The sequence below is a fragment of the Martes martes genome (genome assembly GCF_963455335.1).
Source record: "Martes martes genome assembly, chromosome: 2".
Classification (NCBI taxonomy): domain Eukaryota; kingdom Metazoa; phylum Chordata; class Mammalia; order Carnivora; family Mustelidae; genus Martes; species Martes martes.
The window spans coordinates 170,788,648-170,860,421 of record NC_137889.1 but is presented as its reverse complement, the minus strand read 5'-3'; the positions used below and the strand labels follow the sequence as shown (position 1 = coordinate 170,860,421).

The following is a 71,774-nucleotide window of genomic DNA, read 5'->3' as shown; positions in this document are numbered from 1 at the left end:
GGAAGGGAAGAGCCTCAAGGATCCAGGAACTTGAAGGTTGGCAAATCTCTTTCCTACCCTCTGCCCTTTGTCTGCACGCTGACTTCACTCTTCTGGGCTGTCTCCATGAGGTGGCAGACATGGCGCTCGGCCACGCCACACTCCAGCCATCCTGCCTCATAACCAGAGAATTAAGAACTTTCTTCGTCGGTGAGGGAAGGATGCCAATAGGCTCTCCTTGGATCACATGACCTTCCTGAAATCAACCCCTCATCCTGAAGGGACCAGGAAATAGGACTGGGTCCACCTGGAGCATATGGCCACCTCCACTTATGGGTCCGGGGCGACTAGGATGGGCAAGTTTGAAACTGGGGAGGAGTAGTTGCCCAAAGAGGAGGACCAAACCATCAAGGCTCATCCCAGACATGCTCTGAGCACATTTGTGACTTGAGGTGCAGCTAGAAGTTTGGCTCCCTGCACGCTTGCCTGGGGGCTACTGTCCCCAGTGAAGATCTGATCTGTGCTTTCGCTCTGTCATGGGAGCTCACGTTCCTGGTTGTTGGATGAGGCTTGGGCAGGGGGACTGCCGGCTCCACAAAGATCATTTCCTTCTTTTCCTGGACAAAGAGCTGCACTCCCTTTCCCAGCCCGCCTTGCAGTTTCACTGCTGCAAAGCACTGACCACATCACTGAGTTCTAGCCAAAGGAATGAGGCTGGAAGTGATGTGTGGTTCTCCCAAGTCTGACCCATAAAGCCTCCCCTTCTCCACGCTCCTTCCCCTGCTGCCAGTTTGAGGCCAATCGGTAGGGCAGCCTGAAGTCCCATATTGAAGTGAGTGGAACGAACATCACCCAGAAGGAAGGAAGTCACCTTGGAAGGCTCCAGCCAGAGAGGAGCCCCATCTGAGACTTCTTTGAGCGAGAAGCAAACTTCCATTTTTGGAGCAATTACAAATTTCAGAGCTTTTTATAGCCATGGGGGCTGCTGTACCAACAGACAGAATTTCTTTCTTCTCTTCACCATTGGCTTCGTCACCCCTGGATTCCCCAACAGCTGGAGGGGAATCGTGGACCCACAGAGCCACGTTGTGACTTCAGGCGGGTCCCCCAGCCTCCGTGACGTGTGGTTTTCTGGCCTGTAGAATAACCATGCCTCCTTCACAGGACGGGCGTGAAACTTGAACTAGAGAGAGTATATGGAAATAGTCCAGTTGTGGACTCTAGGTGTTGACAGTGTATATATATGTATATTTAACAATTTATTTTATTTATTTGTGTGAAAGAGAGAGGGGAGGAGGGGCAGAGGGAGAGAATCTTCAGGCAGACGCCCCCGCTGAGTTTGGAGCTGATGTGGGACTCGATCTCATGACCCTGAGATCATGACCTGAACCGCAATCAAGAGTCAGGTGCTCAATCAACTGAGCCACCCAGGCACCCCTAGTATATATATTTTTAACTGCCACAGGGTGACTTCCTCCCAAATGACTTCCCACCTGGTTCTGGCTGCGTCGGATACTATATTCTCCGTAAGGAGACTCCTCAGTCTCAGAAAAAAGCCTTCTGACTTAGAACACTAAATTACGTCCCTGGGCTATGGTTAACTGCTGTTGCCACGAATCCGCTTTCTACCAGGAGGCAGACTCCAGCCTGCATTAAATCCCAGACTCTCGTCCTACATCTCTGGAATGCATCCCATAGGAATACCTCTCCGTTCCAGGCTCGCAGCCCTCTGCTTCTCTTGTCCATGTCTTCATTCATTCGTTTGTCCAGTCACACACGTGTCCATCTGTCTGCTTATCCACTCAAACCTGGAACAAATATTTATTGCGTGCCAACTCTGTGCAGCAGATCCAAGAGAAAAGGAAAGGCACAGCATCACCCCCATGATGCTCCCATTCAAACAAGAAGTCAGAGAAGAGGGTGCTAAGTGCCTCGGCTGGTGCAGGGGGCCATGGAGACGGAAAGGAAGCACACGGTCAGGCACTGGGGGCGGAAAAGTTAGGAGAATCCACAAGGAGCAATGCATAGCACAAACTTTTCTAAGCAAAAGGATGGCAAAGCTCTTTCTACCACAATTACTAGCTACTCCTGATATCAAGCAACTGGGGCATCTTCTGCTTGCCAGCTGTATCATTTACACACACCATCCTCATCAATCACCACCACCTCCCTTTCCAAACCCCGCCCTGCCCAAGTTCCAAGCTTTTTAAGAACACAGTGCCCTAGGGGCACGCCTGGCTGGCTCAGTGAGTTAAACACCCGACTCTTGGTTTTGGCTCAGGGTTGTGAGACCAAGCCCCGCAGTGACTCGCTCTCAGCATGGAGTCTGCCTGGGGTTCTCTCTCCCTCTCCCCCCACCCCGCCCCTCATGCACTCCCTCTAAAATAAAAAAAGAAATCTTAAAAAAAAAAAAAAAAAAGAAAACTAAGAATACAGTGCCCTTTAGAGTCCCGTAGCTATCAAAAATGCTTTCAAGCCTCATTCCCTCCCCACAACCACGCACATTCCACTCAAATGGGCATAAATATCTTTAAGGAATTCTGTAGGTATTGTATGTATGTATATGCACATATGAACAGTCTTCAAGGTGTTGGTTACATATGCAAATATGCAAATGCTTTAAAATGTAAAATATAGGGGTGCCTGGGTGGCTCAGTGGGTTAAGCCTCTGCCTTCAGCTCAGATCATGATCTCAGGGTCCTGGGATTGAGCCCCGAGTTGGGCTCTCTGCTCAGCAGGGAGCCTACTTCCTCCTGGTCTCTCTGCCTGCCTCTCTGCCTACTTGTGATCTCTGTCAGATAAATAAATAAAATCTTAGGGAAAAAAATGTAAAATATAAGTATACATGTTTACATACATTTACATACACACAATGCATATATATATATATATTTACACATATACATATATGTGTGCCCCAATATACATATGTATATTCTCCAAATTTCCAAGAACACTAATTGTTCAGTCGGGGTTACTGTTGTGACCTCAGACACCAAACTCTATTAAATTTCTCCAAAAGCAATCATCAAAGGTAGTCTACACCTTATTTTTATATTAAAAAAAAAAAAAAAGCTCACAAACCCAACAAATGTGGCTGGCTGGCTGGAAGTGCTTTGCTGATGCAAATGATTTCACCTTTTTCCTTTGAGAAAGCTTTATTGTTGGAGCAGTGTTAATGATTTCTTCCCTTCCTTTGGTGTCTAGAATAATGTGTGCTATGATGCATGTCAAGGTTTGGATGACTAGCAGCTGCCGGGAATTGCATATTTACTGAGGGGTGGGACCGGAGATGTATTTTTTTTATATACATCATTATCTCTGCCATATTCCCTCTTTGAGCTGTCTCCCTGTTAGGGGACTCCCAGGTTGTTGGGATATTTAATGGCCGTGACAGTGACCCTTAGGGTGCAGAGAGAGGAAAGAAGCTTTCTCTTAGGTTGTATTAATTATACTCATGAGAATAAGGATGATAGCATTTCTAATAGCAATAATCAATGCATACATAATTAAGTTATGCTCATGTACACATAGTATCTCATTTATGTCTCAGTTTCACAAGCAACTTCATTCAGGTCTCAGAACTGCTCTGTGAGGTGGGTTCTAGTATTCCTGATTGTACAGATGAGGAAGGTAGGCACAGAGAGGTTTAGTGATCTGCCCAAAGTCACACAGCAGTGGCTGAGATAGAACTGGAACCCAGGCAGTCTAGCTAGTCTAGCTCTAGGGTCCACCCTCCTTACACCTAAGCCATGTTGCTTTCTCACTACTTGTATGCATTTTAGTCCTGGAAGAACAAGAAGGAGAAGGCATCTGAGGGGAGCAGGAGGTATTCTAAATACCTCAGAAGACTGCGGGCTCTGAACTCAGGACCCAGAACTTCTGGTCCCCCTCCACCCCCGTCCAGCAGGGGGCGCCCACCGTCCACATTTTCTGGGTGCCCCCTCAAGGACAGAAGCCTCAGCTGTTGAGAACCAGAACTCCTGACCCTTATCAGGAAGAGCCCCCATTCTATCATTCTAGAAGTTTTCATAGTATACTAACCAAAGGAATGCTCCAGTGTGTGAAAAGAATCAAGGAAGTAATATCCTACATTTCTTGGAGGACCTGCAGTGGGCATGGATAACCACAAGCCCAATGAGCTTAAGCCCCAAAGCTCACGGCAGCCTCTCCCCGCTCCAGATAAACCACAGAGACATGAGAGGCAAGGCTTTTTTCGCCACACTCAGAAAGCACATGATTCGCACGAGCCCCAGCTCTCGGGGTGGCCCCGGACATGACAGCCCTTCCGGCCTGGTCTGTAAGGTCTCAGAGCCCACGCTGGATGCACTGGGCTGCCCTTTGGAACTTGGCGTTGAGGTGTTTCCTCTCTAGTGACCCTTGTTATATGCTTCGCAGGCTCTAGACCCCGGGGAGCAACGGAGAAGGCTGGACTTCAACCTGGTCGGGAGAGACAGGAGCCCGGCTTTGACAGGATTTGTACCTTAAGGGTGGGAGGAGAAGAGCTCGGGGAGGTGTCTGAACCCCCTCTTCAGGCACCGCCTCCATCCCTGTAATACTCTGCAGTGAAGGCTGGGGGAAGGGGGGATAACTTGGAAGGGGGCGCCTCTCAGGCTAGGAGAAGGAACCGAGCTCGCCAGTTGTTCCCAGCTGCCCCGAGGCTCCCCAGCAGCCCACAGGGGACCCTCCCCAACCCTTCCAAGTGACCCCTTTTCGTGCTCGCTTCGGCAGCACATATACCAAGTGACCCCTTTTCTGAATATCTTCTGGTGTAACAAATCTGATTCAAATGAAGCGAGAGGAAAAACAGAGAGAGAGAGATAACCTGATGTCGCCCACCAGGGAGGGGCTAGAGGTCACCTGGGGTTCAGATTCTGGTTTGGCTTCCCAGGGGCTGGGTAGCCGCCTCCACCCCCCAGAAGCTGATTTTCCCTTTCTGCACTGGAGCTTTCTCCTTTGCACAAGGAAGATGATAAAATGCATCTCGTAGGGTGGCTGAGCACGTCCAGCGTATTAAGGCATGTTGAGAGCAAGCCCCGTGTTTGGGATGGAAGCACTCTGCCAATCTTTGCGGTCAAGATCAAACCTATTCCTGCAGCCGGCACTCCCCACAGAAGGAATCTAGCACTCTGCCACTCCCGCAATCTTCTTCGAGGGCAAGTGTTTCTGCTCCGGGCCCCACAGGCACGCTTCCTGTGCCCCCCTCCCAGGGAACGCAAAGCCCTCCTCACCACCCCTGAACAGCAAACTCCCTCCTTCAAGGTCATTGACTAGACGCCATGCCGGAAGTTTTCTCTCCTGGAATCAGGTCCCCAGGGCATTTATCCTCGTGACTAAACTGGCTCCGGGTCGGGGTCAGTTGAAGTTCAAGAGGGCCAACATTCTGACTTTTACTGTTATTGATTTGTGGCGTTTCTAAGCCAAAGTGCACTGGCCTCCAGGGCCAAGAGCACAGGCCCAACAATGCGTCTGTTCTCCTGTAGCCCTGTTTACCTTCCGGGAGCGGGCAGGGTGTGGCCAGAACTCGTAGGGTGGCAAGAGCACCAGGGTGTGGTGAGAACACTGGGTGGGGCTGCCCAGGACCGGCCTTGGAGCAGGGAGCCCAGTCACCAGCCCCAGGGGCCCAGGTCTTAAAGGCTGAGGCCCCCTGTGGGTCCCGCTCTGTTGGGGAGCAGCGGGCTTTTCTGTTCCTTGCACACAACAACAGGAACACAAATAGCGTTACCCTTCCTGAGTCCTTGTGAACCTCGCATAGCACTTCAAGGGCTCCCCTCATTCTTAGGACCAGGGGCTATGTGCGGGTCCTGGAACCACCTGGAACCTCTTCCATTCTCTAGCTGCATGATTTGAGGGGCTTGACTAGCCTCTCGAGTACTCGACATATTCCTCTGTAAAGCGGGTTAGTTAAAACACCTTTGCAGAGCGCAGGGCTGGAGGCACCCAGCGGACCCCACGGCCGTGACCATGCCAGAGCCCAGGAAGGGGGAGGCAGAGTTAGACCCGGGGATATCCGAGGCGGGGGAATTTATCTTGGTGACTTTCAGAGGCCGGGTCCATGTAGGGATAAGCAGGCAAAGCTAAGCATCCAGGAAAGAACGGCCAGAGAAGGAATTAACCATCAGATTTTATATGCAAATACCCACCTTATCATAAGAGAAAACAGACCACCCAGCAAGAGGAGTAATTGAACAGTGTTGAGCACAGAAAGCCAGAACAGAACTCACTGAAGTCCGCGTGAACGAAGCTGAGGTCAATTACCTAAAACATTGTATGTACCCGAAGAGGGCTTTCAGTCAAGGAAATAAAGTGTGTGTAAGTTGTGAAAGAAGAAGGAGGAGAAGGGGAAGAGGAAGAAGAAAAAGCACCTTCCTCCTTGGGTTGTCGGAGGATTAAGTGAGAAAGTCCTAGAACAGTTTCTGGCCCAAGGTAATGTTGGGTAAGTATTCGCAGTTGCTAATGTAAATTTCACACACATGACTTCATGCTGGACCCTTAATGATCCTGAAACAAGTCCTCTATGGAGCAGAAGCTTAGGATACACTGAAAGAAGCAAGCAAAGCTGGGATTTGCTCCCAGGATTATCTGGTTCTACATGTCAAACTCTGGAACCAGAATCACTATGTCTTACTGCTTTTCATTGACCAACTTCAACCCAAGAAACCTTGATGGAGTGCCCCGCTAGGATCCAAGCTGTTGTGACTTTATTTAATCGGTGGAAACATTTCAATGTTTTCAGTTTATAAGCACTTACAGAGCTCTTCTCACTGGGCACCGAGCTGGGTCCTGGATCCATCTACACCAGTGAGATGTTGGTCTTGCCCCCAAGGAGCCCACTGGCCAGTCTATAAATAGAAAAGCCTCTGTGTTGTGATCAAACATCTTGTCCAGTCTACAGATTCTCTCCACTTGCAATTCCATTTGGACAGCTACTTGGACGTCCTTACCTCTTTTGAGAGCCTTAACTAAAACCCCCTCACCTGTTTTGCTTGAAATTTCCACCCCTAGAATGAGGCTTAAAGTAGACTGTTACATGGGTGCCTGGGTGGCTCAGTTGGTTAAGCATCCAATTCTTGATTTCAGTTCTGGTCATGATCTCAGGGTTGTGGGGGTGGAGCCCTGCATCGGGCTCTGCACTGGGCAAGCAGCCTGCTTAAGATTCTCTCTCTCCCTCTGCAATCCCCCCGTGCTTTCTCTCTCCCTCTCTCAAATAAATAAATACATCTTTAAATAAAAAAAAAAAATTCTCTAGGGGCACCTGGGTGGCTCAGTGGGTTAAGCCTCTGCTTTTGGCTCAGGTCATGATCTCAGGGTCCTGTGATCAAGCCCCACATCGGGCTCTCTGCTTGGCGGGAGCCTGCTTCCCCCTCTCTCTCTGCCTGCCTCTCTGTCTACTTGTGATCTCTCTCTCTCTGTCAAATAAATAAACAAAATCTTAAAAAAAAAATTCTCTAAAAAAAAAAAGTAATACCATTACATAAGATGAAAGAAAGACATAAACTGGAGGAGACATTGACTGTCCATTTATCAGTTATCAATTAATCCTTGAAAGACCAGAAAGATATGGTAAGCGTTGGAGAAAAGGAAAGATTCCCCCCACCCGGTGGGGGTGGGGTGGGCACAGACCTCCTCTAGGTAGTCTTTTTGGAAAATTGCAACCAGATTTCAGAAGAGAGGTTGGGTAAACGTTACCACTGGGAAACTAGGGAGAAAGCAGTAGATGAGATTTGCTCTCTGCAGGGGTAACTCACCCCCAAGGTGCGTTGTAGATGGCTGCCTAGGAGACTTGAAACACCAAAATCAAATCCATGCATTTATGAAACAGACATGGATGGAATTCGCTGCGGGCACTAGGCAACACCAGGAGGATTTCACAGGAAACGAACCCTAGTCCCTGCCACCAGGTGCCTGAGAGTAGAATCTGCAACTAAATGTCAACAAAGAAAAGTGTAATCCAATCAGTGGAGTGAATCTGAGTGTTTATAGCCTTGATGTGAAATAAAAAGTGTGTGGCCAACATCGAGTCCTAGAAAGGGGGCCTTGGAGTCCACTCCCTTCGTGTTGATCCAGCCCCCAGGAGGGCCCAAGTTCCAATCAGGAGAGGTGTGAACTAGTAGCTGAGGCCGGAGAAAGCTTTCTCCAGGTCTCCATACGTGGGTAAATTTGTCCCGTTCGTACTTATGGAGGCTTCCTCTTGGCCTGGGGCCATTCTAAGCATGTGACACCCGATGGTCCATTTAATCCTCACAATAAACCTGCGGGGTTCATGCACCGCATCCCTCTGAAACGTGAGGCCTGCCTGGATCCAGAGGTGGAGAGATTTACTCCAGGTGTCTCACGCAATTCGGTGGTAGAGGGCAAGAAATGGCAATCGGGCACTGGAGCTGGAATTCTAGCAACGGCTTGGGGTCCTTGGTCACTTGATGGCGGGTGGCTAGGACACAATACAGACATGCCTCTCGTGGCAATTTCATTAGAGGGCATCAGGCTTGTACCTCAGTCTCCCGTAAATGTGGGCCCCGTGCCTCAGTTTCCCTGAGTCTAACCGCCTCGGGGTGCTCAGAAGACAATCAAACCCCCCACTAGGAACAGGCGAGGATTGAACCCCAAAGCGAATGCATCAGAGCTCTATCAGAACACAGAGGGTACAAGATCTCCCAGCAGGAGCATCAGGACCACAAGCCCGGGGGCTTCGGCTTCCTTCATGATACTTTACACCTGAGAAGAGAAAGGAAGGACTGAAAACAGGAATGAAGTTCTGAGGACGTGGAACCACACTTACAAACACACCTAAGAAGGATAAGAAGTTATGCCACATGGACTGTGCTTTCTGCCCTGCCCGCCGTCTTCGCTCCTAGAGCAGGGGCTCCCTCAAGGGGGGAAATTTGGGGAACCCTGGAGGAGGTGAGACTAGGGGAGGTGGGACCCAGAACTGGAAGGAGGGGCAAGCCCGGTTTCAGAATCTCGAGGTAAGCGTTTGAGAGCAGGTGGACTTGAGGAACTCACAGGGTTTGGGAAAGGTTGTGAAATGCGGTGACTTAAACCGAAACTGGAGGCTTGCTAGGCTCTGAGAGTGAAGTTCTTCGGCTTGTTCTGTTGGAGCCTCAGGTCTTTCTGTGGTTAGGAGAAGGCGGGGCCCGGGGCTGGGGGGTGTGGCTTGGGTGTGGCCAGGGGGCGGGGGATGGTAAGGCTCCCAACCCCACCCACTTCCAAGCTCTAGACACATTCCAGCAGGACCTCAGAAAGGGCTTGGGTTTGACCCCACGGACAAAGTTTCCGGAAAGGAGGGTCTCCAGTGGAAAAAGGTGCCTCTGGAACTCAGGAAATCCGCACTTGATCTTTCGAGAGGTCGAGAAGTGATGGAACCCAGGAAATCCAGAAGAGCCATAAAGCTTTTACCGTTTCAGTTCAAGCCAACTCAACTCCCCTGAATTCAATGAATTCAGCTATTTATGGTGTGCTGGCTGCAAGCTAGGAATCCAGCAGTGAACAAGACAAACTCTTCTTCCCCCTGCAAGAGGTTTATAGTCTAAAGGTTGACACAGATCAACGCACAATGAAATCAACATTAGATTACAACCTGCAGTGCGAGCCACGAGACCAAGACACCTGCACAGAGGATAAAGGAGGTGAACTGCTTTAGAGGGAGAGGGTCGTCCAAGGAAGTGACTTTTCCTCTTCAATTAGCAGGAAGAGGAGCCCTCCCTACTGCCCCCCTGAGAGTGGCTGCCAGTCAGCAGCTTGCCTGCGTACCCCTCCCCCTCCACTACCACTTCTCCCTCCTCCAGAACCAGTACTGCCTCATCCTCATGGCTTCAGGCAACCCTCTGATGGCTTTTGAAAGATTTTTTTCCTGGTGCATCTAGATTTTCCAGTTTTTTCTGGCAGAAGCTTTGATGTGCGGTAGGCTATTTTATCCCACATAGAAGTGGAATTCATAGCACTTACTTTCACACGTTTCTTTCTTTTTTAACTACACAAGTGGTACACAAATGCAATATCCTTTTACACATTAATTTAAAATAATGAACAATACGACAGTAATTTGTTGGCAGTCCTCTTTGCCCCTTTCCGAGAACTTCTGACCATAGGTAACAGGTAAGGATGAACACTTCTTACCCTTCTCAGTGTCTCAGGTCCATGTAAACTTGTGACACTTTTGTCCTCTCTTCCTCTCACTTTCTGGCATTCGTAAGGGAGGAAGGAGGTGGTCGTGCTTAGCTAGTGAGTTTGGGAAGGATACCAGATAGGCTCAGCTCTGGTTTTGTCTCTCTTCCTCTTTGGAGGGAACTGTCGGGAAGAAAGCCAAATTCTCTTCTGTCCAGTGTTTCTGGTCATCACGGCCACCTTCTGTCCCCCCAGGGTGGGAAGCCACCACCAGGCCTACATAAGCGGGTACAGTGGCCTGGTCCTGGCTTCAATTAACAGGCCATCTGAACCCCACATAAAACCTTTTTCCCATTTAAAAAAAAAGATAAAACGGAGTATTTTGAACCATGTCCAACATGCCTTTGGTGGGACCTAATTTTCATCCCCAATCTCAGCTGCAAGACAGTGCAGGAAATGGCATTTTTAGTTTTCCAGGCTCTGGAGTCCCAGAAGACGTGTTAGGAAAAGGTTGCATGAATGCAGAGGGCCAATTCACCTTACCTGTCAAGCGTGTGAGAGATGTGTGTCACAGTATATCTTGCATCTGTACTGGGAGGCTGGTTAGTCTTGGAAGAGCCCTAATCCGGTGCCCCGGGGTCATGTCTGTGGTCCAGTTATTAAAACTGTATCATCATTGGAGTCAGCTGATTTTTTTTTAAGATTTTATTTATTTATTTCACAGAGAGAGAGAGACAGTGGGAGAGGGAACACAAGCAGGGGGAGTGGGAGAGGGAGAAACAGGCTTCCCACAGAGCAGGGAGCTGGACACAGGGCTCGATCCCAGGACCCCGGTATCATGACCTGAGCGGAAGGCAGATGCTTAAGGACTGAGCCACCCAGGTGCCCCTGGAGTCAGCTGATTTTACCAATCGCACCTGATGGATGCTGCCCAACCGAATTAGTTTAGATCAGCTTGCAACACATTCCTAGAAAATACTAAATTTTGATAAACACTATCAAGTTATTTTCTAAAGAAATCTGTAATCAATCCTCGCATTAACAGCGGTTGTTGAGAATGTCCTTTTCCGTCATCTTAGCAGCTCTGGGGTCTCTTTCCTCTTTTTCTTGGCATGGGCTCCTTATTCATTCCGAGAGCACAAATAGTAATGTAGTGAGGACAGTTACTATGGTTTATGGGGCAAAACTCTACATTGCACGCAGTAAGGACTTTTACAAATGTGGTTTCATCACATTCTGACAACCCCATCACATCGATGAACCACCGCTGTGTTACAGACCAGGCAAGTGAAGTCCCGAGAGGTTAAAGAGCTTGCTGGGCATTCAGAATGGCCAGGGACGTGGCAGACACGTGAACAAGGGTGATCCCCTCCGAAGCCTATGGGCTTAGGAGCAGAAGAAGCCAAAAAAAAAAAAAGAGAGACAGACAGACAGACAGACTTAATGGCAAGGGCTCTTACCATTTTTATAATAGTATTTGGTTGGTATTTGATTATTCAAATAGTCTCTCAAGGTCAGAATTCTGTCTACCTCCAGCAGTGCAGACATAAAATCTTATTTTGTAGAACAAAGATCATCCTCAGGATGTAAGCGGCTTTTGGCTTTCTACGAACTCTTGGGGGGGAACGTGTTGATTTCATCGCTCACATGGACAGTCTTTGTGGGAGACAGTGCAAGTACGATGGCCTCCATTTTAGACCACAGAAAGGAGACCAAAGCTTTCCGGTTTGCAAGTGGCCACTCTAAGATTCCAATCAATAGATTCAGCCCCTGGCTTCATGTTTGCCCTGTGGTGGTAACTTAGAGGAAGCTGCAGGGGTAGGGGTGTGTGTGTGTGTGTGTGTGTGTGTGTGTGTGTGTACATGCATGCATGCCTTATTTAAAAAGGGGTGGAATGGAAGTGGGCGGGGAAAAGGAGGATGTGTGTGTTTGTGTCGGAAGGGCAGCACTAGCCATTTGGGGAAACTGACCTTGGCCATCACTCCATCGGAACACCGGGAGATTTTAAAAGCTGACGTGTAGGTCAGAGGTTGGCAGGATGAGCCCTGGAGATAATGATTTCTTCATTTATTCAAGATAAGATAAGGAGGTCTCCGTAGGTCCCCTCTGTCCTCTGTTCCCTCCCACCTCCACACCCACCTTGCCCCACCCCACTCCACTTTAGAGTCTGAGTTTCTAGAGCGGGAGACCTGAAGGGTGTGCATTTTTTGGATATAGTCGGTGGATGAGTTTATCAGCCTGGTTTGAGCCCAGTAGTGTCAGACGTGGATTGACTAGGAAGCTAATAAAGCTTCAAGGAATTCACGTGCATGAGTCCTTCTAAGTTCTGGGAGGGCACCAGGGTCGTGCTCTCCTGCCATGTGTTTTTGTGAAACTTGCAAGAGTACAGGTTTTAACTGCACTTGTCCAAGATTCCGGTCTGACTTCTGCTCATGTCAATGGGGCCGAAGCAGCTGCAGGAAAGGGATATTATCTCAGGAATTGCATTTTCTATGGGGTTAACAGAAGGTATTCATGTGTTCACATTGCTTCCATGCTCAGTTACTGTCAGCTCCTCCCAGGGTGGGAATAATATCCATGAATACCTTCCATCACGCGCGGGGTTAGCATGGACACCTGAAGCTTTTCCGAGGGCGTATCGCAATAGGAACGCGTCCTGTGGCATCTGGCCCAGATCTGCCCATGGAGGAACAATAGGGTCAGAAGCAAATCCATAGAAAATTCTTCCAGTCGCCAAGGTGCATAAAATCATAAGCAGGGGACTTGTTCTCATCAATACCTGCTCCAAACAGAAGTTCTTTCCTATCAAGAATCTACTCTTTTTTTCTTTGTTTTGTTTCTTAAATACCACGTATAAGGGGCACTGGATGGCTCAGTTGGTTAAGCGTCTGCCTTCGGCTCAGGATCTCAGGGTTCTGGGATCAGGGCCTGGGATTAGTCCCTTGTTGGGCTCCCTGCTCAGCGGGGAGTCTGCTTCTCCCTCCCCTTGGTGCCCCTTCCCCCTCTGCCCCTTCCCCTGTTCATGCTTGCTGTCTCTCAAATAGATAAATAAAATCTTTTAAAATTTTTTCACATATAAGGAAATTAATATGGTATAGACAAACAAAACCAGGCTGTTTAAAAGAGTACCGGTGGTAGCCAGAGGAGAGGTAGGTTGGCGATGAGTGAAATAGATAAAAGGGATGAAGAATACGGTTATCATGATGAGCACTGAATAATGTATAGAATTGTTGGATCATTATATTGTACACCTGAAATCAATATCGTGCTATATGTTAATTATACTTCAATCAAAAAAAGGTATCTACTCAACAATGTGGCGAATTATAAATGAAGTATATATATGTCTTTCCTTTTTGAAGGAATCACATGAAATAGATTTTTTTTCAGAATTTCTGTATTTATAGGACACAAACCTTTAACATTTCTACAAAGGTGAGCATTGGTGTGTGAAGTCATGTGTTTTTATGCATCCAGTTATTAAAAGACAAATCTTAATCAACCACACGAGAGGGAACAATGGCTTGTCTTTTTATTCTCTCAATAAAAAATTATGAAATTGTTGCCATAGAAAGAGGCTATTAAAGACCTTGCATCTAAAAAGTGCAGAAAATAAGTATTGTAAAGATGGCCAGGCAGCTTGCTAAGAGATACTATGATATTTTTAGAGATTTTGTAATGTTTAGCATATCTATTGGCTATTGTTATAGTTTATTTGGATTTCTTTTCTCATTTGAAATAAATATTTATTTCAAAAATCATAGCTGATTTTGTATTTGTATTTGTTATATTCTTTTTTAAGAGTCCCTCCCCTTCCCAAATGGGTAAGCTTCAGGTCTCACAAAACCTGGATTTACTGCTAACTGAATTATACTGCTTTTGCGGGGGGGCGGGGGTAGAAAGGGAGAGAGAGAGTGAGCACCAGCAGGTGGATGGTGGGGCGGCTTTGGGCAGAGGGAATGTGGAGAGAGAGAACCTTAAGCAGGCTTCACACCCATCGTGGAGCCTGCCACAAGTCTCAATCTCACAACCCTGAGATCACGACCAGAGTCAAAATCAAGAGTCAGAGGCTTAACCAACTGAGCCACCCAAAAACCCCATCACTACATTTCCGAGACGCACATCCCACATGGATGTCTGCTCATCCCTGCCAGCCCATCCTTCTTGTCCTACCTCCCCTTCCAATAAGATCGCATTTCTCCTTGATTTCTTTTGTCATTCTCTGTTACCAAGATAATCTCCCATTTAATCGCAGCCAAATTGTCTGCCTATGTATTAAGTTCTTGTAAAATCAGCAGCAGAGATTTTTGCAATGCCCGGCAGGCGGAATACTTGCAGGCATATTAAATTTGGTCTAATCAAAAGCTCAAATGAAACCAATTGTTTCACTCCATTCTTCATGAGGGAAGAGAGGCCTTTAAAGGAAATTAGCCAGATGACTCTTTTCATTTCAAACCTTCAGGTCAGCCATTTTCTCATGTTTTACTTTTAGTAAGAAGGAAGTTCTGATTAGGAAGGTTGAAAGCTTCTGCTTATTAAAAAAATATGCATATGTACAACAAACTTGGGCTGGGATGCATAGTCTTACATGACTTTTTAAGGTCGTAGTGGAGGAGGGCAGCTAACAACTACACAGCTAGTATTCAAGAGACTACTTTTCTTGGTTTCTGCATACAATTGAGTTACTCGTGTATAGACTCACGATGCCCTTAGGCTCTGAGCTGATGTTTTTCTTTCTTTTCCCTTCATCCTTAGTTCCTTCCTTATTTTCCTACCTCCATGGAAATACACTTTAAATTGTGACTTTAAATATGCATGTATTCTTTTTTAAAAAAGATTTTATTTGCTTACATATTTAGAGGAGGGAGGGGCAGAGGGAGAGAGACTCTCAGGCAGACTCCCGGCTGAGTGCAGAGCCCCAGGTGGGGCTCCTTCTCAGACCCTGAGATCATGAGCTGACCCAAAATCAAGAGCGGGTGCTTAACTGACTGAGCCACCCAGGTGCCCTAAATATGCACGTACTCTTATGAAACATGCAGTTTATTTTGTACCTACTTTATAGGAATGGCATGTGATACTGTTTCCTACTTTTCCTACTTTTCTCACTCCACACTAATTTTGAAAGATATCCATATCGATTTACATGTGTTCTTTGTATGGTCCTTGTAAAGATATTGAAAATATCTTCTTCCATTCCATTAACTACTGCAAACTTCAGGGAAAAAAATTTTTTTTGGTACAAACCAATCCATCAAAACCTTGCCAGGGAGTTTAAATATTTTCAGTCTTGTTGAAAGAAATCTCTCCTTCCCAGGAGTTCACAATGACTGTCTCCTGCATTTCCTTCAGTTAGCTTTTAGTTTTTTTCTTTACACCAGATATCTGTCTTTGTATATGATATAAGGTAGTGATTCTGTTCTTTTCAAGTCATTTCCTAAGTGGCTTTTTATCCACTAATGGGTGGTATCGCTGCTGTTCTTACATATCACGAGCCCGTAGGTGTCAGGATGTGGTTCCAACTTGTCTCTTTGGTTTCATTGGTCTGTTTTCCCCTTCCTTCTCTAGCGTACTGCTAAAACAAAATCACAGATACCTAGAAACTGAATAAAACTTCACTACATCACTTTTCAGTTAAAAAAGATAAAAATAATATGGATTTGCAGGGCGTCCAGGTGCGTGGACCCAATGGCGAACTCTCACAGGAACCCAAAGCAGCCTTTATTACAAGCGGACTCCAGGAATCCTTTAGCAGGGTTTGCTTTGTCTTCCCTTTAAAGAAGACTTTCTACCATGGAAAACGCAAGCCCCTGCCAAGAATGGTAAGCACAGATCTCCGGATTCTTTGTGTTTATACTGACTAGTCCCAAGTGCCCTTCCAGATTTTCTACAGTTTCCAAAGGAGGATATCATCGTCAGTAATACTTCTTACACTTTTGAAAATTAAAATTACCGAGTGGTAGAATGTAGGGAAAAAAGTGGGGCTTTGGAATACGTGTGGATTTATATATATATATATAACAAGGGTTGAATTTTTAGGGGCTTATAATCCTGCATGTTTAGTTCTTCCTTAGTTCATTCATACAATATTATTCATTGAGCCCTTCCCAAGATCACTAGTGAATTTCAACTAATTCTCTTGGAAGCATTTTTGAGATCCTCTACTTTTTCCATAAATAATTGTAAACCCTTGCCTTTTTCAAATCTTCCCCATAAATAGTTTATCAATGAATAAAAAAGTGACATTCAGGAAAAAAAAAGGCAAATAACCAAACACTTAGGGATGAGCAGGCAACAGCCCCATCTCAGGACTCCCACCACCCTATGTGGCATCTTCTGTTTGAATCAGAAAGAGGCACGTGTTTTGCTGTTTTGTGCAACCCCAACCCTGAGGGGCTGTGAGAAGTGAGCTAAAGGTCCCTTTGGGCAAAGAAACAACATTCCTTCCTTTGTGCAGGGCCTCCACTCACCCCTTCCAGGCCTGATGGTGCACTGAGCAAAAAGCATCACACTATGGGGCTACTCTGCCTGGATACCAAAATTCAGGGGACCCAATTAAAGCAGAACATAGAAAGAGACTTGTAACTTTAAACAAATTTTTAGAAGAAGCAAACAAGGGAGATTTGAAACAAATGAGTTGGGCAATTTTCTAAAGCAGTTAAAAAATAGCAACAATGTAAACCCAGCATGAAGGGAGGAAATAATAAAGATAAAGGGATAATGGAATCAGATACTAACAAAACTAACACAACGAAGTCCAGAAGATTAATTATCAAAATATATTTATTTTTAAAAAAGATTTTATGTATTTATTTGAGAGAGAGAGAGAGAGAGAGAACAAGTGGGACGAGGGGCAGAGGAAGAAGAAGACTCCCCACTGAGCAGGCAGCCTGATGCGAGGCTCGATCGCAAGACCTGGGATCATGACCTGAGCCAAAGGCAGACGCTTAACCGACTGAGCCACCCAGGTGCCCCTATCAAAATATATTCAGCAGTTTGAAAAAAACTGGGATGATAGACTTCTGGCAAGACTGATCAAGAAAAGGAAAGAGAAGACAGAAATATGTAAAAGGTAAAATAAAAAGGGAAATAGCTGTAGACACAGAGATTAAAGGAATTTTGAAATGCTATTATGACTAACTGTTTTCAAATAAATTTTGACTTAGAAAAACCAGATACATTTCTGGAAAAATGTGAAAGGTAAAAATTGGTGGAAGAAAAAATAGAGAATTTAAATAGAGTAATGATTATTTTAAAACCTGCTTATTTATTAGTTATTAAAAACAAAGACCTACCTGTCCAGGATATGGCCCAAGCAGTTATTCATAGGAATTTTACCAAGCTTGCAAGAATTTCTTTTATTAGTTATTCCAGAAAATTGAAAAAGGAGGAAAGGGTGTTCAACTCCACTGAGAGATTGAATATACAAACAAATAATGGCCAGATCATTGGTAAAAATAGTACTCTGACCCATATATGCAATGAGCAGCAGCCCAGGAAACGAATCCATTACTTATCATAACCAGGCAAGGAAGCCAGCTTACTAGCTGCAAGTCAGATTTGTAGGAAGTCAGACTACTATCGCTAGTAAACAATCCAGGAAACCAAACAATAACTCCCATAACCATTGGCCCCTAATAGCTAGGACTTGATTAATAATTGACAGCTTCCCCTATTTTTTTGCCCCCACGTTCAACTTAGAGCCAACCAGAGAAAGACAAATGTGTAGCCCTAACCAATCACAGAGAATATCCTTCTTATACCTGGCTCTCCCACAGGTTTCCTATGTCAACAGCCTCCAATCAAGGCATACTTGAAGCCATTCTTTTTAAAATCCACCGTAAAACTTTCCCACTTTTCTGCCTGCCTTTGAGTTTCTGTCAAAATCCAAGTGATGGTGGCTCATGCTCTTGCTATATTAAGCTCTAAATAGTAGCCTTTGCTTGTTCCAATCTAGTTAGTCTTCATTTATTTCCACATGGTTTAGGAAGCTAGCGAAACTATGATCAGACAACTGTAAGCTCGTTTCACTTATTGTCGCAGATGCAAAATCCTAAATAAAACATGAGCTACACAAATTCTACATTTTATTAAAGTATGCATATTTATATATCCCATGTACAAGCAGGCTTTATACAAGAAATGCAAGATTGGTTTCACAATCTATTGCTGTAACTTGCCATTTAATGATCTAAGGAGAAAAACCACGAGAGTATAAATAGATGAAGAAAGAACACTTGTTAAACTTTGTGCCCAGATTAAAAAAAAAAATTCCTGTAACAGAAATCATACTTACTGGAGACATTTTTGGATGCATTTCCATAAAGAGCACACTAAGACAAGGAGGTTACTCGCACTTAACACAATGTTGCAGAAATAATCCAACGCCATAAACTAGGAGGAAAGCCTAAGAGGTATGAGGATTGAAGGGGAAAAGTAAATAGTTACTACTGTGGGTATTTTGATTATCCTCATTAAAAAAATGAGTCAATAGGATCAGCAGGCTAAGTAATAGAGCTAATAAGATAGCCGAGCCTGTTTGCCAGACACAAGATCATCTTATAAAACCAATAGTGTTCCTTTATAACAGAACCTAGAAAATAGAACAGAAATAAAGAAGAATGAGTGGGCTCACTCCAAACATCTGTGGTACCTTCATACAAATGAAGACCACATCATACATTTAATATAAAAAATTAAAAAGTCGAAGCTATTTAAATTAAGCTATAATATGGGAGTGCATTTAACAATATCCATCAGCAAGCTCCCCATTTGCTTGTCTCACCACACCACCATGTGAAAAAAGAGCCACTTCTTTCTGCCACCAGGCGAGTTGGCCAGACCAGGATCCCTTGAATGACACTCCCAGACAGAGATTTGCTTGCAGGTGGACTAATGAGGAATCCTATGATATAGAGTATGTCCTGCATGAGACTGGGGGAACCAGGATGAGGCAGAGGGAGAGGCTGGGAAATGTTATTTTATTTTTGGAAAAGTTCATGAAATAGTATTAAATGTCTTTATAAAAATAAGACCATTACAATTCCAGTATTTCATACCCATCTAGTGGCCCGTGTAAAAATTTAATATCGTGTTTCACGCGTGTTTTGTCTAACCTGACACTGGTTTGCTTTGTCTTTCATTTTCAGCAGTTTGATTATGATGGGTCTTGGGGACGGGGGATTTCTTTGGGTTTATCCCAAGACCTTGTTTTGGAAATGAGTCAGCTACTTGAATCTGATGGGTTTTTGCTGTGGTGGTTTATTGTTTATTTGTTTGTTTTGTCTTTCAACAAACTGGGGAGAGGGAAGGGTTCAGACCGTATTTTCTCAAATATTTCTTCAGCCCTGACTTTCTTCTCTCCAGCAGCACTCCAGGGATATGAATGTTAAATCTTTCGTAATTCTCACAAGTCCCTGAGGTCGTGTTCATTTTTTTTTTCAATTTATTTTTTCTATGTTGTTCAGATAATTTGTATTGATAGATCTTGAAGTCTACTGACTCTCTCTTCTGTGTTCTCTGCTATTGAGCTCATGCTGTGAAAAATAATTTTTTTTAAGTAGTTGCCACTGCCAGTGTGGAGCCCAATGCAGGGCTTGAACTCACAACCCTAAGATCAACACCTGAGCTGAGATCAAGAGTCAGACGTTTAACTGACTGAGCCACCCAAGTGCCCCACCCAGTGAATATTTTAATTTTTATTTTGTTGTATTTTTCATTTTTATAAAAGATTTTATTTGTTTATTTATTTGACAGACAGATCACAAGTAGGCAGAGAGGCAGGCAGAGAGACAGGAGGAAGCAGGCTCCCTGCTGAGCAGAGAGCCCAATACAGTGCTCCATCTCAGGACCCTGAGATCATGACCTGAGCCGAAGGCAGAGGCTTTAACCCACTAAGCCACCCAGGCGCCCTATTTTTTCATTTTTAAATTTTCATTTGACTCTCTTTTTTTAATGTTGTCTGTTTCTTTGCTGAGATTTTTTCTAGTTTTCCATTTGTTTCAAGACTATTCATAATTGCTTTTGGAGAACTTTCCTGATCGTTCCTTTAAAATCTTTGTCAGATAATCCCAACACTCTTTGGGCTTAAATATCTGTTGTTTTTTTCCCTGCTCTCTTGCAAGATGAGATTTTTCCTGATTCTTGCCATGCCAAGTAATTTTGGATTGTATTTTAGAAATTCTGTGTGTTATGTTTTGAGACTCTGGTTTCTCTTTAAGTCTTCTATTTTAGCAGGCAGTCAACACTTCTAGATTTAGGACACACATCCTGGCCCACTTTTGTGGGCTGCGGTTTAAATGTTAATTTAACTTTTGGACCTTTGCAATGCTCTTCTTTCTGGTTCTGCCCCACTGTGCACTGGTGAGAGGCCAGTCTGCCTTGGTAGTTAATGCTCAAGGCTTTTGCTGTGTTGATTATGGTCAGTGAAATGCTGGTCTCACTCAGAGATGAATCTCTTTTATCTGCTCCCTTCTCTCCATAATGGGCTCCCAACTCTCTCCTAGGAAAGGGGAGGGGTTGCTGCTTCTTTGCTGCTTAGTGCTGGGTGAGCGCTGGGAACAGGGCTCCTCCCCACTGTCTCCGCTGCTACTACATCAGTACCTGGGGAAAGGGGAGCCACTTAGTGCCTAGTAAAGGATGATGACTGGGCTCTGTCCCGTAGACTCCACAGCATGGTGGGCAGTGGGGAAGTGTTTCGTCTTTTATGGTATTTGCCTCCACTCAGACAGTCATGGTCATAAAGGCTCCATCCTCTTCCTGGTTCTTTGTTGAAAGAGAGTGGGTTTTCCTTGGGTCTTTTTGTTGTTGTTGTTTCCTGTCTCTTCCTGGGAGTGGTTCCAGGTTGTGTGATGTTCTAGCTCCCAGACCAGTCTCTATGTCAGGTAAACAAACAGAAAACTCCTCCGAGGAGTTTGCTGCTGGGTTGTCCCTCAAGTCCTAACTTCTCTAGCTAGTCTACCATCTTCTCTTTGCCCTTCAAAGTCTACCGAGAGTTGCTTCATAATAGTCCTGTTTTAGAGTCTTCTGCTGTAATTAGTGGGAAGAATAGAGGGGAAGGCACTCATTCATACCTTAACTGGAATGAGAGACCCTTTTCTTAGGAGTCTTATTAATTCTATTATGTCTTTAAACATACTTACTTTATAGTTTGTTCCGACAATTCCACCCTTGTGTTGTGCCATTTGCAGGGACACCTAACTCCTCCATCCAGGATATGTTTCCTCATGTGTTTTGTTAGTTTGGTTTTATAAATCGAAGTAAGTCTTTCTCTGTGTCATGGGTTAAGAATATGTTCTTCCAGAAGTGTTTGGTATTTGCTCATATCCAGGGATTTAGATGGGAAGTCTCAGTTTCAGCTTACCATAATCAAAATCATGTGGTATTGGTGAAAGGAAGGACACATAGAAATAGTGAAATACCAAGTCCAGAAACTGACCTATATGTATACGGTTAGACGGTTTTTTTGACAAAACTACCTAGTCAATTTGAAGAAGAGAAGTCTTCTCAAGAGTGGTGCTGGATGGGGCACCTGGGTGATCTCAGTCTGTTAAGTGTCTGACTCTTGACTTGAATCAAGTCATGATCTTGGGGTCTTGAGATCAAGCCCTGAGGTGGGCTCCTTGATCAGTGGGGAGTCTGGTTGAGATCCTCTCTCTTTCCCTCTCCCTCTGCCCCTCCCCCTGCTCACGTGGCTCTCTCTCTCTCTCTCTCCCTCTCAAATAAGTAAGTAAGTAAATAAATATATATATCTTTAAAAATAAAGTGGTGCTGGAGGGGAGCCTGAGTGGCTCAGTCAGTTAAGCATCTGACTCTTGATTTTGGCTCAGGTCATGATCTCAGGGTTGTGAGATTGAGCCCCGTGTCAGGTTCCATGCTGGATGTAGAGCATGCTTAAGATTCTCTCTCACTCTCCCTCTGCCCCTCTACCACCTCCCCATTCTCAAAAAAAAAAAAAAAAAAGTGGTGCTGGAACATTGGACATTCATATTTAAAATACTGGACCTTGAGGGCACCTGGGTGACTCAGTGGGTTGGGCCTCTGCCTTCGGCTCGGGTCATGATCTCAGGGTCCTGGGATCGAGTCCCGCGTCGGGCTCTCTGCTTGGCAGGGAGCCTGCTTCCTCCTCTCTCTCTTTGCCTGCTCTCTGCCTACTTGTGATCTTTGTCAAATAAATAAATAAAATATTAAAAAAAAACTGGACCTTGACTCATACTTCATATATTATATACAAAAATTAACCCCCAGTGGGTCAAATGTAAAACCTAAAGCAACAAAACCAAAAAAAATTTTTGTGTGTGACTTTGGGATAGACAAAATTTCTTAGTTAGGACATAAAATATATGATCCATAAAAGAGAAAAAATTGGTAAATTAAACTTCATCAAAATTAAGAACATCTTCTTTTCAAAGACAAAGTATTGAGAAAATGAAAAGACAAGTCACAGAGTGGGAGAAAATACTAGCAAAATAGCGCTTACATAGAGACTTCTCAAAATGCAGCCATAAGGAAAAAACAACCTAATGAAAAATGAGGAAAGGGTTTTGGGATTGAGTCCCGTATCGGGCTCTTTGCTCATCGGGGAGCCTGCTTTTCTCTCTGCGGGCTGTTCCCCCTTCTTTTGCTCTCTCTCTCTCTAAATCTCTGACAATTAAATAAATCAAATCTTTAAAAAAAATGAGTAAAAGACTTGAATAGACTCTCCATCAGGTAAGATATACAGTTGTTAAATAAGCAAGCCCATGAGAAGATGCTTATCATATGACACAAGGGAAATACAAATTAAAAGAACAATGAGATACATTCCACCATTAGGATGGATAAAACAAAACAAAACAAAACACTTGACCATACCAAGTGCTGGTAAGGTTGTGGAGTACATGTTGCTGGTTGAAATGCAAAGTGGTACAGTGACTCTGGAAAAGAGCTGAACAGTTTGTTAGAGAACTAAACATTACTGGGGCGCCTGGGTGGCTCAGTCGGTTAAGCGTTGGACTCTTGATTTTGGCTCAGGTTGTGATCTCAGGGTCCTGAGATTGAGCCCTGAGTTGGGCTCTGCGCTCAGTGGGGAGTCTGCTTCTCTCCCTCTCTCTCTCCTTTCTGCTCCTTCTGCTGCTCGTGCTCTCTAAAAGAAATAAATCTTTTTTTTTTTTTTAAGAACTAAACATTAGCTACCACACAATTTAGCAATCACTCTTAAGCATTTGCCCAAAAGAAGTGAAAACTTACGTTAACACAAAAATCTTTATGTGAATATTTGTAGCAATTTTATTTATAATGGCCTCAAACTGGTAATAATCCAAATATCCTTCAACTGGAGATTGTATGAGCTATTGTGGTACATCCATATTAAATAATGAAGAGGAGCAAACTACTGATATATGTAAAAACACGGATGAATCTCAAATGAATGCTGCTAAGCAAAAAAAGTCAAACTCAAAAGGCTGCAGTCCATTCTGAAAAAGGCAAAAGTGTATACAGGGAGGAGGCAAAATAGGCCTGGGGTTACGTAAGGATTGACTGCAAAAGGGCACGGGAGACTATTAGGGAGGATGAAATTGTTTTTTGTTTGTTTGTTTGTTTGTTTTGTTTTGCTTTTTTTTTTTTTAATTAATTTAAGGTGGTTCCTGGGTGGCTCAGTTGAGTGCTTGACTCTAGATCCCAGGGTTGTGAGTTCAAACCCTGCGTTGGATTCCCCACGCCCAGGATGGAGTTGTCTTAAAAATAATAATAATAATTTCAGTTTAGTTGGCCCACAATGTTGCACGAGTTTCACGAAGGAGAGGCTTGAGGATGGTGTGGGAGAAGCTGGTTTGAATGTGTGGTGGGATTTTAGTCTGTTGAAGGATTGCGTGAGCCCAGCCTTAGAGGCACGTAACTGACAGGGAAGTGCTTGGACTTTTCTGCAGGAGATGTGATCTGGAGTAGACGGGCAAGCCTTGAAGGTCATCAAAAGCCTCCTCTTTGAGTTCTTTAGAGGCTGAGTTCTGAGCCTGATGGAGTTCCCGAGAGTAATGGTTTCTTATATGTCAACTTGACTGGACTACAGAGTGCCCAGACTAAACGTGATTTCTGGGAGTGTCTGGGATGGTGTTTCCAGATGAGACTAACATTTTTGAACCTATGGACTCAGTCAAGTAGATTGCCTCCCCATGTGGGTGGTCATCATTGAGGGCCTGAATCGAACAAAAAGGTGGAGAAAGAAGGAATTGTCTTGTTTTCCTTCTGCTGTGTGCTTAAACTGGGACACTGATCTGCTGCCCTGGGCCTAGGGTCCATACCATTGACTTCTCTGGTTTTCAAGGTTTTGGATTCGAATTACACCACGGGTTTCTCCATGTCTCTGGCTTGTAAATGGCAGATCATGGGGCTTCCCAGGCTCCGTAGTCATGTCAGCCATTTCCTCATAGCAAATGTCTTCCTGTGTATGTAATATTCTACTGATTCTCTTTCTCTCTGGGGAACCCTGACTGATATACTGGATCAAGAAGGTCAGAGATATGGTCTAGGAACCTGAAGATCCAGTTTCTGTCTTCTATCCTTAACCCAGACCACTCAGGATGCCCATAGAGAATGCAAAACGAGGGACATAATGAGCAGAGGCACTCAAAGCAATAAACATGTCTACATTTAGTGAGAACTGCCATCTGCCGAAGTCATACATTTAATAAGAATTCTAATTGGTAGCATGTATCACTCTGATTTAGGGGTCACTGTGGATACAGAACAATTATCAACCACCATAATTATGATTGGGTCAGAAATAGGAAAAGGTAACAGGTTCCGTTCACACATCCTAAAATGAATGTACCCTTCCTTGAAGAACAATTGTTTTGTGCACACATAGGTCACTTTGGTCTCTAACAGTTTAACATCTGCCTCTCTGTGTACGTGTTTTTACTACCATCTCAACTTGTCCTTTCCTGAACAGAGCCACTTTTTTTCCTTTTAGGCACACTAGAATTGATTTAACTTGCCCCCAGTAAGGCTCCTAATCTCTTCTTCAACCTGACAGCTCTTAAAATATTGGACAATTATGGATTTGTGCATGCACGTGTGCACGCGCATGCACGTGTGTGTGTGTGTGCACTCCCACATGCTTAACATCCTTCCTTCAACCATTTCTCCAAGAATTTGGTTTCTTGTAAAATTTGCATCTGTCACCATTCTGATCATTCACACAGGCAGAAGAATCCAGCTCTCATATAGTACCTCCTTGAAAAGACGGGTCTGTTTTTGAACTCAGCAAATGTCATGTCACTCATATACAAAATATGGTTGGAAGATTATGTGTTCCACTGTGATGTAACAGTCATGTGTATCTTTTGAGTTTACAGTCAACTATCTCAGTGTAAAAGCAGGGAAATTTCCTGGGGAAACCTGGAAAGTGCTTCAAGGTTTGAGTTCAGCCTCCTCCCAAACCTCCTTCCCCTCTCCAAGCTGTGCAGGTATCATGTACCAAGGGCCAGCATGGTATTTTATGTTATGCTACGATGGAAGTCCAGGCCGAAGGTAGCTGCGGTGAGACCTAACAAGCCACTGTCTTACTTTCAATTACATTTAGGGGGAGGGTAAGGAGGTGATTACATTTTGCTTTAAACAAGAACTCTTAAGTCCCCATCAGAAACCATATGCTGTTCCTAGGCTACTAAGGACATAGCAGTGTCCATGGACATGGTGTACTGAGGACTTTAAAGTTGATCCAGAATTAGTTGATGCAGTTACTGTCCTGTTTGATTCCCCATTCCTCAAGCTATGAATACTAATCTATTTAAACAATTTTTCTTTTAAGATTTTATTTTATTTATTTGAGAGAGAGATCAGTAGGCAGAGAGAGAGAGGAGGAAGCAGGCTTCCCGCTGAGCAGGGTCCGATGCAGGGCTTGATCCCAGGACCCTGGGATCATGACCTGAGCCCAAGGCAGAGCCTTAACCCACTGAGCCACCCAGGTGCCCCTAATCTCTTATTTAAAAACTTAAAGAAATATATATGTATTAGACATTGTATTTCTTTTAATTCAAAACACTGAAAATCCTTTTTGGGAAAGAAGGTGGGTATCATAAAAAATATTCCAAGAATGCACTAGGTAAGTTTGTGGATTTGGTGGGGGAGGGGGGTGGTCTACAAGTTTATGGCTTGTGGCTTAGAAGACTTCCTGCTGCTGTTATCCAGAACCCAGGGACATGACTTCAAGGCTAAGTTAACTCACTCCTTGCAGATGCCAGTTAGATTTCTTCTTTTTTTGAAGATTTTCTTTATTTGACAGAGATCACAAGCAGGCAGAGAGGCCGGGGCGGGGAGGGGGAAGGGTTGTAAGCAGGAGCCCTGCTGAGCAGAGAGCCCAATGCTGAGCTCAATCCCAGGACCCGGAGATCATGACCCAAGCCTAAGGCAGAGGCTTTAACCCACTGAGCCACCCAGGCGCCCCTAGATTTATTATTCTTTCCCTCCATCGAATTTGCCTATCAAAAGGTGACTCGCTTTGCAATTTCTAAGAACTGTCTGTTTCATGTTCCATGGCCAAGTTCTGCTCCTAGTGATCACTGCACAGATAGAAATCACATAATCACACTTAATATTCTGATGGTTTTATTAACAAGTATATAATACATATATTGCATACTGTATATAGTATATGAGGACTGTACAGTACAAATTTATGTTCACAGTTTGACATGACAAAATGTCATTACTGAATTCCCATTGGACTACAGAGTAGAAACAGCGAAGGTACATTAAACATTCACATCTTTAGTAAGAAAGATTACCAAAATGTTTCAGTATTTGCAAGTATACTAATGCATGCTAAAAACCTTTACCCATTCAGTCTTATTAGCTTATAAAATATATTACACTTTATTAAAAATTTCTGCATAGTTTATACAAGTATTAAAGTACTGTAAATGTACTAATCCTGCTACACTTGCAGGTATGGTTTAAGAGATGCTAAGCAGAAAGATTATTTTGACCCTCTAACACTAAGTACATAACAGCAAAAAAAAAAAAAAAAGTGCTAGTATCTGTAAAACGTAATATTGTTGTAGCCCTCGTTTAATGCATGTAAAATGGCTTTGTAAATGTATTAAGTGAATTTGCGATCATTTAGAAATTGTTAACCTCGACCCAGAAGAGAATAAAGACAACTCTGAGCAACTTCATGTAAAACAGTGATTCCTTCAAGATGATGGTGTATTTGCAAACCAAATTATTTTAAAACTTTAGATCTTTGAGATTGTCTTTAGAACAATCTAATGAGGAATGACGTGCAGATATACAGTATCAGCAATAAAGTCTTTCAAATCCCACATTAGTGCAACACTGATAGTGCAGATGGGTGTTTTAATAAAATGTACATTTACATCTATGGTTCCCCTAGAAATCTGTTCCAAGGCTCCTGAAACTCCCATGTATGTAGCATTTCCTTGGTTGCACCTAGTTACGCTGCTAACACATTCTCCCTACCGGACGATTTAGAATGTTAATGCCCATTTATGATGTAGAGTTGAACTCTACAATATGATGCATTCAGCCTTAATTGTTCTGATTTCCCCAAGATGACCCTTGGACAATAATCAAAAGAAACTCCCTAACAAGATTTATACCATGCTAACTTCATGTATACAAATCATTCTCATCCATGTAAAATACTGCAATTAAAACCACTGATGGTGATCTGGAACATCATTAAATCCACACATTCAAGGGCATCCTATCTTGTATTTGAGGTCTTCCACCATAACAGCTAAAAACGTCTAAGAGACTAAATTTCTCAACTATCGTAGTAAAATACAAATATATATAAAAAAGGAAAATTTGGTCAAGAGCCAATCAGGAACTGAAGTATACAGACCAGCAATGGGAACAGTGGGGCTTGCCTTTCTTTCAGACTTAAAATGGATCTTTGTTAATGAACTTGTTAACATAATCTAAGTACGCTGAACAGTAATGGGAAGTCTTTGCAGGGTCTTGCTTGCTCTTTTGACAAAATTTAAATATGCCGTAACAAACACACCATATTTCATGAGAACCTACGAAGCTTTCTATCAACCAGACCCACACTCAAAAGCTAATTATTCCAAGATGATCAATTCTACCCTTTCTTGCCTTTTTCAAACCCTACCTTCTCTATAGGTTGGAACATGCGTGCGCACACGCGCGCGCGCACACACACACACACACACACACTGGTCATCTCCACGAAAACAAAAAAGTTCCTCACGTTCCAACTTGATCTTCAGTGTGTTGCGTAAGAACCCCTCCTAGAAAGACACACTTTGGTATGAAAGCGACAGCATTTACAGTACAGACAACGCCTACTTTCCCAAGAGCCGTTTTTATCCCTCAATTCATGTCATAGTTGCAAAAACACAAAGAAAGCCCAATTAGGAGGTTTTAATATTCTAAACAAATTTCGCAGTGCTTACCAAAAAAAAAAAAGAAGAAGAAGAAAAAATCAGAACCAAGTGCCAAGAAGATAACAAGTAACTCTGCATTTCTCAACTGTATTTCCTTTCAGCTGGCTCAGAGGGTTGGTAAGTGGGATCTCTTAGGTGCACAGTCCCTACAACTAACTTTTTATTAACACAAAGCCATCAGAGTAAGCTCCCCACACGATTCGCGGGCCTCCAGAATCACTCATTCACTGATGTCTTAGAAACAGATGAACAATAGATTCCTCCCAGTTAAGGTTGTGTTGGATCCTGAGTTGTGGCCGGGATGGCTCTTGAGGATTCTTCTCCCTTCTTTTCCGTCCTTTATCGAGGGATGAAGGTGCATTTGGTGACACACACCCACTGTTGCCCACTTTCTTCAAATTTAGGACCAATGACTTTTCTATGAGTGAATTATTTTTATTGGCATTTAGACTATGGTGCTCAAAAGCCAGCTTTTGAAAAAATTAAAAAAAAAAAAAAAGGAAAAAACCCCCACAAAACATAAAACTTCCCCCCAAAGAATGGCGCGCTACTTCTCTTTGACATAAACACGAGTCATTTTCAGCTTCTTCTAAGGGGATACTTGAGTGATCGATTTCCAGCTCTTTAATAGTAAATGTTGGGGAATTTTGGAGCTCTCCAGATATGAATCCCTGAACTGGGGTTTTCTGTATTTTTCGGAAATCCGTCCCCCGACTGAAGGTATGTGCGCTTCCCAACCAGCTGTATTTACAAATCGGGTCACTCGGGTCTTAAAATGAACGCGTCCACTAGAGGATCAGCAGACGCTGACTTACGGTATGCGTCACAAACACAAATGACAGCCCACTGGCACCCTACGGTCCACACAGCAGACTTTCCGTATAAAAGCTGTATGATTAATTTGATATGGGAATACAAATACACTCAACGTTTCCCTGTTTGCAAAGAAAAAAAAAAGCTGCAAGTAGGTTGAGTGAAAGAAAGGCCATCCATATTCTTACTCAAAAGACTTTTTTCCCCCCTACCATTACTGGGCAAAATATTTTCATGGTGTCCCGACAATCAAGGCTCGATGACCCACATTAAGGACATCGGAGGAATGGTGACAGGGGTAAGGAGGGCTCCATCAGTTTTCGGCTCTGCTCGATGCTTCTGCACAGTCGAGCAGAGAGACTGAGGCTCTGGGGATGCCCTGTGCAGCTAACCTAGTGATGAAACCTCAGCGGGAGAGCCCTAGCCCAGGAGGAAGGGGCCGGCTTCCTCCCCGGCCCGCCCACGCTGCTGCTTCTCCCCTGTGCCACGCCCCCTTCGTTCTGACTCCCTGCAAGGCTGGGCCCCTCACTGACAGAGATCGCCCGCCTCAATCAGCACTCCGGCTCAGCTCCGGGGGTGGCAAAGACCTTATTAGCTGCAGGCACAGAAGTGCGTCAAGGACTTAATTTAGAGGACGTGGTAAACCCAAGCTGACAAGCAGGGTTTGTGAAGGGCAACGGAAGGGAAGAAGGGTGGACCGACAGTCCTACCTGAAATCTGGCTGCACGTCTGCCTAACCTGGGAGAGGGGCTGCCCTCCTTCTTGCTGGCGAGCACAAAATTCGATCACAGGGCACAGAGGTATCAAGGTCCCCTGGCAAGGACTTGCAGGCTGGATACTGTATTTCTAATACATTTACTTTGACATTCTTTTGAGAAATACATGGAGAAATCGACAATTGGCTATTTTCAGTTTACATGTTCCCTTGTTCTCATTACATTAAACGTATCTGTAAGAAGGGTTTGCTTAGCATCCCCGGAAAAAAAAAAAAAAAAGAAAAAAAAAGTGTTCACATTCTTTAGGTCTGACCCGTGGTAAGGAGAGGATTAGAGAACATCGACTACTGACCATATGGAAGTTTGAATGATATAAATTCCGAGATTCAGGCCAGCTGAATCCAAATTAAAATGTACATGTAAAAAATGAGTTAGATCATGGGAAGGAGGACAGAAAGAGAGCCAGGAGAGTGGGGAGCCACGCTGAGGCGGGGGACGGAGCCATTCAAACTAGCATGTGGCGTTTCCTATGGAGGGCAAGGTGGTCAGAGCGGGAGAAGCTTCGGTCACAGTCTGGACACTGGAAAGGTTTGATTCCAGTATGTTTTCGGAAATGTCTTGTTAGTTCATCAGACCGAGCAAACTTCCATGTGCATCCTTCCCATGTACATTTGTAGGGTTTTTCTCCTGCAAAAAGGAAAAACGGAAAAGCTTATTTTTTTTTTTCCTGAGGGTAAAAGGCTATTCATTAGTAAAAACAGTAAAGATTTTCGAGCTACAACTCTGGGCAAATATTATTTCCAAGGTATGTCCCTCCGTCCGCTCCCCAAACAAGAAAACAAGCGGCTTAATTCTCTTACTATTCAACTAGCACTCTGCACCCCTCCCAGCACAAAGAAAAGATTTTAAAAGTTTTCACAGCATAAAGCCACTGAAATCCGTTCGGAGGAGCTCACAAGTAATTTTGGTTTTGCCCTAAATAGCAGGGAGGAATCACTTAAGAAACAATTTGTGATCTGTATTTATCTTCAAGTCTTAAGCTACCGTGGTGCTTCGTTACACACAGTGCTTTCCACTTAATGAGAAGTCCAAACTGAAAGTGTACGGGATTTCCTTCTTATTTTAACAGTTTCCTAAAAATAAGAAGCGTGATAGACACCGATAGGAATTTCAGCATCTTTTGTTTGAGTCAACTGCAATTATGCCAAGGTATAATGCTCTGAGACATCCTAAAAATATAGTAGTTCCTCCTCGGCCTGTCAGCAGCGAGGTCTCTCTGACCCCCTCCCGCAGGATAACGGTAGTGGACAGGTGAGGAACAGGAGGCCCTCGGCGGGAAATCACAGGGAGAGCCAGCATGAAGGCCCTTACAAATAAAAAGGCTGTTAGTGGCCATTGTACATGTTTAATAAGAGTCACTAAGGGCAAATGGGCCTCACAAATCAATTCCCACTTACTATCCCCCTTGTTGTCTAGAAATTTTAAGGACTGACATGCCTTGGTATTTCAAGGAGCTCTTCAGAATTGTCTTACCTGCTTTACTTCAGAGAATATAAATGCTGAGGTGTTTTTCCTACACCTAGATTGTTATTCAAATAACCAATGTCTTTTTTCATCTTAAGCTGAAGTTGGTTAACATCCACCTTTCAGGTCGCATTAATGCCCTGGGAATGCTTTTTTACTGGTTTCCCTGGCATCTGAGACCTGATGCTTCTCTAAACGCAAGGCTCAACCCCCTCCTTCGCCAAGGTCCCTTTAAGAACCCTGTGACCAAACCCAAGAACTCAGCTGTCCGCAAGCTGCCTTTCCCTCTCCCTGGGAATCACTGAGTAACTAACTTCACTCCACACAGCCACTCTCCTTCCCCTTTCTCTTCCAAATCCCAGATCTTCCTTGCTGTAAACATTCCTAATAGGAGTGACTCCCAAGGCTCAACAACAAACAAACAGCAAACAAACAAACGGACATTCTGAGTGAAAGAAAATATGCCCAGGGGACAACGGCTGTTATACTAGAAATTTCACATCCAAGGGTCTGAGGTTAGATCAGACGAGGCCTGCTGTCGGCACGGATCTCCTACACTGACTGACGAAGCTGGCTGTGGACACCATTCCTGTAGGGGTTCCTCAAGCTGCTCTGCTCATGAAATGTTCAAGAGCAAACAGAACAGCTGTGTTTTCTTCACCCGTGTAATCACTTTTGGAAGATCTGGCAGCACGCTCTGTGTTCAATCCTGGGCACAGTAATAACCCAGAACAAACAGGGCAGGCTTTTGAGAGTACAGAAGTTCCCTCCGTTTTAGAAGACACAAGTCACCCAAATATCTTTCCTTTTCTGTATTTGTTCTGCATAAAGAACTGTGGTGGTTTTGGTTTGTTTGTTTGCTGCCCTTGTGAATCTGGTGATGTACCACATTTATTAGAGGATGGTGCCTACGAAGGCCACATCCTTGATGAAACAGGCCCAGGGCTAAGAACACCCCCCACCCCGAACACAGAGCACACACCCCCACGGGACTGGGAGCAACCCGGTCATGCATCCATTCTAACTCATTACGAAACTACATCTTGACCGAAAAAGTGCGTTGTTCACAACTGGCAGAAGAGATCTGTAGACAGCTCTTCTCCCTTTCAAGATGCCTGGACCATGTCCTTATCATCACCTCTGAAAGCTAGAACGTTCCTAACATTCCATTTCACTCTCTCTCATGAGGTAACGATGGAGGGCATCTGGCGTTTCTGTTACCTGTGTGTGTTCTTCTGTGCGCTTTCAAGTGAGAGCTTTTAGTGTACACCTTGTTGCACCCGTCATAGTCACATCTGTGTATCCTCCGCTTCCTCTGGGTGTCCGGAGATTCCACAGGTAACGGTCTCTTTCCCGGTTGCACTATGACCGACGGGTGATTCCTAGGAAAGCCAACGTGCAGTGTGAAATATCCGGGGGAAAGCCTCTCTCCTTTCCTTCAGTCTACTACCAAAGGCATTAACAACACTAGGCAAAACCAACCAACCAAACCAAACAAAAAAAACCCAACGACAACAACAACAAAAAGAAATTAGCTGATCAACCCAAGAAGCACTTCTATAGTCATTCAACAAACATGGAGTGAGCACCTACCATGAGCCAGGCACTGTGCTTGGCACCGGGACACAAAGATGAATAAAAACAGGGTTCCTGCCCTCGAGGAGCTCACACTCTAGGGGGAGACAGACATGTAGATAAGTAATGACAGTAAGAAGGGTTAGGTGCTATGCTAGAGGGAGACGCAGGTGCTAGGAGAGGCCTTCCCTCAGTACAGATTCGCCTATTTACAGAATCTCGTGGTACGAGAGCGAAGCTGAGTAGGGTTCCAGCATCCTTCCAGGGCTTGCCCTAATGGTCATTTAGTGTAGGGAAGAATGCAGGTCAAATTCCTAAAGCTCAGGCAATCCTGCTCGTTATCTACATTGTATCCTTTCCGAAACTGGCAATGAGATTCTCTTAAAGATCACCAATCCATGTATGCGTTTCAAATTCTGGCTCTTTCAAAATGAGTAGATAAAGAAAGAAAGGCACTGCTGTTTTCAAAATCTCAAACCTTTCCTGTTGCTGTCATTCCTGTGTGAGGGAGGATTCTGGTGCAGTGCCGGTTCTCAGGGGCACCTGACGTCTCCCTGCCTTCCTGCCCGCTTGCCCACACCCCTTCCTGCGTCCGCACACCTTTCCTGGGGGGGCTCTGAAAACCCATCAGGTCAACCACCACTGCTCTAAACTTTCTCTTTTTCAGAAGGAGAGAAGAGGCAGATGGAGGAAGAGCTGGGGAAAGTCTATAAAGCTTTCTGGGGCTTCCTCTGCTGATTAATGTCAGTAATTAAAAAATTCTAATCGGTTCATTAGCTTTCCTAACGACTGATTACTTGATACATCATCACAAGCTTATGGAACTGGCCTCTGATGGTAATAGGTAATAAAAGACTTGTCTCTCACACTGGGATCTAAAGTTCTTTAAATGGTCCAAATAATATGCGAATTTTTCTGTACAAGTGTGGATGAGGAGAAGAAAAGGAATCTGATGAAGGCAAACACACACGCTTGGGAGAGAAAAAAGGGTAATAAAATTTCACCATCAAAATCAAAAGGGAGACCCTGAAATGAAACTTGTTTTGATCTTGCTAAAAATCTCAATATACGTGCCCTATCAGGAGCTCTTCCAGGCCCACTAAGTAACTAGGAAAAGAATAAAAGGTGCATTGATTTTAAGTGACTACTTATTTTTCACGTTTATTATTAGCAAAGAAAACTGGCAGTTTTGAGTCTCACTTTACCCCTACCTTAATGTTTAGTGGGGACAATACAGAAGAATGAATAGGCAGGTTTAGGTGGAAAAGTGAACACTGGGTTGGGGTGGGGGGGGCGACAAGGAGTTCAATTATATGTATGTACAAACAGAGAAAACAGAAGAGTGACAGATCTGGGGACACATACAGTTTTTTAGAAAGTGGAATTAGTAATTTAATTACTCTCCTAGAGAAAGAAAAGAGTTGTCGGTTTATTTTTAACTTTCAACTTTAATGCCATCAACTAAAATGTTTCATCTTCATTAAGAGAACTTCAGGAAACAAAATGCTGGGGAAAAACTGAGTGGTTAAAATGTATCTCCTCTGCCGCGGGGATACTGGGGGAGTATCCCAGGTGATTTTAGAAATCTCTCCCAATTATTAGATTTTATGGGTTGGAAATCTGTCTCATAGTATCCGTGAGGTAGTTCTGACTGCTTTCCCCAGCTCGTTTTGCATATAAAGGTACGTTAAAAGGCTGTGTGCTCCAAGGTCAAATCCTAGTTCTGTCACTCATAGTCCCTGGGACCCTGGGCAAGGGACCGATCCTCTCTGTGCCTCCCTGTCCTCTGTACAGTGGGGATGCTGGTAATAATATGATGTCAGAAAGTTGTGAGTAACATACACAGAGGACTGCAGGGTAACATCAGTTCCAGATGTGAATCTACTAAATGGTCGCGGTTAATATTTTGAAGTTCAGAAGAAACCCATTTGCAAACTTGGCCTCTAAAGTGGTTTAATTTCACGAGGAGTTTCTTGGGGGATCTCCCAACACCAGGAAAGGAAATCCCTGCTCGAGCCAATGTCTACCTTGAAAGGCAACATCATTCTGAGAGCGGGTGGCGGCCCCATCTCTAGAGGGCCGGATGCTGGCACAGGCGGCAGCTGGAGGCCGGGGTCTCGAGACTGCCCCCTTTTTGGACTCTCCACTGCTCATTTTCAGAGAGGCTGTTTGGGATCATTACAACCAAGGGTTGCTGTAATTCATAGACACAATTAAATGGGGAGATCTGATCCTCAAGTTCTTTGTTCTAAATACATTTCATATATGTAAATATAAAAAGAGAGAGAAAAGGAATCTGATAGACATTCAAGTGCCTTTAAAAATCATCCTAAAGCTGTAACTCTTCTGTGCAAGCAAATGGATTTCAAAGCTGTATTTTAAAGTCCGCCTTTGGACAGGAAGAGTTTCCGGAAAGAGAATTATTGGGACCGCCTCACTGCAATGGCACTAGGCGCTGGGTTTCAATCAATTCTTTCCTGGCTAGCTGGCTTCCTATGTGGGCTGCTACTGGGCACATTCCAAGACATTACTTAATCACATCTGTGAGAGAATTACTTAAAGACTACACGACCCAGTTGTGGCTAATCTGTTGAATTTTTTGAGGAGCAAAATGTATTCTTAGGTCAGCATTAAAACAGGCATATCACTCATTAATCATTAAAAGCCACCGAGCTTGAGATCATCAAAAGGACATCACTCAAAGTAAGCAAAAAGTATGTTCTTTTCAGCACCATTTAGAGCGCAAAATATTGCTTTCAAATCTTCTTCCTCTGTTACGGTTTACATTGCAATTCACAATAACCTCGACTTTGGAATCACCCCTTTTCAGTCCGTGGGGTCATCCCTCCCTCTCTCTGCGGGCACCTGGCTGTATACCATCTTACTCACCACGTGGGCAAGAACAATGACAAGTGCAAGTCATGTAGCCAGTCACCTTGCCAGAGACACCTGGCACCATAAAAAAGAGGCGGGAACTCGGCCTGTGAGGTATGTCTATTTAGGCTGGTCTTTCTGTGTCTCCTTCCACCCGAGAGCAGGAGTGGGGGGGCACTGGTTAGGCAGGGACGTGGCAGGAAGAGCCCTCATCAGGTGGCAGGCGGATGGAGGCCGGACCCCGCTGCCGGACCCCGCTGCTGTTCTCAGTGTGATTCTAGGCAAATTATCTAATGTCTTGGCTCAGCCGTCTCCATTTGCTCTGACTCCCACATGCTTGTTGTGCGGCAATGAAATAATTCCCTTGAAAACACGTGGGAAAGTCTCACTGGGGGTGGGGGAAGCATGATGCAACCGTGAAAGGTAGTATTAGTAGTCCAAGTTCACCCGACACACTCTCTCCCTGCTGATGTGGCTGCTCGTAGGATTCATTCTCTTCTCCATTTCTCAGGGAGCAAAAGACAACTCCTCCCCGCAAAATAACCAACTAGGACTTGTTGCAATGGGCACTGAACATGACCTTGAACATGACCTACTATGAAGGGGCACCTGCCTGGGTTAGATGTGGACAGAACTAGAATGTAGATTTTAAGTTCAAGAAAATAGCTGTTGGAAAGCCAGAAAATTCACACTCTGTTGCAGAATGCCTTGGGTAAGAGAGACAGGAAAAGATGAAGTAGAAAGGAGTGCAGAACACTGTTTCAAATTGGAAAAAAGTACTATGGGATAAAGAGGATGGAAGGGGCCTGGAGGGAAGAAAGACCACTGCCCTGTACCAGGAAGCTGGCCATTGTAGTCAACCTTGAAAGTGCCACAACACAATACAATTACAAGGAAAATAATCACAACCAATAATGAAAACAGAGAGGAAACGGAGGCAGCAAGATTGACTAGGCCAAGGTTATACATATGGTGGAGAGCAGAGCTGGGATCCAAGATGTCTGACCCAAAGGTCACCTTCCAAGCTCCTACAAACACAGCCTCCAGTAGAAGGCAAGACAAGGCTATCTATCTATAGGCAAATCCCATTAATAATGCTATTTAACTTGTATATGACACCCATCACAAGTTAGACCTAAAACAAACCACTGTTCAGTGCTTGGATGTAGTCGATACAGAAACCTTCCTCCTGGATGGCAGTTCTAAACCACGCTGAACATTCTAAGGGCAGATGTGATGAAGAAGACCAGAAACCAGAGAATAATGGGTTATTCCAACACTGAACTTCTCCGAGCTACACAGACAACTTTCTGTTGCCACCACTGTCTACAGGTCTTTCTTGGAATGACTTCCTCGGGCTCACAGGTGGCCTGAAAATTCTGACTGAAGACATTCCCCATCACAGAAACAGTATTAGAGGTGACAACTGGAAGGACGAGGTGTGTCTTTTCAAGTTTTCACGATCCAACCTTGTGTAGAATATCTAGAATATCAAATTCAATCCATATTGGGATAAAGATTATGGGGAAACTATGTATAGTCTAGAAAGATTAAAAAAACAAAACAAAATAAAACCCCAAAACATCAAGATAAAAACAACTGTTGTGACAAGTGGCAATCACAAGTGCTCTATCTGTTGCCGACTTGACAAGAATGACAGGATGCAGTCCATACAGCAGAACACACTGCCTTTGGAGAGATTCCCCATCCTTCCCAGTGGCTGCAAGGTGTTCCTGGCAATCCACACAGCACCAGCTGGAAGCATGTGCTTCCAACCCAGGTCCCAAGATGCGCGCTGCCACGCGAATGTCCGGCAGACCTGAACATACTTACTCTTGCAACAGTGCTTGCGGGGGGGACACTGAGTTCATTAAAGGGGGTGACATTTCTTCAGGATAATAATCTGTCCTCTGTGGTTCAATCCCAGGTTCTATTTTAATTTTTTTCTGTAATATAGGCTTCTCATATGATTCAATTACAGGTACTAAAAAATAAAAATAGAAAAGTCACTCCATGTACAATCGACCAATTTCAGTTTTTTTTAGAAGTTTACTGCACAGCTTCTATCTACGACAAGGATGTGTGGAGTATCTATTGGCTTCTGGCAAAATTACAGCAGAAAGCAAATCTGGGGGGTGGGGGAGATCTCGTTTCCCCCCAACCACTATTCCACCAGCAAGCAGCAAGCATCAGAAGCTGGCCTTTGAGCACATCGGCCCCAAATGGGTCTTCCTTAGGATTCTGGGAAATCTCCTTTTAACCCCATCGTCTTCTGCCTGCGACCAGCCAGTAAATGAGCTGGCTTTTAGTAACCATTACTTATCACCGCGATCAAAGGCGTTTATTAAATGCCGTTTTAACGGAACCAGGTCAGCATTCAATAAAGCAGAATACAAAGTCAGGATTTTTAGTATCCCGAAGTTGACAATTACGCAGTGGGAGTAATCATTTCGTGGCATTAAACAGCCTGGTTCCTGGGAGCTCTTCCAGTAGCAACACTTAAAAAAAAAAAAGAGAAAGAACCTCCCCCCCCCCAAGGACATCAGAAAGGAAATGCCTCAGGCAGGCCGACCCTAAGGGGACCAGCTCCTCCAAGAACACGAGAGCTCCCGGCCCCGCCCCCGGTGCAGACCCCGAGCGCCCGCGCAGTCGGCGGTGGCCCTTACCTTGCATGCTGCTGTTTGAGTTCTCCATGTCGTCCGACAAGGAGACCATGAGCGGCTGCTGGAGGTGGCTGGTGTACATGAAGGGGACCGGCTGCACCACGACGGGCTGGATGACGGGCAGTATCCCGGGGCTGCGGATGCCGTGGCGGGACAGGGCGGCGGCCATGACCGGGGGCATGGACAGCGGCACGCCGAAGGGCTGCACGCCCGGGGGCGGCGGCGAGTACTTCTTCATGGGCGGGCTGGAGGAAGGCATGCTCAGGCCGGGCGAGGCTCTCCGGTGCGAGGGCTGGAACTTCAGCGAGGAAGGAGAACTGCCCGCGGAGGGCGGCGAGCTGCGCTTGTTCACGGTCAGGTCCACCGGCTCCATCTGCATCCCGTGCGACAGGCCCTCCGGGGTCTGGAAGAACTTATCCGGCAACGGGGTGGAGTAGATGACGCCGTACTTGTTGGGCTTCATGGACTCCATGTAACTGGATGGGTAGGACTGTCGGGAAGGAAACACAGAAGCGCCTTAAGCCGCGACACAGGTGCATTCGCTTCGGAAATGGGAATGAAACTGGAGAGGTCCTCCAAGGCACGCTCAATTAGGTGGGCTCAATAAGCAGGGTATGGTCAGATGGCTACTGACCCTAAACAATGCCATGGCGGGGGCTGGTGTAATAAAGGTTAATAAGGTTAATGGGATAACTGTGTCTCATGAAAAATTCTAACTGAATTCCCCGTCAGACGTTAGGGTTGAGGTTCAGGTTGATACCAGGCAAAAATTCTAGAACAGGTCATAAACAGAAGACTTATTATGGGCCTTGACTGGTGGGAGTCAGTGTTGGGGTTCACTAACAGCCAGGAAAGTAAACGAACCCCCCCCCTCCCCCGCTTTGCTGACATGGCTCCTCAGTCAGCAGGAAATGCTGTCACTCCCCTCCGGAGGAGGACGTCTGTCCTTCTCACCATACGCTGGTGTATAATACGGAGAAACAGGGCTGCAGGGCAGTAGGTTTAGGGGGTGGCTTCAGCTGCTGACCAACCCATGCCAAGGGTCACCCGACCAACAGTCCTGGTTTGCCCCCAACGGTCTGGTTTTAGCACTAAAAGCCCTACGTCCCAGGAGACACCTCAGTCTCCGGCAACCGGGTCAGTATCCCACCCACCTCCACACCCGGAAGCCCACCCGCGCGCAATTACGTCCTTGACCCCAGCTTGTTCGATGGTCTTAGTCACAGTTTGAATGAAACCGTAGAAAGTGACTTGATGTCCAAGTTTGTGCATGACACAGAACTGTGAGAGACAGCTAATGGCACTTCAATAAGGACACAAGGTGCTTGAAGCAACTTGCACACTGACCCAGGCCTGGTGCTTCCTCCAAACCTAAGAGCTGACAACTGACCTACTTTATCTCTATTCTATTCTATTTATTTATTTTAAAGATTTTATTTGACAGAGAGTGAGCGAGACAAGCAGGGGAGAGGGAGAAGCAGGCTCCTACGGAGCAGGGAGCCCGACTTGGGGCTCGATCCCAGAATCCTGGGATCATGACCTGAGCCGAAGGCAGACACCCAAACGGCTGAGCCACCCTTTAAAATACTTTCCTCTCTTGTACTATCAGAATAATGGACTACTACCAGTTTTAAATACAAACCAATCATAATCACTATAAACTATGGGTATGGTCCCTGGCCCTGGAATTCACTAGAATGACTTCTATTCCTTAGTCATCATTGGGGGAAAAAAAAATCTTTGCTGTAGGATGCTTTTTAAAAAATTACACTCAACAGAAGTTATTTTCTTTACTCTTTGGTATTTTAGGGAAACTGAAACGTTCAGTGATGACCATTTCAAGTCCCTGTGCAGGAAACTAGTTGTATTTGAATTCTTTACACTTGATCTTAGCCAGAAGGCCAAGAAGCGATGTATCTGAATATACTGTAAGTGGTAACATACTATTCCTCCCTTCCAGCTCTCAAATCCAATGCAGCTCTCATCCTGAGACAATACTAGCTCAGAATACAGCCAAGAAAACCCACCAATGGGGCCTTATCATTAAAGAGCTTAAATGCATGATAAATTTCTGGGTTGCCCCAGTCCCCCAGTGGCCACTACTGAGTTATGAATGATTGTGGGACAGCGGTGCTTTTTACTGGGATTATCACGGAGATCACAACCTTTCTTCTCTGGGCCTCCACTAGGTAAAACCTCCACAGGGCTAAGCACCCTGGTGTTGTTTCGAAAACTCCCTTCTCTGGGCATACCAGGCCTAAGTATCAGGGAGTATATGGGCAGTATGGGACCAGGCAGTATTTATCTTTATCTGCTTTTGAAGTCACTTTCTCATCGTTAAGATTGTGTATTTTGCTCTTTTGTCCTTTCTATATCCTTGTCAACGCCCATCATCTCCTAGAACTGTGATTCCTGTAGTAGGTACACACGTCTCTGGGGGCACCAAAGATACTTCTAGATAGTACACAAAAAATACACAGTGCTTTAAAATAGTTACGTGTTTATTTAAATTGCATAAGAAAAAAATTTTTTGTACAGTGATATAAATGTCCTTTTCAAAATAAAAAATTTACTATGTTAATAAAAGCATGTCAACAAGAGGGCAGGAAAAATTACTAAATATTAGAATCGAAGGTGCCATGGGGAAAGGGCAAAATCTGTCAAATGACTGAAAACCCACATTCTAAATTTTAAATAATTTCAAAATTATAACTGGATTCAATAAGCTATGTTGTGAGCTTTACCCACACTGTGGTGCTAGAAGTCCCTTCTCTTTCTAGACAAGTAGGAGCACCGTAATGGGTCTGATCCCCCCAATCAGGGCTTCTCGAACCTCGCTCTGCATGAATGCACCTGACCCATCTTGTCAAAATACAGATTCTGAGTTTCTGGGGAGCAGCCCTATGGGCACAGACCCTTTTTGAACAGCATGGCTCTAAATGACAAAGAGATACAGAGTAGAATAAAAATACTAATTTTTAGTATTAAAATTTGGTAAGCCATTCAGAAACAATTTAAAGGTGGGGGAAGAATTTTTCCCTAATAATACTGTTTAAAAAACAAGGACGTGAAGAATATAAATAAGGAAATACAAAATATATAAATGGTGATTCAGAAAACATTTAATTTATTTAAGAGAGACAGAGGCCGTGGGGGGGGGCAGTGCGGGGGCGGGGGGGGGGGCGTAAGGGGTGTCGGCAGAAGGGGAGGGAGAGGGAGACAATCTCTAAGACACTCCATGCTGTGCAGAGAACCTGATGAGTAAGAGGTCCAATGCTTAACTGACTAAGCCACTCAAGTGCCCCCTATAAACTGTTGTTTTGGAAAACAGCTTTGAGTTATATTATCAAGAATCAGAGGAAAAGACTATTTCTACCTTTCTTTAGAACCAGGTACAGGTAAGTATACCACAGGGTCAGAGGCCCAAAACATACAGCTATATTAACACTAAATACATTTACATTTAAATATTAAAATACGTAAAGTTAAGAGGCAGTGATTTGCTTAAAAAAAAAAAAATTCCTAGTATGTACAACAAAGGTTTAAAGAAGTCATTAAATACAGGGAGAGAAAGAGTTCTCCTAGTTCTAAAGGTTAACTCACTTCATAGGATTCTCAAAAGGGCAAAAGTCATGGTACTAGAAACAAAAAGTTAGGAAATGGGAGGCAGCATTTTTTTCTACTCACCAAAATGTTACTTCTCCCTTATTTTCAGCCCTATTCTTCAAAGACCTCCCTGTGACCTAGATTTTAATGCCAAGTTATTGGCAGCTAAACAGAAAGCAGAATGAGGACACACTTTTACTGCTGTCACTGCTGGATTTTTCTAACTGTGGGGTGAAATTTAAGGAAAAGTAGGAATTTAGAACCTGGGAGATTTGCAAATTTAATAATCATCTCCGGTTTCTCGAGCCATAAAGAAAGAGAAAGCCACACATCAAGCCAAGTTTTATAAACATGCACATTCCTGCTGACTCTGCTCCCCAGTGGCTGCCCCACACGCCCCTACCCCCCCATCCCCTGGCCCGACCTGCAGTGTATGCAAGGCTACAGGGCTAGAAGTAGGGAGACACATTTGGACACACAACAGAGTACACAATTAACTATTTCCAGTCTGACCGCCTTGTAAATGGGTGAAGAAACACGGCTCCTCACACCATCTCACCAGAAGATGCCACAGGAGTGGTTACCAGAGCCTTCTGTGAGACACGTCTGCTTCTTTCGTCTGGGTGGAGCACACGAGCTACTACAGGCAGCCAGCAACCGTGCGGATCTCCGCAGGACAGGGTTCGCTCTGGGTGTGTGCCTTCGGTGGACACCACGGTAAATAGGAGCCTCGTCTCTGTTCCAGACCTTTTCCTATCTCCTAGGCAAAGCAGTGCAAACAGGCGCTGGAGGAGCCCCAAATCCAAACCAGACTCAAGTGTTGATGAGGCAGCCAATGCTCCTCCGGCCCCCGGTTGGCCACCCAGCCCCGCTGTGCACAGCGCTCACCCGGGGAAGGCTTCTATCCTGGAATGGAGCAGCCTGAAGACAGACTCCAGCAAGGGTCTCTCCGATCTTTCGGCCCTCACTGGGGGTGGGAACGGGCTGTTAACTTTCCAGAAAGTTCTCTCCCGTTGTGACAGACATTTGTCACATTTATTTGCAGACTGTCTCCTCTTACTAGAACGGGAGATGAGGGTATGGCATTCATCAATAAACACGGGATGAACGGGTGAGGTGAATCAGTGCACACTGAGCAGGTTTTTACCACTGTCAAGACTAAAGATAGCACCCATTGTTTGGATTCTTGAAAACCAGGAGGATTTTAATTGTGACAAGGAAGAAGCCACCGTGTTTGGATGATTTTCCAAAGCTACCACTTTGTACTTAAGTGAACATTTTTTTAAAAAAGATTTTATTTGTGAGAGAGAGAGAGAGAGAGAGCGTGTGAGCACAAGCAGAGCAGAAGCAGGCTCCCCGCGGAGCAAGGAGCCCCACACAGGACTCGATCCCAGGACCCTGGGATCATGACCGGAGCCGCAGGCAGGGGCCCAAACGACTGAGCCACCCATGCATCCCTTAAGTGAGCATTTCAATCGTTTGTTTTTTTGGGAAGAGTCTTGGTGAGTTTTCCATCACCAGACAGCTGAAGCGGATGGAGCAAATGCACAAAACACGGGCAGTAGGGTCTCTAGTTCACTGCTCTTTAATATGAAAAAAAAGAGTGAGCATCCGTGACAGGGCCAAGGCAAGTCAAAGGAATCTTCAGACCAAGGGTGGGGTTCCCAGTGCAGGAAGGCGTGGTGCGTTTATAAACACACACTCTGGAAACAGCCGATGTCATACCCTTCTATGCAAACAAAAGTAGAAAGCTCTCTTTCTGCCAGGCTCGGAAGAGTCATGAAAGTTTCTGTGAGAACAGAACAGAGGTCCTACTGATTTTAAGTACTTCTCAACCTGTAAGGAGTCTGTTAGAGGGTAATTTTCATTACAAGAAAAGGTGGGGGGGAATACATTTTTTTTTTTAAGTTATCTTTCCTTAGGAATAAAATAAGAAAGAATACTTTGAAAAACTTTGGTTTCTTTCTCACTTCCTGAATTCAATTCCTTAATCTCCAGCTTTCTTTGACAATATACTGGTAAAAGTAACTCTTCACATGTGCGTTTTGTATTCGCACGCTGTTTCTTCACGTACTTATGATCATCTCCAATTTTACAGAAAGGAAAGAGGCTCAGGGAGCCGTGGGTGGTTTGCCAACATCACACTGATAGAAGGTGGCAGAGATCCACAGCCAGGGGAGGGGGCTGTGGGGCTGTGGTCTACTCTGCCCCACATTCTTGCACATTTTCCTAGGGCAGTTCAAAGCCATCCTGTTTGCCTCAAAGCTCAAGGTCTAAGCAGGGGAGGGTACTGAAGGCTTGCATTTCCCTAAGCAAGAAAGGACAATTCCTTATTTTCTCTAAACCACAGCAAAATACCAAGTAAGTAACCAACCTTCAGGTCAAGGGTGGGATTTAAAAAAAAAAAAAAAAAAGAGGAATAAAGGAATAATAAATTAGGTTTAGCACACTCTACCTAGGAAGGCAGGAAAGATAAAATCTGAATATTCAAGAGTAGAAACAAAGGCTTTTTATTTAGTTAAGTAAAATAAATCACAAAAATCACAACACCCCACAACCCCCAAATGTTTCAGTTAACTGAGGTTTTGCTGAATTAAGACAAACACATTTCCTTGTGGGGACTGATTCTAACTTTTGGTGAAATGATCTAATTAAATTTTCTAAGTGTTAGCTGGAAGCTGAAATTGAGAACTGGAGTATGAAAGAGAAAAAGACCATTAATTGCAAAGACACTTCTATATGTTTTAACTTCATGTATTTATTTAAGTTACAGCATTGTAAGTATAAATGTTACTTCAAATTCATTTCACTTCCATTTTTTTTTTCAGTCAAGTGCATTTGCTTGCTCTTAAATTATATCATACCAACTTGGCAATGCGGATCTTCATTTGAGCTTTAAATTGGCTCTTCAGCCGTATTTTCATGCTTGATTAAAGGCATTGGAAGTATACTGAATATTAAAATGCATCAAAGATGGTTCTGCATCATTTATAAAATTAATCATATTCTCCAGTACTAAAAACCTATTCATATTTCAAGGATATAATTAATAGGGAAATTTTATACCTCAATTTTCCTCCAATGTGATCATGCAATAGTTTGGGGTAAGGGGTTGATGAATACGGTGAAAGGACCAAGTAACATCAGAAGTCAATTCAGTTTTTTGATTAATGAAGTCCTTATTGCTCAGTTACTGTGTATTGAGCCACTTGCTTATCCAGTTATCACACCAGAATGTAAATGTTATTTCCTTAAAGCCACTCAGACCTCTTTTCACTGTACACAGCAGTAAACACTTCACGGGCTCAGTCCTACCCATGGCAACTCAGCTCCAAGGGCCTCTGAGTGACCCCTGTGTCTTGTATAAACATTTTTGGCAGGAGCCTCAGTGGCCGATGCATAAGGATGATCTAATTTTGCAAGCGTGTCATTACCAACCTTCGGATACACAACTCGGGCCAAGTTTTTCCCCTTGTGACTATTTTCCAAGCCCGTGGAAGAAAAAAGCAAGACGGAGCGGGAGCCTTGCCTTGTTACTTCCTATTGGCCCAACCAACGGCCGGGAGTCCAAACCACTCCCTGCCTGTAAGTCCCCCGCCCCCTTTCTGTTACCACCCATTACCACGCCGTCCCACTTCGACCGCACCAGTGCTGGACCTCGACAAGCCCCTGGCTCATGCCTAGCCGCCTGTGGCACACAAGCATCCCAGGGGGCTGGCTTCACACACTGGTGCTGAGAAAGACAAACAGACTCCCTCCCAGCCAGACTCCTCCGAGCCAGCAAAAAGGAATCCCACCCTCAAGGTCATGTTCTCTTTCACTACCTTCTCCTCAACCATCTCACCCCACCAACAGCTCAGGATGGCAGCTGTCATCGGTTTTTAAGCAAATTGTTTTATTCTGAATACGTTTTTAGATGCAGGACTTGAGGGCTTCCCCCCCCCCCACCCCATTTCCTCTTTTATTTCATCAGCTCCATGAAGGAGATGCTGAATACTACAGAAGACAAAATGGAATGCTTTTTTCTTCCAGTATTAAAAAGAAAAAGACATTCACAAACATTTTTAAGACACTCTTCTACTGGGCCCCTGGGTGGCTCAGTCAGTTAAGCCTCTGCCTTCGGCTCAGGTCATGATCCAAGGGTCCTGGGATCGAGTCCCACGCTGGTCTCCCTGCTCAGCAGACGGCCTGCTTCTCCCTCCCCTGCTCTCCCTCTCTCTGTGTCAAACAAATAAATAAAATCTTAAAAAAGAAAAGAAAAAAAGAAACACTTCTATTATGATCGGGGTGGTGATCTTGAGTAAAAAAACACCTCACAGGATTACTGTCTTGGTGCAGATTTCTTGTAAAAGTACATCTGAAAATTGCTTCCTAACCATGATAAACATTGCATACAGGGATTTTTTTTTTTCTTTTAAATGTCCCCAGATGCACATTTTTAAAAAATCAGTCTGGCCAGACTTTTTTTTTTCCGCCAAAACCAATAATCCTGAGATCTCAAACTAAAAAGCTGGTAACGGGAGTTTTTGTAAACCACCTTCCATCATGGCTAGATTCACCTATGACCCAAGTTCTGTGCTGATCCGATCTTGGGGGCATGGGGTAATGAACCCCACTGATTAAAGGATGCACACTGCTAAAAGGGTGTTCCCCCCACTCACTGACAGAGGCTTTGAGAAAAGTCTGTTCACCAAATGCCTGTCCAGTGATGAGTAACTTGAAGGAGTAACACAACACACAGTCATGTTATTGGCACTGGGAATAAAAGAGAAGAGGTGCTCAATTTTGGAAAACTTACCACCGACACAGGGTCCATGGCCTCTTGCTTGACAGGGACTGGGTCAAACATGAGCATTCTTTTAGTTCAGCTTTCTAGGGTGCTCTGGTGTTTGGCCTAGAAAACAAAACAAGCCGTCCAAATAAATCCCAAGGTTACTTTAAATATAAACTAGTAAAAAGAAAACGTAAGAGTCCTCAAACCCCTTCTCAGCTCCTTCCTCTCCCCTGGCCCCAGAATGGCTGGAATTTATTTTCCTTACCTATGAAAGATGCCATCTGCTAGAATTAAAACCAGATTCCGTGGTCCTGAGTCGATGAGAGCCAACTGGCATTTCTAACTCAAATACATAAACCCTGACATTTCTGGAACAATACGTACACAGCCCCCTCTGGGCAGCCAAGCTTGCTTAAGATCACTGTGCAATTCACCAGAAGTTCACATAATATATGAGTGTTAAACATTTTTCCTTATGTTCATTACAGGAAAAAAATCAAGAAAAAACAAGACAGGCAAAAAGGAAACCTAGAACCAACCACCGTTCCTATCTTCAGTTTTTATCCTTCCAAACTCTTTTAAAATGGATTATAGCATACCCGTAATTTCACTTGACAACTGATTGTGAAAATGTTTCTTTTTCAGCAAGTACGGTTCCATACTATTGAATTAAGTGTGCCACTGTGCCAACAGTTTGCTTAAAGTTTTCAGTTTACTTCAAGTTTCCCTTTTAACTGGGCACCGAGGTTGCTTCTAAATTTTCACCATTATGGATGGCAGTGAGCATCTCTGTACTTAGGTCCTCCTACATACCCGTAATTCATCTTTAGGGTAAATCTTATGTAGGGGAATTCTCGGGTGAGAAGCACTGTACATTTTCCAAAGCAGCTGAGGTATCATCCAGCAAAAATACTATTTCCATGAAAAAAATAGAACCCACTTCTCAACATATCCACCTGCAATGTGTATTACCATTTATTTAAAAATAAACTTTGTTAGTTTCAAAATGGCAAACTATTTTTATTCTAAATTGATTTAATTATTAAAGTCGGATTTTTTTCCCCATGTTTATTTACCATTTGCATGTCTTCTCTAGACCCTATGTGAGGGTCTTGCACCCCTCCCCCAAGGCTGCCCATTGTTTTCTAAGCACTTTTTATATATAAAGACTATTAGTTTGTATTCATTCCAATTCTTCATTGGGAAATAAGCTAATCTCAGCCTGATGTAAAGGAAATGTCCATCTTAACCCTGTTCGGCTTTCTCTTCTTCTGTTGTTAGGCTTGTGTTTTCCTTCCCTTTTGGTGTTCTGGACTAGCTCACTTCTGGCACTTCTCTCCATCAAGCCAACTGCTTCCCCACAAGACAAAATACTCAGTCTGCTCAACAATCAGCTGCGTTTCATAGGCTTTGGAATCACTGCCCAGCTACTGCCCAGATCTTCAACAACCTGCTTCAGGCACCTACAATCCAAATCTGGCTTAAGGGTTTAGAGCTTTGGCTGAAGGCAAGGTCTTTTCTGGACCCCTCTGGTTTGGGTGGGAAAGTGAGCAAGTTCCGGACTGCATTCTACCCAAAAAAGCTGCCGAAGTCTCTAGTTCTAGGTTACCTCCTATTTTTCAGTATGAAAACTCCCCAGCCCGTACCTCCAGGACCACAGTCCTGAGGTTTGCTGTATCCACGCTCTGTCATACACTAGGAAAGCTTCATGTACAATTACAAAAATAATACTGTCCTTGCGCGTCCTTGCTCCATTGAAGAAAGACTGTTCTGGGTCTCATGACAACACGTGAGAATCGTCAGTAACTCCACATAAGGCTCTGACTTCAAATTTTATTTTCCTACATCACAGTAGGTATTATAATCTGTGAACACAATTTGATACCAGGCTGCTCCAATCAATGGTGCTAATACCCTCTTATGTATGCCGCAAAAAACAAACCCCAACAGCCAGTGAAAAATGGATGATTTCATAATGAAGGATGAAAACCCCTTTTGTGTCTTGGGATCTATTATTAACCAGTTCCCAGCCTAGCAGCTGCAGAGATGGATATGGTTCTGAGAACTGCTGCCCAATGCCTCCTAGCAGACTGTCAACAAAAGATGCAGAGATCTCCTGCTCGCATCAATGAGGTCAGGAACTTCAGCAGCTCTGACCCTTGGCTGGCCACCCCTCCCCCCAAGCCTTTTAAATGGAATGTAATGGCCACCCCTCCCCCAAGTCTTTTAAACTGAATTTTCTCTTACAGATTCATCCACTCTACTGGAGGGGGTCTTGACACAAATCCTTCTAAATAGAAGCAGTCCTATTCTCAGGTGCATCATGAAAGAGCCCTGGTCTGCAGACTCAAGCAGGCGATCTGCATCCTCACTGTGAAATTTAAAGCAAAGCAGAACTCTTTGCCCTGTAAATAGTTTATATCCACAAAATACGCATACAAATTTTGGAGATGCATACTGTATTCACAGCACTAAATTTGTCAGTTCCAGCGTCTGGAACAACATCAAGTATTGGCCTCTGCGCTAACATACCCAGCCTTAGAGGTCAGTCCCTTCTGCCCTTTAAAAAACTCATAACCAGGGGCGCCTGGGTGGCTCGGTCGGTTAAGCATCTGCCTTCAGCTCAGGTCATGATCCCAGAGTCATGGGATGGAGTCCCACATCGGGCTCCCTGCTGGGGGCTGGGGGAAGCCTGCTTCTCCCTCTGTCCTCCACTCCCCCTGCATGCACACACTCTGGCACACTAACTCCCTCTCACTGATAAATAAATAAAATCTTAAAACAAAACAAAACAAAACAAAAAACCCCCTCAGACTGAATTGTTACAAGTGACTAGCAGCAGACATCCTGCCTGAGACCTCACCTAGGGCCTGGTCACTTCCCAGCCACACCACAAAGTAGCTTCCAGCTGGTGTGTGCCCCACCGTACGGTACACCCTTTGCCACCAGCAAGACTGCACAGTGGAATTAGGATGGATTCTGGTTCAAATTCTAACTCCACCACCTAGCTCATAAAGCCTTTAACGACTTTTCCTAATGCCCACAGCAGGGACTACTAAATCCACTTAGAAATGAATGACACATTAACCTACTACATCTCTTCTCATTTTAAGACATTATTTAAATCACTTGCATTCTTTTAAGTTTTATCTAAATCTAAGGGCACCAGGGGCGCCTGGGTGGCTCAGTGGGTTAAAGCCTCTGCCTTCGGCTCAGGTGATGCGGAGCCTGCTTCCTCCTCTCTCTCTGCCTGCCTCTCTGCCTAGTTGTGATCTCTGTCTGTCAAATAAATAAATCTAAGGGCACAGGAATGCTTCACAGAACTTGAAATTGCAGAAGAAAAGTCAAGTCTAATAGGGAGCATCTGCTCTAATGACACTTGATTTATTTGTGTTAAAAAATAATTATAAAGGTATGCTTATGTGTTCAGAATGGTACCTCAAGAGTAATGCCATCACTGCGGGAGGGCTATTTCTTATTGTATAAGTATTTCAGCTAGTAAGTGAAAAAGGAGTGGTAGAATTAGGATATCTCATTTCAAAACTCCTGAACAAGCCATTGCTGGACAGTCAATGACTCTGCAGAAGTCACGTATCACTACCAACAGAATCAAAGTCACTCACTGTCCTTTTGCACGGCAAACAGTACTCTGTTCCCAACTTGGTCTGCTTCTAAAATGACAGATCATACTTTCAGTGGTCGTCACGGGATACGGAACAAGAGAAGGTGAAGGGCATGCAAAGAAAACCGTACACTCTCAGCTGTTATTAAGACAGTCCTTTCTGGGAGGGGCTGGGAGGGGGGACAGCCTCACACACATCTGTGTGCCAATTTTTAAATATATTAATTCCGTAATTAAAATGTTCAGTAAGAACGAGAGAAGCTAGGCTAGATAGAAACCAAATTTAGGAAGAGAATCAAACACAGTAACACAAATCAGGCATCTGTTTATTTGCAGGAAAAAAAACCAAAACCCTAAACTCTGTAACTACTGTGCCCATCTCCAAAGAGAACACTTTGCTACTGGTACTGATCTTGTCTTTGGGTTTTGGTCTAGAATCAAAGAGGGACTGCCATGTCTCCAAGGTGCCTTCACACACGTGAGAGTTAACTTATGTACTAAAAGAATTAGAACTTAATGACTTTTGTTACATACGGGCCACTCATCCTCTGGGACACTGCCATCCTTTGAAAAGGAATGCTCAACAAAACACAAACGCTGTCGGGAATCTATTACAGGACACTGAGTGCAGTCTTAAGTGGAGCCAGCAGGTGGCGCACTACAACAGGTATTAGAAGCTAAGGACGCAGGCAGTAAATTTTGAGTTTGCCAACCTCAGGGTCTTTAAACCTAGTGGATTTTAAGCAAGCCTAGGAATTCTGTTAACCGTTTTATGTGGGTATCACAGAGATGAGGAGGCCCCAAATGTTTGCAAACAACTGTCTTCCAATCATTAATACATTTACATCTTAGCTGTACTGAACTTGCCAGAATAATTTTCCATAACTGGAACAAATATCTTCTCTGTGTTCTTTTACTGGGAAGGGCGATACGACTGAGTTTTTCCTCCAAAAGGAAGAAACACACTTCCCTTCACTCTCTAGACTTAACACTTCTGACTTTTCAGGAGTCAAAATATGGGTCAGATTTTTTTTTTTTTTTTTTTGCCACGTGCAAAAACCGTGGGATTTAGGTGTTTAAAAGCTTTGGTGAATCATTTACATGAAGTTTCAGAAGCAATACAGTTCCGTGTCACAATCACATTGTCCACTGTAAGGCCTACTCAACAGTCGCTTCATGAGGGTACAAACCTCCTTTGAAAAGTAGCTTGTCTTGAAGCCACAGCAAGTTTTATTATAGAAACAATCTTATAAAATGACTCCCTTCCTTAGAAGCCACACACACACACACACACACACACACACAGAATGTGTCTGAAGCGAAGTTTGTGATACAGCAGGATTTGCTTCTGCTGCTCTCCCTTCTTGGGCACTTTCCATCTCTCTCCTCAGATCCTCAAAGGGTCCCTGCATTATCCTTCCCCAACCCAGCCCGAATCCTCATCCTCAGACTCCAAAGGACCTGCCACCCTCAGAGCAGGTCTGTCTCCCAGCTGACCTCAGCAAGGTGTGAGGAGAGAAACACTATGATGACCAAAGCAAGACCCGATCTGCAAGAGCCCTCAATGTTCCCAAGGGTTTAGATGTTAACAGAGGAAGTGCACCTTCCCCCACTCTTTACTCCCCAAAGGAACTGCAGGAGGCAAACAGAAAAACTTAAAAAAAAAAAAAAAAAATCCGTGTGTGTGTGTGTGTGTGTGTGTGTGTGTGTGTGTGTGTGTATTCTTGGATCCAGAGAAAGACCAGGGGTAGAGAAAGCAGGCCACATCCCTGCAACCGAACTGCGTTTCAGAAGAATCACTTCTTTCTCCACTTCGGTGCCCAAACTCTGTACGAGCTCCTGAGGAGTCAAATATTTCACGGCAGCTGGCCTGGCCAGAAATGCAGGGAGCCAGGCAACAGATGTGGGGGTGGGGGAAGCATGTTTAGGTTGGGGGCTCCTGTCAGAACAGCCAGATGCCAGCCTCTACCTGGAAGTGAGCCCCAGTTTTCCCGTCATGGAAGGATTTTTCACCTTACCTTCGTCTCCTAGCGTTGGTTTGAGAGGAGAAAAATGCCACGCAGTAGTTCTAAATCTTTGCCCCCTCATAAATCAGATTAGCCATTTTGCACAAAAATGTTTTGTAAATGGGCAAGAAGTTAATTATTTAGTTTTAGGTTAAATATAAGGACCCGGGGAGCAAACAGCCCGCCCTCTCTCCTCTCTCTGCTAACAAGCCGCCCAATTTTACTTTCTGCCTCCACCCATCTGCTCCACCCTGTGGAGAGCTGCCAAGGCGAGTCCAACTTGTCCAAACAGGACACGGCTTCAGATAAGACTGTCCACACCCTGTACTTCGGAAAAGACCAAGTGAAGCAATTGATTTTGCATGTAAATAGGGACAGGTGCAAAGGTAACCACCAGGTAAAATCCCTACACAGTTGCAGACCTGAGAGGCCCAGGGCTCAGCAGGGGTGGGGGTGGGGAAACCCAAACCCATACCCTTCAGGTAAACTCTCAAGTTCAATGCCAGCCAGCTAGTGGCATTCTGCACCTTTCTTTAAAGAAAAATGTTCGCAAATACAAATCATTTCGCCTCCTAAGGTTACACACTTGTTTTCCTTCTTTAGGCTCTCTGACGTTCTAGTGTTTTAGTTTTAAGGGCTACCAACCCAAGATCAACTGGAAAAAAAAATCCACGCCCATAATACTGTGTAATAATCCTGCTGTGTACATATCCTACAAGGCCGGCCACAGCCCTCAGGATTCTCTTCGGTGGAGCGTTATATAATCAAATCCAGAAGGGCTGCGTGAGGCCACAGGGCCTAGTCCGCCTCGGGGCTGGTGCCCTATCACTGGAGACCCGCCCGGCTCGACCCCAAGGGGCCTCCACCCATGGGCCCCACCCTGGAGGGAGTGGGAGGCAGGGAAGGGAGGCTCCGGTCAGCAGCCAGTTCCTGGAAATTCCTGCCCAAGCAGGGATGGCTGGAACCTTAAAAATAACCAGCAAGAATTGTTCGGGTGGTGGTGGTCACTCCCCTGGCTCCTGAGGATTCTCCTCGAGAGAAGTTTAGACCTCACAGCGCCACCGGACCTCCGGGTATGAAACCATCAGCTAACACCGCCCCCTCCCTTCAAAAGCACACGAAAGGGAAAGAGGAAAGCATTTCGAGCCCCAGCTATGGGAGAGAATTCATTCTACATGTCCCCAACCCAAATCCTCCTTCTCCTTCCTTGCACCTACCTCGTAAAGCCTGCCCCCCTCTCAGTTCCCACTTGCCTTACTTTCTGGTCCTTCACCATGGAAAACTAGAGGTCATCTAGCAAGTCTTCCTCCCCAACGTTTCTTTTCATTCCTGCTACTGCCACTGGGAGCCAGGCCCTCAGTGCCCCCCGCCCCGACTGTGTGACTGAGTTCTGCCCTCAGCCCCCTTGGTCCCTCCAATTCATCCTGAACTCCTGGCCCTCTTCTCCTCTGTCTTGCTCAAGCTCACAAGCCTTCCCCCACAGGGATCCCCAGGGCTTGCAAAATGTGTTCAACTGCCCATGCTCTGCACCCCGCTTCCAACAGGGTGATACCCCCCTCACCCCCGGTTCACAGGGCCCTTTGCGCTGGCTGCCCCGTTCCCCCCACCCCCATGCCTTTGTTCAATTTTGGCCCTGATGCTGGGCAACCAGTGTGGAATGCCCCATCCCCTTCCGGCTTATCTAAATCCTCCTAATTCTTCAAAGACCAGCTCAAGGCCCTCTCTACCCTGTGCAGCCCGCTGATTGCGCCTGGGCTGATCCCAGGCCACCCTTCTTACCTAGACGGGTGGGGCCCCGGAGAGGGTTTGTCTCAAGACCACCACCCGGACTGGGAGCACCAGTAGGACACAAGCGCCTTCTGTTTCCTTAGGGGAGCAGAGAGAGCCCCCTCCCAACTCCCCCAAGGACAGCCTTGCTTACTAGATGATGTTTTCTAGTAGGCAGGAGGGGCTCCAAGAGCTCGCAGCCCATCCTAGGACCTCCGGAGTCTCTCCTTTTCCTTCTGCCTCTGAAGACACTTGAAATCTTCCCTAAACAAGTAATTTGGGTGAGGAGGCCTAACCTGAAACTTGTTAAACTAAACTTCCTTAAAAAAAAGTTACTGCTCCTAACCCTAACCTTGCCTGTTAAGGGTCTTCCAGAGACCTTGTTAGTATCATCCTCCAAGAATTTTGTATTAGCTACCCAGAGATCTTCTGAACAAATCTAGTGTCAAGCTCTCACTCACTCTGTTTTAAAACCTAGGAGGAGGAGGAGCAGAATAAAAGAGCGAAAGAGGAGGAAGTTTTGCATGAGAAAAGAGTGTGCGATGGTAGGTGTTCTTGTTTTAAGGACACTTCCACGGACCAAGGAAAGCAAGGGGCTAAGTGATGTCACAGGTTTTCTGCCGACTGTCACCACCTTCATGACCCAGGTGCTGTTCTTCACGTGGACCTGAACGCCTATCAGGTGGGTGGACACTACTTTCCTATTACTTAGGAGAACTACGGAGCAGAGAGGTAAAGCAATTGCCCAAGATCACACTGCCAGCTGCTCAGCTGGACAGCCGGGTTTTTGAACCTGAAGTAGTAGGACTTCGAAACTGGCGGACCTGGCGCCCTCCTCTACTCCCTTCCCAGCCAGAGGACAACATTACACCACAAGTGGCAATAGTGGGCGGGCGCTTCTGCAAACACATCTGTCCATAGGGGACGCGGAAGGCAGGGACAGAGTATCTACAGTGGCGGCAATTTCACCTCCTCCCAACTGGCCCCCACTGCCTACCCTGTCTCTGGGTGTGCAGGCTTGGACGCGAGATCAAAAGAGACATTCTGAAGGCCCCAAATTAGGCTATTATTCTTCCCAGCCAATGCACCTGTGACTGGTCCATAAAACTGCTCAGAAAAAACCTGGCAGCTCTAGCCAAGTAAATACGGAAATCCTCCTAATAACTGTACGAAGGTGGAAGGGTCAGGTCCTCATCCCCATTTTAGAAATGAGGAAATGGAGGAACAGAGGTGAAATGACTTGCCCAAATTCACAGTTGGGCTGCAGTTGGAGCTGCAGCCAAGAACAGAAACGTGTCTCCCCGCGGACCCAGGGCTTGCTCTCTGCTTGGTGCTGTGGCCAAGTCCTCTCAAACTGGGATCAGTCCCCGGCTACAGAGGGGATGGGACGGGTACCGTGCCTGCTGGTCCGTGTTAGGCAGTGCCTTGGGGAGGTTCCAGAGGGTCATTAAGATTTCCAAATGCCTTTTCAGGTTGGATCACCCGGGACCTACTCCATCCTGTGGCCTAACTAGTAATAATGACTGCATGTAATTTGAGATTAGCTCTAATGAGTAGGTGCTCAATAAATACTTGGTAGATGAATAAATGAATGGATGTCAAACTACCCTTCTTACACGTGAGGATAAAAAGCAGGGCAAGGGCCTCACAATGATTGTGCAGCAGGTGTCACACAAGGAAACCCTGCCCAGAGGCCAGTGAAGCTAGCCTGAAAACCATCTTCTAAAACCTAAAATGCAAAGAAGTGTGAACGCTTTGGGAGGCTCAGGAGAGAAAAACTCCCTTGTTCAGAGAAGGGAGCGGAACAGGAACTTGAACTTGCTAAGGAAAGTAGTTTCGGGGCACAAAGCTTTGGAAGGTATCAGGGTATAAAAGCGCAAGAAGAGATAAAGGAGTGGATTTCAGTGATTGAAGTCGAGCACGGTAGTTAGCAGACAGAAGGTGGACAGGCCAGAGGAGAAAAAAACCCACAGTTCATTCACAGGTCGCTCTCCAGGGTAGAATGCGCTGACCTCAATGTCCGCTTGGTCTCTTATGTCTAGCTTTGGCGAAACTCCACTGATCCCGACTGAGACTAGCCCCAGGCCATCCCTGGAGATCGCCAGACCTGCCAGACACCGGCAACCACCTCAAGCAGGTCCCAGGCTAAGCTGGGCTCTCTTCGGTATCCTCTGGTCAGGGGACTGCCTCGGGAAGCACCCCCTTCCTAAGAGTCAGGGTAGGTGGGCTAGACCCAGCTTTGTTCAGAATGCATGCGAGTAAGGGCCGCTGAACTTGCTCCATTTCGTCTCCAGCTCCCCTTAATAACTGGATGGAGGCAATGATAATGTATTCAGCCGGCCAACACAATGGAATGAGTTTCAAAAAGCTCCAGGAACCTGTTTTGCTAGAAAATGAACTTGACTACTAAAAACCCTGACTAGGCATACAAAATATACTAATTTTAATTTTTTTTTAATGTTTCATTGAACTATGGTGACATTCTAGAAAAAGCACAGATCCAATTAAAAGGGTATTTTTGCTTTGGGAGAAAACAGTCCTAGTTCTGGTGCAGAACTGTGTCTACAGCACTGTGTCTCTTTCTCATTACTACCAAATTTCAAGGAAGGAGAGCTAAGGGGGGGGGGGGGGGAACACAGGGCTGCCTCCTTTAGACAATGCTCTCCCTTATCAGGGCAGACTGCTGTCTGGTTTCCTGTCTCAAACTCTGGCTTACTGCTTCGGATGAGAACCAGGGTCCAAGAAAGGGACAGATGAGGCTTGAAAATGAGAATACCAAAAACCACCACAATCCTCTTGTAACTCTCTCTGAGATGAATTCGGACGAGAACATTACACATTAGCAAACCAGAGTATCAAATGCTTTATGAATCTAGGTTTGTTTGTTTTTTTTTTTTTGAAGCTAGAACCAATGACCATGAAGCATTCCAGAAAGAAACCCAATTTCCAGAATAATGTAATTCCTAGTCTTTCAAGGATGAGGTTGCTTATATTTATTTAGTTTTTTTTCTTAAAAACAACTGGTGTGAAAAAAAGAGAAGAAGAAATACCACCTAAGAAAGCTGTTCACTGTATAAAGGTTGACTTGGAAATATTAAGACAAGTATGTAAAGGAGGAGGGGAGAAATAAAATGGGATTAAGTTAGGAATAATAATTTACATGGTCAAGAGATGAAATGATTATTCCCTTTTTTCTTCCTTTCATAATTTTAGTAATTATCAGACTGGTGTAATTTTTCCAAATTGTTCAGCTTAGCTTTTAAAGGTTTGAAATTTTTCTTTTTTCCTGATAAAACACATAAGACCCTAATTACACCTATTAGCCAACCACCCCCCTCTCCCCCAAAATGGGGAGGAAAGGTAACTTGGAGTAAGCTAAACAAAGATTCTGTCTACAAAAGCTAGTAGGATTGTTAACAGCTTTGAAACTAAAACTCAAAAAGTTGCTTCGAATTTGGGTTACTTACAAATTTTAGTTTAAAGGTCCCCTGCGCTGTAAGTCAGGTTACTATTTCAAGTTTGCTTCTCCCAAAGGAGAAATAACAAATCCTATTGAAAACTTCCAAGAGGCCCATCTTTTTTCAAGGAAGGTTATCAGTAACCTTCTATAGTAGTTTTCTTAATATCATACTATGTACTTCCCTTTACCCATAAAGAATGTGGTGGAATGTGAAGTTAAAAACCAAAGTACTATTATCATCAATTTTGGGGAGGATAGGGTCTGATTTGCTGCCGTGGCAACTCTGAATTAATTCCATTAGAGAACACTGTAGATAATTCCTTTGGATTTTAACAAAAATCTAAAAATAAGTTTAAAAAGAGACTTGCCAGGAGTTTCTTATCCAACTTATTTCTTTAAAAACTTAGTTTCTGAAGAACCAAGAAAGTTAGTAGGTTTTAAATAGTTAACCTAGAAATGTTAGCCCACAACTGACAGAATATACCCCCCCCAAAAATGGGGATTATGAAAAAGTTGGTGTTGTAAGACAATAAAAACAAGAGAAGTCTCCTTCTGTTTTCAGAATATAAGATTAAAATTTTCCAGACTGTCATTAAAATGAATTTCTTATTTCCAGTTCTCCTTTTCTTGGGGCTTTTTATTCTTAGAACAGGTCAGAAATCAGATGCAGAATACAGCGTGGTCCTTAGGAAAATTATCCTAGCACTCCCATCTTTGTCTTTAGAAGAGATGACCCTGGGGCTGATTCCCTCAAATGTATCTTATGTTTCTAGCTTCAATACTTTTCCTAAATAAAGATCTCTTCCTTAAAAACCTAGGCGAGATTTTCCAATCAGCCCAGTGGGCCAGGAATGCTTCAACTCTCCCTCCATCCAGTGGGGCCTCTGTCTAGAGCTCCACTGCCACTGGGGAACAAGGGTGTGGCCAAGGGTGGGCCACAGCCTGCAGATAATGCTAGGTCTTGGTGACTGTAAGGTGGCAATCCTCCCCTCCAAAATTGACAGCTTCAGGGCCAAATGCCTATCTCCAAACAAACACCCTGCCCACCTCGACACAAGGATGGAAAACCAACAAATGCAACCTCCGTTTAGCCTTCTGGCCAACCTGCACGCGCATTTCTCAGAGTCACACTTTGGTGATGATGAATTTAAGAAGGTGCACGTATTTATTCGCTCACAGAAACACACTGGAGCAAAGGGTATATGTAAAAAGGTTAACTGACTCCTCGTTATGACATAACACAGGCCTCTTAGGCAATCGCAAGTGTGTAGAGACAGGATAACTCCCTGGGTGGAGATCGGGAGTTTAGGGGCAGGGACCACGGCCTGGTCCCGGCTACTGATCAACCAGAAAACAGCCTGAAACAGGAAAGAGCACACATATGCCACTTGGAATGTATGACGCAAACCCCAGCCTTGAAACAAAGAACAGGAAACAGCTCTGCTGGCTGTGCTGGAGAGCGAGCAGAGAAACATTGAGCCGGCCCTCCCTGACCCTATATTCATGAGCAGCTGGAGTTTTTTAAGACAACAACAGGGGGGTGGAGGTGTTTGTTCCATGGGTGTGAATAATAACACCAGCTTTATACAGGGGACCTGCCCTATTTACAAATAGGAGCTTCCACATACAGTAAACACCGTAAGTGAACATGTAATTTTATCACACGCAGGCAGCAGAGACCCTTCCTAATTAACACCAGCCTCCTTTCCCATTTCTTTTGTCTCTTTCTCCCCCATCCCAATGGCTGGTCTCTAGCCTCGATCAGATTGGGGGTTAGGGTAATGATCACTGCTCAGCCTCAGCATCCCGAGAGGGCAGAGAGAGCACTGGTAAGAATTCAGAGGACACTGGGTTAGTCCATATAACCGACAACTGGACCAGTTCCGTGTGTCCCTTCACTATACAAACTACATTCCTAGACACAGAGTGTGGGCCACCTAGCGTGGCCCCCCAAATTTCACCATCTTTTTCAACTGCATAGTTAGAAACCTATCTGCACCCAGCTGCACATCTGTTCTCCCTATCCACACATCTAAAGAAATTCACCTTTGGAGAATGTCACTCTGTTCCTGACATTTCATTTAACCCAAGAGTGTCATACAATCTGGAGACCAGAATATCAATTTTTACAAGATACCTGAAAATGTCTATTTTCCCTTAAGTATATTTAAGGTAGTAAAAACCATTCATAGTCTTCCCCCCCATTATGTCTCTTTTTTTTGTTAGTTGATCAGGACTGTTCAACTCAGGTTTCCACGATCAGAGATTGAACAAAATGTGTATGTGTGCAGACAAAACTACAGGTAAAAAAAAAAAAAAAAAAAAAAAAGGCATTACTGTGCCCATAGCAACCAGAAGATTGGGTTTTAATTTAGAAACTTTGCAGTGAAAAAACAATAGCATGTTTTGTATCTGACAAGATTCTGTGGTCTTAGCAGCTACTTTTCTTTGTTGTTCTAACATTTTTATACCTGCATTCCCCTTCTTGAAAGCCAAGTGTTCCTTGAAGTGTATCTTTACTGAACTGAAATAGTACATTGAGCTCTTCTTCTTCTAATACTTCGGATGCAAACCCCACTGACTAGAGGACTGGAGATAGTTTCCCTAGAGAGTTGAAATTCATCAAACATCTCATTTCAGGTCTCTGTTAATGAGCTAAGGTCAACATATTCCATGCTTGGAGCCAGAAGAAACTCATCTGTCTGCTCTTTCTTTAAAAAACACTAACTCTCAACATTTTGGAGATGTTAATATTATCAGATTGTTTTTCCCCTAAAAGCAAGTCTTTCCTCCTTAGGCAGATTATCATCCAGATGGATTTCTTATAAAAATGCTGCTCAAATTCATAAAGCACTATAAAAAAAAAGTGCAAAATTGCTCAGTGGAAAAACCTGTAATGAACAACTGTCTATTCTACTCCATTTTGCTAATAATTATACACTAAATGTAAATGAAGTCAGAATACCACTGCATACTTCTCAAATACCAGACTCTTGTGAGAATATAACTGATATATTTAAAGCATCCTGGGTGATATTAGTGGAAAAATGCATTCTGAGCTAGTAAAAAATTCAGTGCAAAATGTTTATTTTAGTGCCATACAGAGTGAGCAATTTCCAGTTTCCGTTTCATCTTATTAAAAATAAGTCCAGTTCACACAGGTTCTCCATCTATTATTACTGTATATAGCTGTGAAATGTAACGCAGAAGATTCTCCCTGATATATGCCAAAGTGGATATGACAATTCCAAGTATTATCTGCCATCTCCAAGAAAACCACTCTGAAATGCTAGGTAAGTCCCAAGGGTCCAGGTCCGGGGGTCAGTCCCTCAAGTCCCCACACGGCTCGAGTCCCTAACGCTGCAGGCACTTGCCGAAGGCTCTCTCCGCCTCCAGCCTCCCTGCAATCCTTGCTCCAGGCACTGCGGCAGGTTCTCCGTGTGCCCCCGAGGAGGACTCTCCAAACCCGGCCAGCTCTCTTCTCCTGCCCCTGAGGATCCAGACGCCCTGGCAGCTCCTGGGCTCCAGGAGAGAGAATGGGATGCTGCCTTCAGTCCCAACGGCCCCAAGTTTCTTCCCAGAGGGCCCGGGAGGCTGCTCCAAGTTTGCTCCAGCGGGCGAGCAGTCGCGCGCCCCGTCCGAAGAGGGGGGCGGCGGGGGGCGGGGAGGGGAGGACGCGGGAGAGGGGGGTGGGGGACCCGGAGGGGGAGGAGCAGGAGTGCGCGGCCTCCTCGCTACCTTTCTCCAAACAACGTTGCCACACGCGGAGAGCACTGAGATTTCTGGGGCTTTGGAGAGAATCGCGAGCGGGCGAGCGGGCGGGCGGGCGGGAGGGCGGGCGGCAGCCGGGGGACCACACAGGTGAGCCCCCGCCCGCCGCCTCGCCGGGGCCGCGGCGAGCGCCGCGGGTCTCGGTCCCCCGCACCGCGGGATCCGCACGGTGGCTCCCCCAAATCCCACACTTTCAACCACCGAACCCGGGGTTCCCCCCTCCCCCTCGCCTCCCCTTCCGCCCCCACCCCCGGCTTCGAGGAGCTGTTGCACTTTCCCAAGCCCACAGGCGCCCCCACCCCCGCGCTGCACCCCCGGCCCATTAACTGCGCGACCCCCCTCCGGGGGAAAAAAGAAACGAGACCGGACAAGTCAAAAAGGGCGACAGCAGGAGTCGGGGCGAGGGAAGGTGAGGGAAAGGGACTTACTTTTCGAGGCGCGGTGCTGAGCGCTGCAGACGAGAAATAAAGGCCCGACTCCGAGCCGCCTTAAACCCCGCGAATGCAGTAATGTCAGCGCGCCAGCCGGGGCGGCGGTGGCGGTGGCGGCGCAGGGCACGGGGACAGGAACGGGGACGGGCGCGCGTGCGGCGGGCGCTCGCGCTGCGCTCCGGCTCGGGCCCCGGCTCCGCGCGGCTCCGCTCCTGGCTCCCCTCTGGCTCCTGGCACCAACTCCGGGCAGTCACATGACGCCGGCGCCGCTCGCTCTGCGAGCCTCCCGGGGCTGGCGGGGTAAGTAGAGGCTGGGACCCGGGGTGGGAGGGTCAGGGAGGGGAGAGGGAGCCGCCGCGGCCGCCCGGGCTGGGCGGGTCCCCACCCACTTGGGTGGAGGCAGCCGCCGGAGGGGTCGGCCGAGTCACTCGCGCAAACACGCACCCCGCCCTGCGCCCTTCCCCCGCCACCCCCGCCTCCCGCGCCGCCTCCGCCCCGCCCCGCCCAGTCACCCGGGGACGGCCTGACAGACACTCATTATTCCCCGGAGCCGGGCGCCGCCCCGCCGGCCCAACCTGTCCGGCGAGGCGCGGGGCGGCCGAGGGGCTGGGCGTGCGCGGCGCGGCCCCCGCCCGGGAGCCTCCGCCCTCCGCCCTCCGCCCCCCACCCCCCGCCCGGCCCGGCCCGGCCCGGCCCGGCCCCGCGCACCCGCCCCAGCTCCGGAGTCCCCGCCCGCCCCCCCTCCGTGCGCCCTCCGTCCCCCCAGTCCCCCGCCCGCTCGGGACCCGCCGCCGCGCCGCCGCCCCAGCCCGGGGGGAAGGAAGGGCGGCGCTGCCCGCTCCGGGCGTCACAGGGCTGCAGCCCGCTGCGCCGCTTCCAAAACACACAGCCGGGCGCGCGGGCCGGCCGAGGCGGGGGACCCGGGCGGCCGGGCTATCAATCAGCCGGCTCCGGCGGGAAGGGCGGCCCCGGGCGCGGCGGGAAGGGCTGGGCCCAGCGGCCAGCGCGGCCCCTCCTGGGCCGAGTGCGTGCAACTCTCTTAAAGAAAAAGCAGGAAAAGGCAGCGGCGGTGAAGGAGCCCGAGGACTGGGGCGGATTCGGGGCAGAAGAGCGGCGGGAAAGGGGAGGGCAGTGGGAAGGACTTAAACCCTAAAATGCTCCCGAGTTTCCAAGGTCATTCGAAGCAGTGTTAAGAGCGATCTTCCTTTGTGCCCGGGACGCCGGGTCCCCTCGTCGCCCGCCCCGCGGAGGGGCGGCCCGGGTCGGGCGTGGGGGCCGCGTCCCCGCCGTCCCTCCCCCGCTCCGGGCTTCTTTGAAGGTCCCGGGACCCCGGGAGGCAAACTTCCCACGGGCCAGGCCTGCCACTGGAGCGAAAAGACAACCGGTAGCAGCGGCATTTGTTCAGCCGGGCCTGCCTGAAAAGTTGGCAAACTTCGGTCGGGCTTCTTCTGCCCGGAGGGAGGACTTCGGGCCAGCAGAGGGCTCGGCCCGGCGACCTTTTTTGGTCGCTTCCCCGGGACCGAGCGCGAGCGTGCTCGGAGCGGGGCGGCGGAAACGCGCTTGCGGTCCTAGCCAGGCCCCTGGGAGAACTTGGTATAGCATAGCCCCCGAGTTTAATGCTTTTTTGAATTTCTTTTAAACAGTATTAATGTAATAAAGAATGTAATAAAAAGAACAAAGGACAAATTGGTTCAATTGTCTTAGTCCTGCGTAATGTTTAAAAACGCCCTGCTTCAGTGTATGGCTTGTTATTGCTTCAAGATGTTTTAAAGGCCCTTTAAGTTCACAATTCTCACTTTGATGGTTCATCCAGGCATGGTACTACTTAAAACCCAGAGATACAGTATATACCGAGCCCCATTATGTAGCTACGCAGTATTATAAAATTAGTACCGGGTAACCTCAAGTAGTGAAATTGCATGTTATAAAAAAAAAAAAATGCACATAACATAAAAGACCACGTGGAGAACAGCCAGCTCTGACACTGGTTCCTGTGCCATCTCTCTGTTCCATAAGATTAAGCTTTAAATGTAAAAGGGATGAGGAGTTTCTGTTAACGAAAAAAGGACAGATGCAGGAAAATAAGTTGGATTTGTGTCAATTACTAATTGCAATTCATTGATCACTGACATCAAATGTCTCATTGGATGGCTTAGATGTGTATTAGCTGAAAGACCGTATTAGTGATGACTGATGAAGTCATATTGCATTTCCAGGTCTGGCTCCGTAATGGGGGCTCCAAGACCATAGGCTTTGCTCAGAGGACACTAGAGGTGACAACCTAAAGCACAGAAACCCGTGTTCTTTACATTGTTCGTGTGGGTGTGGACCCAAAGGAGAAACTTGAAATAGGTCTGAGAAAAGTGTGATCCAAGATAAGCAGGGAGTGGCTTTGATATGGAAGGTGGGGGAAGGAGGAGAAAAGTCGTAAAAAAGTTTAATTAATGAACACACTGTGTTCAGTGCCCTGTGGGAACAGCTGAAACACAGCTTATACCAAAACGAAGGATCCAGGGGAGGAGACCACCATCCATCCAGGTATCTACCAGACCAGAAATGCCTGGAGTCGTCTTTGACTCCTCCCTTCCCCTAGCTAGTCAGAGCACTGTCATTCACGGAATCTTGGACCTCTTCAATCCCTACCCATTCCTTGACCACTCTTCTGGTCCAGCCCACTGCCACAGTGTCTTGTTGGTCATCTTGTTTGCACTGGGGGCTGAAGTGTGGGAAAGGGATTGGAGCAAGGGAACAATGAGAATAATTTTTCTAAAATGCAAACCTAAACGTGTCAATGTCTTCATTACATTCCCATCGGATAAAGTCCAAGAGTTTACTACCTGTGCTGACCTGGCCTCCATCTATCTTTATAGACCCAACTCCTTCCATTACCCCCCACCCTACTCTGCCCTTCAGCAATGCTCAACTTTTTCCCCTCCAACTCACTCTCCCCACCTCTGGCCCTTTGCACATGCTGATTTTTCTAGGTGGACTAGCCTTCTTGCTTTCTCCCCCAACTCCTGACTTCCACTCTCATTTCTGTACATTCTTTCCATCCTTTAATTATTGACTTAGGTGACATTTTCAACAAAATGGTTCTTGTCTTACCACCATCCCTCACCCTACCTTTGGATGAGTGGAGGCGCTCCTTCTTGGTGCTCTGATAGCACTCACGCTCCACCTCTTGTAACTCTTTCTTGTAACTGGTTATTTAACTCTCTTTCCGTGACTCTGAGATAAGAAACTGTGAGGGCACGGACATTGTCTTTTTAGCAAAATTGTATCCTTGTGGCCCAGGTGCTCAATGTATATTTGTAAAATGAACAAGTGTCAGCTATGAATTGGGAAAAAGTCATTCAGAGACTAAACAAATGAGAGAAGAATTGGTGAGGGTTAGGGTGGCAGTGGCCATGAACTGTACATACCTTTGAAATAGTGAAAAGGAGGGAGTTCTCTCTCCCTGAATGTCTTCGAGCAGTAGAGTGAGATGGTCAAAGTGGCGCCTGGGTCTTCTTTTTATCCTTAACATTAGCATAGTGCCCACACTTGCTCGGTTGTTCAAGACCATCCCCATAAACGATATATCTCCATCTTGGTCCTTGTTCTAGCTGCTTTACTCTTGTTCTTTGAGGACAGTAGGTCTGTCTGGTTTTAGGTTTGGGGCAGCACATACTGGGGGAAGGATACCTGTCCCTGGCCCCAGCCTTTCTGCTCCCAACCAGTCACGGCAGTCCCATCTCTTTTGCCAGTGACTGGCCAGAGGGTAGTAGATAGATGACCTAGTTCTGGCCAGTAGGACAGGAAGGGAAGTGTGCTGGGGTTTGTTTTTCATCCTGAGTGAAGGAAACTCTTGCGAGGATAAACCCCCAGACCTGCTTTGGGAGTTATGTGAGAATGTGATTCTTGAAGCTGTGGCAGCCATCTTGTAAACATGAGAGGAAACCAAGGTTTCAGATTTCCATACAGAGAGCTCTTTATTCATCATTAGTCGTCAGGGTCTGGTAAATAGAAGGTGTTCTAAAAGTAATTGTTGATTAATGGCTGACAACTAAAGAGTAACAGTGTGTTGAAACTGATTCAGAGCTGCGTGGACCCAAACTACTGCACACCGCCACTTTCTCTGCTGTGGCTCATATCATAGTTAGCTCCATTTCAGGAGGTCTCTTTCTGCTACGCAAAGACATATTCCTAAAATTCCTTCTTCTCCCACTCTCTTTCAGAGCTTTTCCATTCCTTCCCACAGCAAAGCTTCTCTTTTTCATTTGGCAATGCATATTACAAAGGTAGAAAAGTGTCATGTGTTTAAGAAATTATGAACAACACAGATAACATCTACCTTAAAGGATAACAAAGCCATATAGTTTTTTCTTTTTTTTTTCCTGCTAGCTTTATTGAGATACTATTGGCCTATAGCATAGGTAAGTTTAAGGTGTATGACATGGTGGTTAGAGACACCTATATATTGCAAATGACTGTCACAATAAGGTCAGTTAACATTTCCATCCCCTCATGTATGTGTGTGTGGTGATGACGTACATAAACTTACCCTCTTAACAACTCTCAAGGACATAACACAATATTGTTAATTATATTTACCATGCTGTACATTAGATCCCTAGACCTTTTTCATTTGGTAGCTGGAAATTTGTGCTCTTTGACTGACATCTCCCCATTTTCCCCCTAGCCCCTGGAAACCACCGTTCTACCACCTGTTTCTATGAGTTTTAGCTTTTTTCGATTCCGCATATAAGTGAGATCATACAGTATTTGTCTTTCTCTGTCTGACTTATTTCACTTAGCATGATGCTCTCAAGTTCCATCTGTGCAAAAGGTAGGATTTCCTTCTTTTTTAATGTGTGTGGGAGTATATGTGTGTGTGTGTGTGTGTGTGTGTGTGTGTGTATACAGCGTAAGAGTGAGAATGAGAGACATTTTTTTAATCCATTCATCCATCAGAACTTGTTTCAATATATTGGCTATCATAAATTATGCTGCAATGAACATGGGAATGCAGCTATCTCTTTGAGATAGTGATTTCATTTCCTTCGGATATCTACCCAGAAGTGGGATTGCTGGATCCTATGGTCCTACTGTGTACTCTTGAAGGAACGGCCATTCTGTTTTCCACAGTGGTTATACCAATTTACATTCCCCTCAACAATGCAGAAGGCCTCCCTTTTCTTTACACCCTCACCAATACTTGTCTCTCGTCATTTTTATAACAGCCATTCTAACAGGTGTGGGGTGATATAATATTGTGGTTTTGATTTGCATTTCTCTGATGATGAGTGATGTTGAGCATTTTTCGCATACCTCTTGGCCATTTGGATATTTTCTTTGGAAAAATGTTTATTCAAGTCAAGTCCTTTGCCTATTTTTTAATCAGATGGTTTGTTGGTTTTTGTTACTGAGTTGTATGAGTTCCTAATACATTTTGGATATCAACCCCTCATTGGTAGATAGTTTGCAAATATCTTCTCCCATAGTGTAGATTGCCCTTCCATTTTGCTGATTGTTTCTTTTGCTGGGAAGAAGCTTTCTAGTTTGATGTAGTCCCATTCGTTGATTTTTGCTTTCGTTGTTTGCGCTTTTGGTGTCATATCCAAAAAACTGTTGCCAAGACCAAGGTCAAGAAGGTTTTCTCCCATGTTTTCTTCTAGTCATTTAACAGTTTCTGATGTTACATTTAAGTTTTGAATCCATTTTGAGTTAATTTTTGTAAGCGGTGTTAAGATATGGGGTCCAATTTCATTCTTTTGCATGTGAATATCCAGTTTTCCTAATATCGTTGGTTGTTTTTTTTTTTTTTAAGATTTTATTTATTTATTTGACAGAGAAAGAGATCACAAGTAGGCAGACAGGCAGGCAGAGAGAGAGGGCTAAGTAGGCTCCCTGCTGAGCAGAGAGCCTGACTTGGGGCTCAATCCCAGGACCCTGAGACCATGATCTGAGATGAAGGCAGAGGCTTAACCCACTGAGCCACCCACGTACCTCCTAATATTGTTTTTATTAAAGAGACTATCCTTTCCTCACTGAGTATTCTTGGCTCCTTTGTCAAATATTAGTTGACCATATATGTGTGGGTTTATTTCTGGGTTTTCCATTCTGTCCTATTGCTCTATGTGTCTGTTTTTATGCCAGAACCACGATACTGTGATTGCCATAACTTTGTGATATAGTTTGAAATCAGGGATTCTGATGCCTCCAACTTTGTTCTTAGATTTGCAAAGCCATATGTTTTTGAAATAAAATTAGAAATGCTAGACTAAGGGTCATCTGTCTCAAAAACATTACGAAGGGACCAGAGATTCTCTTTGGTTTCTCCCAGATTCCACCAATATTATCCATCAACCCATCCATTCTTTCAATTTTGGTTTGCCAGGAAGTATTGAGGTAGAGTTAGGTGACCAAGAATTATAATAAACATGAAACTGAATGTATGATCTCTCCCCTTCCCCCACCCGACCCCTCCAGGAGCTCTCAACATTTCTAGGACAGATGGAAATCAACATTTCTAGTACAATTGGAACTGTCGTGGATTATGTCTGGCAAGGGAATGCAATTGAAGGAGAGTGGTACAAAACAGTTGAAATGTTGGATCCTGGAATCTAAGTTGAAGAACTAAAACAGAAGGGTACGCTGGAGAGATGGCCAAAGTATCAGTGAACTGGGCATTTCAAACACATTGAGGAGAGGGCATATTGGGAATAATGTAGTGAATGACCTGAAAGTTAGGAGATGAGCAGTCGGAGAGTGGGGACATGTGGCCTTAACATTTAAAGATGGCACAGTACCAGAGATGACAAGGCTCAGGGTGTACCTCTGAGTGTGGGAGACTAGAAGAGGTGGTGAGACCAAGGGGAAAAATGACTGGGGTACTGAGCAGGTTCACAGAGCCTAAAAATTACTCAGAATTGTGGCCGGACTTCGGGTCAAGAGCAAGACCCAGGCCATCAGGCCACACCTTCCATTCATGAGAAAAAGACTTCAAGGACTTGGTGAACAACAGCAACCAGGAGAGAACAGTTAAGACGCAGACTCCTTTATCTATGATTAAATTTGCTTTCCCTGCATCATGATTATTTGAGTTAAAAATAATAATTCATATGGGGTTGTTTATTGGTTATTTTACTAATAAAATATGTCAATACTTTTGTTTTGTACTTTTTATTGCAAATGTACTATTTCTGCTTCATTGAGAGTTCGAATCCCCCTTTGCGGGGAGGAGAGGACTTGTCAGGGATCTTAAATACAATTTATTATATCATTTCAAAGGGAATATATCACTATACTATTTGAAAGGGAAATGAATGGTAATTTCCAAATCAATGACCTACGCATATAAAGATGTAGGATGTGACTTATTTCGAATTTGGGGACTACCTAGATTTCTCCCGTGCTGGGGGCAGAGTGCATAATGAATGGGGAACCCACTAAGTAAGAGAAACCACTCGCCATTTTTCAGCTGATTTCAGAATGAGCCTGATTCTTTATGTTTGCCGCCCTTCCCTCTCACGGAAAAATTATCGGCACTGAAGTCCTGGGTTTAAGTTAGTTGGGCTAAGTATGGGTGGAACCTTTCCCATAGGTCTGCGGTGGGTGCAGGAGTGACTAAGCTAGCAAAGAGAGGGTGTGTGAATTATATTCTAGGGAAGTGGCCTGGCCACCTTCCTTTTTCTGCTCATTCCAAGTGTGCTGTAAACCGCTACTGGTACTTGCCGGGGAAGAAGACTTTTGGCCTTTTCATTCCTTAGCCTCTCAGGACGGCCAGCCAGTGAGACCAGACTTACAAATACTTTAGAAGCTTTGCTGATATGTTCTGGGAAACAGTCAGCAGATGGTAGGATCATATGAATGATAGAGAGTTCTTTATCACCTTCATCATTCAAAAAGATTTGCTACCTGAACACAATATTAAAGTCATAATAATGGTCCTATGGAAGTGATAGGAGTAGGGTGATTTTTTTTTCTTTGCCTTTGAATACTTTTCTGTTTTTTTTTCTTTAATGAGCATATACTACTTCTGTGATAGAAGAAGAAGAAGAAGAAGAAGAAGAAGAAGAAGAGGAGGAGGAGGAGCAGGAGGAGGAGGAAGAGGAGGAGAAAGAGGAAGAAGGTATGCTTTTAAAAAGAGCCCGGAGGGCTCTCTCTGTCAAATGAATACATAAAATACATAAAATACATAAATACATAAAATACATAAAATCTTTAAAAAATAAAAATTTAAAAAATTTAAAAAATTTAAAAAAAATAAAGAGCTGAGAAAGAAATGTGCACCTTATGTATGATAAATGTGGGCCCTCAAAGCACAATTTTGCGGGCGGGGTCCTTGAAAGCACCCTGGACCCAGAGGTGTGTTTGTGTGCTTGTGAATTTTGAAGCAGGGTGGCGTGAGAAGGGAAGGGCTCTCGCGGGGGAGGGCTGTGGGAGAGGGTGAACATCTCTGTTCACATTTAGTGACATTTAGTGACTCTAACTTGTTCAGGGCTGTTTGAATCGCGGGACCTGTGCGGGTTCTTGGAACTGGAATTCGTCCTCAGAATAATCCATATATATTTTAAAAACCACTCCAAGGAGTAAATGTTAAAAACAAAAACAAAAATAGAAAGCCCAGCACGTTGGACTGAGTAGAGCCCAAGTGCCTGTTTCTCAAAAGGTAGAAGCGCACTTCCTGGAGCACAGGGTCCACTCACCCTGTCCCTGGGTCTGTCGCCGGGATCTGTTGAGTCAGCGGAAAAGACAGGAGTCGGTGGCTGCGCGGGGCCTGACTGTGTGCGCGGCTCGGTTCAGCTTCCCAAAGCACCATCACTGATCCAGGGGCGAGGACGACGCCTCAGCTATTGGGGTTCTAGCTTCTCTCGGATTTCTTCCTAAGTTACACCTGTTTGTTATTGTTCTTAAAGTTTTCTGGGTAACTATAAGCAACAGACCTTGTCAGTTCCTCTTGAGATCGCCCACTACTCCCCACCCTTATTTCTCACCTCCCAGCATCCTGTTTGTCTCCCTGACTCTGTCCCCCGCCCCATCCCCACCCCCGCTCAGCTTTTAGCCATGTTTTGCTTCCCTCAGGTAGTAAATTTTAAATTTCTATCTTTGTCAGTGTTCTCCATACCACAGGAGGCCTGCCGTAGATTCAGTTTGTGTTCACTGACTTATGATTGTTTCTCCTGTGAATACTTTTAAAATGTGTGCCATGGACATTCCAATGTGTGTCTCCCCCACCTTGTCTTGAAGACGCGGTACTTCCAGAAACTTTGGAAGAGTATAGAGCCTAAGAGAAAATATGGGAAACTTTGAATGGATGGACAGGGTCTTTTTTGGTGAGTTTTGCCCATTTAAAATTACTCTGTTTTGATAGGAACAAAAAAATCTACAATGTATATTGTGTTTATACTCACACTGGGGTAATCTTTAGCTTATTAAATTTTAAAGAATATTTTGGCCTGTCCATAATTTTATATGAACTATTTACACTTACATTTTTATTTTACTCAGTATTATTGCAAATGGCTCTTTTAGCTATTAAACGCTATGGAATCCGGCATCTCTTAAGTCTTTCAGGTTTAGAGAAACACTAAAAAAGTTTTTTTTTTCTTTTTTTAAGAATACCAGCATGAAAAAGTCATCAGTACCCCCCTGAGTATATGGTTCTGCCTAGTAGTGGTCTCTTTTTTTTTTTTTT

The 71,774-nt window shown here is 45.2% G+C and overlaps 1 protein-coding gene across 2 annotated transcripts; it reads right to left on the bottom strand.

The window, feature by feature from the left end:
* Positions 1-28,455: 28,455 nt before the first annotated feature.
* KLF3 (KLF transcription factor 3) lies at positions 28,456-62,560 on the bottom strand. Of its 2 annotated transcripts, none has more exons than XM_080796739.1 (6): positions 62,093-62,560; positions 47,063-47,158; positions 38,662-39,148; positions 37,829-37,979; positions 32,768-32,928; positions 28,456-30,709 (listed from the first exon to the last, which is right to left on the bottom strand). In XM_080796739.1, the coding sequence occupies exons 2-6, from the start codon at positions 47,117-47,119 to the stop codon at positions 30,528-30,530; spliced, it is 1,038 nt and encodes a 345-aa protein (XP_080652865.1). In that variant the 5' UTR covers positions 47,120-47,158; positions 62,093-62,560; the 3' UTR covers positions 28,456-30,527. The 2 variants fall into 2 exon arrangements, with proteins under 2 accessions (XP_080652865.1, XP_080652866.1); XM_080796740.1 differs by lacking the exon at positions 62,093-62,560 and adding an exon at positions 52,679-52,873.
* Between the last annotated feature and the right edge of the window lie 9,214 nt (positions 62,561-71,774).

Excerpts from the sequence above, each read along its gene's own strand:
- KLF3 (XM_080796739.1), bottom strand. The coding sequence starts at position 47,119 with ATGCTCATGTTTGACCCAGTCCCTGTCAAGCAAGAGGCCATGGACCCT. Across the intron at positions 39,149-47,062 it reads CCATGGACCCTGTGTCGGTG|TCCTACCCATCCAGTTACAT; the intron begins GTAAGTTTTCCA and ends CCTTCCCGACAG. Across the intron at positions 37,980-38,661 it reads CTCAAACAGCAGCATGCAAG|TACCTGTAATTGAATCATAT; the intron begins GTAAGGGCCACC and ends TTTATTTTTTAG.